Source organism: Salvia hispanica, chromosome 6 (genome assembly GCF_023119035.1).
Source record: "Salvia hispanica cultivar TCC Black 2014 chromosome 6, UniMelb_Shisp_WGS_1.0, whole genome shotgun sequence".
Lineage (NCBI taxonomy): Eukaryota > Viridiplantae > Streptophyta > Magnoliopsida > Lamiales > Lamiaceae > Salvia > Salvia hispanica.
In genome coordinates this window covers 2,568,388-2,633,786 of record NC_062970.1, presented here as the reverse complement: position 1 = coordinate 2,633,786, position 65,399 = coordinate 2,568,388, and the positions used below count along the sequence as shown (strand labels likewise).

General features: G+C 36.2%; 6 protein-coding genes across 7 annotated transcripts; 3 read left to right on the top strand and 3 right to left on the bottom strand.

Moving 5' to 3' along the window:
• The first annotated feature begins 4,722 nt into the window (after positions 1 to 4,722).
• Positions 4,723 to 5,409, top strand: LOC125193606 (cycloartenol synthase 2-like). The gene is made up of 3 exons (XM_048091437.1): positions 4,723 to 4,830; positions 5,000 to 5,083; positions 5,242 to 5,409. The coding sequence occupies exons 1-3, from the start codon at positions 4,723 to 4,725 to the stop codon at positions 5,356 to 5,358; spliced, it is 309 nt and encodes a 102-aa protein (XP_047947394.1). The 3' UTR covers positions 5,359 to 5,409.
• Positions 5,410 to 16,893: 11,484 nt separating this feature from the next.
• LOC125193743 (cycloartenol Synthase-like) lies at positions 16,894 to 24,814 on the top strand. Its single transcript, XM_048091614.1, has 19 exons — positions 16,894 to 17,049; positions 17,422 to 17,671; positions 18,094 to 18,279; positions 18,947 to 19,036; positions 19,158 to 19,352; positions 19,461 to 19,545; positions 20,213 to 20,379; positions 20,572 to 20,760; positions 21,088 to 21,201; positions 21,483 to 21,605; positions 21,690 to 21,812; positions 21,925 to 22,023; positions 22,613 to 22,669; positions 23,152 to 23,198; positions 23,468 to 23,611; positions 23,788 to 23,965; positions 24,075 to 24,155; positions 24,292 to 24,375; positions 24,470 to 24,814. The coding sequence occupies exons 2-19, from the start codon at positions 17,474 to 17,476 to the stop codon at positions 24,578 to 24,580; spliced, it is 2,271 nt and encodes a 756-aa protein (XP_047947571.1). The 5' UTR covers positions 16,894 to 17,049; positions 17,422 to 17,473; the 3' UTR covers positions 24,581 to 24,814.
• Positions 24,815 to 27,535: 2,721 nt separating this feature from the next.
• Positions 27,536 to 32,253, top strand: LOC125197477 (TORTIFOLIA1-like protein 2). The gene is made up of 8 exons (XM_048096227.1): positions 27,536 to 27,636; positions 27,770 to 27,923; positions 28,264 to 29,001; positions 29,321 to 29,515; positions 29,599 to 29,701; positions 29,952 to 30,610; positions 31,018 to 31,698; positions 31,776 to 32,253. The coding sequence occupies exons 3-8, from the start codon at positions 28,348 to 28,350 to the stop codon at positions 31,944 to 31,946; spliced, it is 2,463 nt and encodes an 820-aa protein (XP_047952184.1). The 5' UTR covers positions 27,536 to 27,636; positions 27,770 to 27,923; positions 28,264 to 28,347; the 3' UTR covers positions 31,947 to 32,253.
• Positions 32,229 to 34,897, bottom strand: LOC125197479 (probable serine/threonine-protein kinase PBL17). Its single transcript, XM_048096230.1, has 6 exons — positions 34,560 to 34,897; positions 33,818 to 34,116; positions 33,375 to 33,510; positions 33,157 to 33,293; positions 32,908 to 33,031; positions 32,229 to 32,807 (listed from the first exon to the last, which is right to left on the bottom strand). The coding sequence occupies exons 1-6, from the start codon at positions 34,630 to 34,632 to the stop codon at positions 32,374 to 32,376; spliced, it is 1,203 nt and encodes a 400-aa protein (XP_047952187.1). The 5' UTR covers positions 34,633 to 34,897; the 3' UTR covers positions 32,229 to 32,373.
• Positions 34,898 to 41,753: 6,856 nt separating this feature from the next.
• Positions 41,754 to 49,009, bottom strand: LOC125197478 (lupeol synthase-like). Of its 2 annotated transcripts, none has more exons than XM_048096229.1 (17): positions 48,987 to 49,009; positions 48,565 to 48,767; positions 48,005 to 48,190; positions 47,736 to 47,825; positions 47,394 to 47,591; positions 47,215 to 47,299; positions 46,745 to 46,911; positions 44,225 to 44,413; positions 44,048 to 44,161; positions 43,621 to 43,863; positions 43,261 to 43,416; positions 43,125 to 43,171; positions 42,848 to 42,991; positions 42,480 to 42,657; positions 42,319 to 42,399; positions 42,071 to 42,154; positions 41,754 to 41,984 (listed from the first exon to the last, which is right to left on the bottom strand). In XM_048096229.1, the coding sequence occupies exons 2-17, from the start codon at positions 48,760 to 48,762 to the stop codon at positions 41,865 to 41,867; spliced, it is 2,280 nt and encodes a 759-aa protein (XP_047952186.1). In that variant the 5' UTR covers positions 48,763 to 48,767; positions 48,987 to 49,009; the 3' UTR covers positions 41,754 to 41,864. The 2 variants fall into 2 exon arrangements, with proteins under 2 accessions (XP_047952186.1, XP_047952185.1); XM_048096228.1 differs by lacking the exon at positions 48,987 to 49,009 and adding an exon at positions 48,851 to 48,978.
• Positions 49,010 to 64,548: 15,539 nt separating this feature from the next.
• Positions 64,549 to 65,025, bottom strand: LOC125193590. The gene is made up of 2 exons (XM_048091421.1): positions 64,788 to 65,025; positions 64,549 to 64,694 (listed from the first exon to the last, which is right to left on the bottom strand). The coding sequence occupies exons 1-2, from the start codon at positions 65,023 to 65,025 to the stop codon at positions 64,549 to 64,551; spliced, it is 384 nt and encodes a 127-aa protein (XP_047947378.1).
• Between the last annotated feature and the right edge of the window lie 374 nt (positions 65,026 to 65,399).

Below are 65,399 nucleotides of genomic sequence, written 5' to 3'. Positions count from 1 at the left end.
GGCACAGGACAAACGTCCACCAGTCTAGCTCATCTTTCCGAGAGGTGAAAATCTTGCTTAGTTTTAGATCCATGTCAACTTTGCAACTCGATGAAAAAATTATCATAAAATAAATACGAAATCAAAACATGATAACAAACATAGAAAACCTGAAAATACAGATTCATGAGAAATGAAACATAAAATATCTTTTTCATCAAAAATTCTACAAAACAATTTATCTCCCAAGTGCATATATGTACACAAAAGAGTAGCAAGTATTTGAAAACAGAAAAGGATGGTGAAACTTGCAAGCTTATGAACTGGAGAGGCGTTCGGCCCGGCTTTCACTTCGGGTGACGTTGTTGGTGCTGGAATCATCTATAAAACAAATCAAATATTTTTCACGTAAGATTTTACGTTTTCAATTTGATTAAATAGATTTATTTTTTCCATTTGAATTTGTTTTGCATTTCCTTGCCTTGTACCAGCCTTAATGGAGTCAGGGTGGGCGTAATCAATAACAATCTGGAGGTTCCGTTATTTCCTATTGTATCTTCCCATAGCCCTAATGAGGAGTATGTACCATATTAAAGTAATTGTTTGTATTCATTTGACTTGTTATTCAATGTTTTTGTTTTGTTTTTCAAGGTCACTGTGAATTTTGGACAAGACAAATTTATCTTTAAGCTTAAGGTAAGTGTAAATATGTAATGTACTTTTATTTAGTGAATCTCTTTGAATCTCATATAAGATAGACATTGACATGATGCACTATTTGCTTGAATAAGAATTGAAGACACCGGATTCATTGATTTTAACAAATTTCATATTCAACTGTAGTTATAATCTTCATTTTCACTAAGTTTTTTCTTGTTTCTTGAATGAAGTATTTCAATTTGAGTGAGGAAAAATGACACTCAACATTTTGGGCATATGGATCAGGCATATGAACTAGATGCAAGTATGATGATGCACGAAAAATTTGACGAGAATATCGAGATAAAGCCACATAATGCCTCTCATGAGTAAGGATGGCATCTATACAGTCATGACATATATGAACTTTTATGTCCTTAAACTGAGACATGCACTAATTAGTTACTGGTGCTTTGTTTTCGGGATGATTCGTTCATATTTGCAGTATAGCGGCTACGGTGACACTCTTAAAGAGCTCGACAAGAGTGTTAAAAGTATGATGTCTCTCCTTCCTAAAGTTCCAGAAGATGATGTTAATGAGGAGGACCTCATGTATGTCCTCAATCACCGGATGACTCTTCGTCGGGTATAACCGGCTAATGCCTTGTTTTTCATCTTTGAATGGTGACATACTTGGATTTTGCTTGGTTTTAGAGAGTAATCTTGCATGGTTTTGATCGCATTTCGTCTATTGTCGGATATGATTATGATTACTTCTCTATTATTTTGGCGGCTACGGTGACACTCTTAAAGAGCTCGACAAGAGTGTTAAAAGTATGATGTCTCTCCTTCCTAAAGTTCCTTCCTAAAGTTCCAGAAGATGATGTTAATGAGGAGGACCTCATGTATGTCCTCAATCACCGGACGACTCTTCGTCGGGTATAACCCGCTAATGCCTTGTTTTTCATCTTTGAATGGTGACATACTTGGATTTTGCTTGGTTTTAGAGAGTAATCTTGCATGGTTTTGATCGCATTTCGTCTATTATCGGATATGATTATGATTACTTCTCTATTATTTTGGCGGTTACGGTGACACTCTTAAAGAGCTCGACAAGAGTGTTAAAAGTATGATGTCTCTCCTTCCTAAAGTTCCAGAAGATGATGTTAATGAGGAGGACCTCATGTATGTCCTCAATCACCGGACGACTCTTCGTCGGGTATAACCGGCTAATGCCTTGTTTTTCATCTTTGAATGGTGACATACTTGGATTTTGCTTGGTTTTAGAGAATAATCTTGCATGGTTTTGATCGCATTTCGTCTATTATCGGATATGATTATGATTACTTCTCCATTATTTTGGCATTTGACCATTTTGTTAAGAATGTGTAGAAAAAGGTACAAAATATGTGGATGTCAGCAGCCTTGGTTTGAGACAATATTAACTGGAGATTTTGGAGTCCAATCAGCCCCTAATGTATATCAATCTCTTCATCTTCGAAAGAGCTTCGCGTGGGTATCTTACATGCCTCAATCGGAGTTCGGTAGAAGAAGTTATGGCCGTTATAAGAACACTGCGCGTTCTAGAAAATTTCACGCGGCCGGGTGAATTAACCATCCGGCCGGGTACGGTGTTCTGCGCGGAAACTGTCAGAAAGTGGTCAAAAATGACCACCCGGCCGGGTGAATTTTGCTCTTTATAATTCCACCCGGCCGGGTACGATATTTTGGCGTATTTTTATGCCAAAAATGCGATTTTTTATGGGGGATTAAAAGGAAGAACGCCTAGGTTTCATAATTCAAGATTCCACCGCCTACCACACGCTCTACACTTCCCCAAGAACACTTTGAAGAGAGATTTGAAGATTGAAGACTACAAATCGAGAGATTGAAGTCTCTAATCCATAGAATCGTTTCACATGAGTATCTATTTGCTTTCTGTTATGTATTTGATTGAATCCATTGTTTTGGTTTTCATGAAGAACATGAGTAGCTAATTTTATTGTGGAGTTTTGGTGAAGACTACAATGGATGTTTGTGATTAATTCAAGGACTTCTTTTGATTGCTTAGCTCTTGTGATTCCTTTGTTCATTCTAGTGCCTTTTCAATTCAATTGCTTAGCTACCAATTGAGTTTGTTTACCTTTATAGTTGTAATCGAGAGATACCTATCTAGGTTTGATAAAAGAGTGAGCATCACTTTGATAATCTACACTCGAGAGAGGGGAACCTTAGTGAGGGCTTGGGTCTTTTGTTCTATGGAGTTAATCTAAACATATTAGAAGGAGACTTCAATATTAAGGGTTAATCAACGGGGTGAGTACACTCGCGAGGGGGCTCAACCTAGACTAGCGACTTTCCTAGTAATCCTAGAGACATAAAATGGGTAATCGAAGTTGTTGAATCAATCACAATACAATTCCATTGTAGTTGGATCCAAAACTCTACTCTCCTCTTTGTGGTATCTTTTCACTTTTGTTTAATTCCTCTTGTTACTATTAATTCCTTGTTCGTTGTTATATGCTTATAGTAGTGTTAGAACAAAACCATTGCTCTTTGGATTGTCTAGATAGTAGTCGAAATTTGTTCATGGTACTTGAGTTGATACAATCTTGTCTCTGTGGGATACGATACTCTTGCTTGCTAATTGTTGCACTAGCCCCGTACACTTGCGGGTATTATTTGTGTTAAAATAAGTCGAGTCAAGTTTTTGGCGCCGTTGCCGGGGACAATTTTGCGTCAGTATAGCTTAATATCGTGATAATAATAGAGATTACTAATCTATATTTTATTTGCTTTATTTTTATTTTTATTTTTGAGTTCTCTAATCTTTGTGTTTCCTTGGGCAGGTTGTATGCACATGCGTTCTAAAGGTCCACCTTTAGAGCCAATCGATCTTGAGATCGAAGCATCCAGCAGGAAGAGGAACGCACAGAGTAGGTTAAACCAAAGGATTCGGGTATCTTCACCCGGTCATAAGCGTCTTCCTTCTCGTATTCAGAGAACTCCTTCACCTAGTCCATCTCCATTGCCATCTCCCATACAGTACGGGCAGTCTCCAATTCTAATGGAGAACAACGAGGAGAATAATCACAATGAGAACAATAATGAGAACAACGAGGAGAATAACAATGAGAACAATAATGTGGAACATCCCGATCCCGTTGTCCATCAACTTCTTCAGCAAATGGCCAATATGCAAAGGCGTTTGGATGCGCAAAATGTGAGACCAAACCCCGTGCAGAATTTGTTTGCATACAGACGAGTGGCTAACCCACCGATCAACAATGGGGGGATTGCCGCTAACAGCTTTGAATTGAAGCCGGGATTGATAAACAGGGCAGAAGCACATGCATTTGGTGGAACAGGTTCAGAAGATGCCAACAAGTACTTGACCAAGTTCATACAAATCAGCAACATGGTTAAGGCTAATGGGGTCCCAGATGATCAGATTCGCCTCAGACTATTCCCATTCTCTTTGAAGGAAGATGCTAGGGATTGGTACGATCACATGGATCCTAACTCGGTCGCTACTTGGAATGCGATGGTTGAGCTTTTCCTGGATAAATGCTACCCACCTAGCGAGGCACTAAAGCGACAAGCAGAAGTCATCTCCTACGCGATGCAGCCTCAGGAGAATATTCAAGAGGCATGGAAGAGATTTAAATATCTGATGAAGAGATGCCCCAACCACGGTTTAAGCCCGGGACAACAAGTCATAACTTTCTACAGAGGAGCCACTCCAGAGGCAGTGCGCGAATTGAATATGAGTGCAGGGGGGTCACTCCTTAGGTTGGGAGAAGAAGAATCACTAGAGGTGATTGAAAGGGTAACTTCCAACGATGAGGGATGGAATAATGAGAGAAGCAAGACCTACAGGGTAGCATCCACGTCGGACATTGACAGGATGGACATGATGTCCAAGCAGCTAGACTTCTTGACAAACAAGCTAGGCTTCATGGGAACAGAGCCAACTGGGCTCGAAATTGAAGATGTGAATTATGTGCATCAAGGCGGCAACAACATGAATTACAACAACTACCGCCAGAATCAAGGAGGTGGAATTACTATTTGCGTATATGTGGTGATGTGTTACAACTGTTGATGAATTACGATTTGCGTATGTATTTAGGTGTATACAAATCTGAAGGTAACAGGTCTCATGTGGTGAATACAACATGGGCATTGATGGTTCTTATTGAGGCTGGGCAGGTAAAGAAAAATTAAATAAAAAAATACTCTGCATTTCTTGCACTGAGTTCATGCCTGCATTATCATAACCATCGGCCATTTCATAACACATGTAAGTGTGAAAAATGATGAAATTTAAATGAACGAGTGGCTGATGCGTTTCTTCGTCTTGTGTTACGATGATTTGCAGGCCGAGAGAGATCCCATGCCGTTGCATCGTACAGCGAAAGTCCTTATAAATTCTCAATGTGAGAATGGGGATTTCCCACATCAAGTAATACTTTTAATTATAAATTATTTTGATATTGCTGTGACAAGTTACTTTCAGATTTTAAGAGCATTGATTCCAATACTTAACATTGTGTGTATCAAAATAAATGATCATTGAAAAGAAAATAAATTCATTTATCATTTGTTTCACTGTATTCTCAGGAGATAATGGGAATCTACAATGGGAATTGCACTTGTTCGTATGCTGCATACAGAAACATATTCCCCATCTGGGCGTTAGGAGAATACTATTGTCACGTTTTGCGCAACCAAAGCTAGGAAAAATCACTAATTCTATGAATAAATGTACAACTATAATAAACTTTGCTTTATTCAACTCCGACACTAGTTATGGAGTTAACCATGTAAATCATTGTGTTTTCTTGTGGATTGGTATGCATGGTATAAATCTAAATCATGCTTAACAAACTCTCATTATTCGATATGTGTAGCTCATATTGATGCCACGGACCACGAAGGTATGACGGTATGCATTCGACTAATTCATATACTATCAAATTTGGTTACGCACATGTTTCAATTGATATGTTAATATGAAAATGTCAATTCATAGCAACATATCACGCAGTGAGTCAAGTCGCCTGTAGATTTGGTATGCATAGTATAAATTTGGTCAATTCACACCATCACACCAAACATAACACTTTGTATCGAGAACAGTCGTGCTTAGATTTAGTATGCATATTGGGAGCTCGTTTTTCCATTTAGGGGTCAAGAGTCGAATCCAGACAAACTCACAACAACATGTGAAGTTGCCGCGCTCATAGTGTCGGCGAATCGAGGGAGAGACCGTGTGACACTACGAGAGTGTCGAGTGTGACACTACGAGACCGGCGAATCGGGCGCGACAATGTAGATAAGAACAATGATGCAACCGCACGCACATGGGTTCTCATATTGAGAATGCAAATAAGAAATAAAAATAATTGACCAAAAGACAATTTTGTCTAAGTTGACGAATACTGTTATTATTGATTTGTTATTTGGTTAGTTGGTTTTGCAATTTGCTCTATTATTATATTTAATTCTACTACTAAACATATAAGTAAGTCACACACTTAGTGAGTTAACCCTGCCTCTCTGTGACGGGGCGGCTAGTAAATTAATGAGAAAGCAACAAATTCTTCTAGAAAACTTCAATTAATTAACATTAATCAGTTTCGATAATGAGTATCTATCTGGCTATGCCCACATAATATGAAATGTTTAATCACTAATTGGCACAGCTAAATGCAATGAACGTCACAACTCATATTTAATGTGAGGTTAGAGGGATGGATAGCTTCTCGAATCTGCACCAAATTATAATATTTGCATATGTATCATAGTTTACTCTATTTTATTTTGAATACATCATTTTTTTTTTGTTTAACCATGTGTACCGGACCCGCCTTTTGGCGGAATCCGACTAATCCTGCTCGATCGGGTTTGCGGATTCTCTATATTCTATATTTAATTTTATAAGTTCATACCGAAAATATTTTTAAGATGGCAAAATAGTACTAGTACTAGAAGCTACGAAACAGTTTTGATTCTTTTGAAGGCATTCATGAAAGCTAAAAAATGAGTTACTAAATTACAGTACATATTTAGGTAAGCTATTTGGTTAAATTTAATAAATTGGGTTTTCAAAATAATTAATACTAGAATATATATGGTTGATTCGTCGCTGTTGGACCACGCTGTTGATGTTTCAGCTGGAAATTTAATTCGCCCAAAACCCAAATCAATAAATACCCTCAACAACTAATTTTGTTTGTTCATTTGACCTTTTATTTTCTTCATCATCTTTTAGTTCCACTTATATTGTCATTAATACTAGAGAATCTTTAAGTGAGTTGCAAATGATTATAAATAGAGTATATGCGAGATTTTAAGTAGAAACAATTAATGATTTGGTAAAATATTTAATTCACTAAAAACATGTATTTTTGATAGCTTTATTCTTCAAAATACAATAAAACCATGCACGTTATGCAAGCCATATAATATTCGTAAAAACAACAATAATAAATTAATAATTCTTTTTAATGCTTAAATACTCTCAACTACTTAATCTCTTCCACCAATTTTGAATAGAGATTATATATGACTAGTTTATTTTCTCCTCATTCTTTCCACCAAAATTATTTAGAGGCACACACTAAATTATTATTTAAATAATGTATCAAGAGTTAAAATAAAATAAAAATAAAAATTTATTTGAAATAAAAAAAAATACAGAATTTTTATTTATGTTTTCTGTTTAAGTGGTGTGTGAACTGCTGTCATGACTAGATTGGATTATTCTTAGGGTGTGTTTGAATTGAAGTTTATCTTTCATTAATTTAGATAACAACACAATCATTTTGTAGAAATGCTAATCTTGATTTTTCATTTTTATTTAACATCACATGTTTGGTTTATTAAGTTGCAATGTTTTTTTTTTTGTTAAAGGATGGACCACTCTTAGTCTCATTCATCATTTTATTAAATTTAATTCGAGTCATCAATCAAATCGAACATGTCTTCATTATTATCCCCGGCTTCATCGCTCTTCATTAATTTCAAATGTCGCTTAATCCCAAATTATATGAAATTAAATGCAAGATGCTCAAGAAGCTTCTATAGAAAACATAAAACTATAGATGAAAGAAGTATAAATAATTTTAAATGCAAGATGATCAAGAAGCTTCTATAGAAAAACATAAAACTATAGATGAAAGAAGTATTAATAATTTTATAATCCAACAATCTTTTGGGTAACCAAAAAAGATATCACTGTCACAATCTCTATGAGTGTATGAAGACAACGTAACACGGCAGAATCTCTAATATCTTATGTGTTAATTTGTCACATCTTAATCAACGACTAATACTTAATGACAAGAAACTATATTGAGCTTTCTATTTACCATCAGCTTATTAAAAGAAAGAGTTACTATTCTTGTATATAAAATTAATTTGTGAATTAACCACTTTTAGAACAATAGTATTAGGATCATGATATGATCCCGTTCACGCCGGAGGAACAACGGCAGCCGGAGGCTGCCGAAGTGCAGGGAAGGCAAGGGAAGACGATTGAGGCGAGGAATGCAGATGTGGTGCAAGAGACATCTATCGCAAAGACTAAGCCGAAGAGAGTTGCGAAGCCTCCGAACAAGTTCGGCGACTTCGTGTCCAATTAGCAATAAGATTATTTTCTTTTCTTTATTTTATTTATTTTTGGTGCTACGTTATTTTTTATTATTTAAATTCAGTAGGAGTCGAGCATAGTTATAAGCTCCGTTTTGGGTTTTTTTTGTTGATTCTTTCCCGGGATGAATAGGATTAGGTCGAATCAACCCTAGGGTCCTTAGTCTATAAATAGGGCTTTTGTTCATTAACACAATTATCAATGAAATTTTGTTTGCCCACAAATCTTGTGAATCATTATCTATCAACTCTAGTTTTTACGCTGCCCGACGGAGGAACCGCGCACAGCTCGAAAACTATCGCTTCCGCCGACCCACGCTGGGCGCCGGAATACTTTTCGTTCGTCGCAGACGCGCTGCCGAACGCCGTTAAGGAGAAGGTCCTTAACATCTGGTGCTTTCATCAGTCAACTCATGAAACGTGTTAACAACGGCAAGGCGCCCTGGGGGACGCCACGCTAGGAAAATTACCCGCCGACTCGATTTGGGGGCCGCCTACCTATCGGAGTCCGCCGCGAGGCCGGCGGCTATCAACGCTCGTCGATTGACGGGGGCGACTTCGAGGGTCGCCCGGGAGACGACGCGCAGCCGTCCGATCAACTGATTATGAAACTAAACCAACTACTGGAGAAATTCGACAAGTTAGACGTGTGGAAGGACGAAACGGATCGCAAATTCGACAACCTGGAACCGATCCTTTCGCGCGAAATCGAACAGCAATCGGGGTTTGAGGACAGGGAGGACGACGAGGAGTTCTTCCGGCGTAGAAAATCGTGGGATAAGGGGTTTAACACCAGGAACCCTAATTCTGACGTCCGCGATTTTCCGACACGAGACCCCGGCCGACGCGTTGATATGGGCCGCGCTGGGTCCTGTTGGGACCCACCGGGACAGCTCCAGTCGCGCCACCGATTCAGTGGCTATAAACAGCCGTTTGACCGACCAGCTTCGTGTTGGGACCCTCCCCAACGTTTTCGGTCAAATGCTTCGGGGTTCGACAAACCTGAGCGTGTTAAAATGCAAGCTCCACGCTTTGATGGCTCTGAGGCGACGAATTGGATAGCCAGAGTCAAATACTATTTCGACCACTTGATGATGCCGGATGCGCATCGCCTGCACTACGCCGTGATGCTTTTTGACCCTCCAGCGTCTGAATGGGTATTTAATTATTGTGCGAACAACGAGTTTGTCACTTGGCAGGAATTTCTGGATGACGTTAGACACCATTTTGACAGGCAGAGCTTTAAAAATTACTTTGGGTTGATTGCCAAGCTGACACAGACAGGAACGGTAGAGGCTTATCATAACACGTTCGAAAAATACCTAAACTGTGTCCATGGCGTTCCCGAGTCGGAGTTATTTACGTTGTTTGTGGCCGGCCTCAAACCAGATATGCAGGAGCGAATACGAGTGCATCGCCCATCATCGCTGGCAGCAGCAATGGCTTTGGCCTTGGAACTGGCCGACACTTAGGCGGAACGACAGCAGACCTCGCGTCGCCCTTGGCAAGGTCGGGACAGCCGCGTTCTCCAGAGTATGGGCCCGAGCCAATCGCCAGCCCAGCCCAGCCCAGCCAAGGAACTGGTTCGAACCCGCCCAACACGCGATCCACAGAGCAGGCACGTCCCCCTTTGATTCGTGTATCACAGGCGGAAAGAGCAGAACGTGCAAGGTTGGGCCTTTGCTACTATTGTCCCGAGTTGTGGGTTACGGGCCACGTTTCTAAGCAGCGCTTATTGTGTTATGCAGACGATGGGGATGATTTTGACGAGGACTTTGGAAAAGTCACCGAGGAAGTACCGGTGGAATCAGATATTTCTCATGTCCATGCTTTGAATGGTAGTCACGGATCTAGGCCTCTCAAAGTTTTGGGTCTAATTCAGGGGAGAGAAGTGAGCATTCTCATTGATATGGGGAGCGATCGAGATTTCCTTCACCCATGTGTCGCCGAGACTCTGCATTTGCCGTTATCCCCTATTCGGCCATTTAAAGTGATCGTAGGCAACGACGAGACTCTTCTATGTACACATATTTCCAGACAAACAAAGTTAGAGGTTCAAGGGACGGTCTTTGTGGTGGATCTACATATTTTGCCAGTACATGGTCCGGATGTTGTTCTGGGAATGGATTGGCTAGAGTCCTTGGGGAAAGTAACCGCGGATTTCGCGGGCAAGACCTTGGAGTTTAAACAGGGAGATACACAAATTGTTATTAAAGGAATATTGCCCCCCGCCGCGTCGCATTAGCCTCCAGTCGCTCGGTTCCTTAGCACCTTCGAGGGCTGCCATGGACGTTTATGAATTGCTTCTACTGGAGCCGGAATCCGCCTCGCCGGCGACGCCTGCGATAGACGAATTTCCCGCCGGCCTGCCGCCGGGCGTGCTGTCGGTCTTGGAATGGTTTCGGGTGGTATTTCGATTGCCGGAAGGGCTACCTCCCAAGCGGCCCTTCGATCACCGTATACATCTCTTCCCCAATACGAAACCGGTGAATGTACGACCGTATCGCTACCCATATTTTCAAAAGAACGAGATTGAGCGTCAAATAAAAGACATGTTGGAGCAGGGGGTCATTCAGCGGAGCTGTAGTCCATTCTCGTCGCCCGTTTTACTCATTCGGAAGAAGGACGGCTCCTTTCGTTTTTGCATTGATTATCGCGCTCTAAATAACGCAACCGTACCGGATCACTTCCCGATCCCAACGACAGACGAACTGTTCGATGAATTGGGCAAAGCAAGGGTCTTCACCAAATTGGACCTGAGATCGGGGTATCGTCAGATACGAATGCATGACGAAGACGTTTTTAAAACTGCGTTTCGCACCCACGATGGCCACTTCGAGTTTTTGGTCATGCCGTTCGGCCTGACGAATGCCCCGTCGACTTTTCAGGCCGCGATGAACGCTATATTTCAGCCCATGCTTCGGAAGTTTGTCATAGTGTTCTTTGATGATATACTGGTTTATAGCCCGTCGGCTGAGTCTCACGGGCAGCATCTCGCAGCGGTGTTGGCAATCCTGCAGGAGAACAACTTTTTCGTTAAAATGTCAAAGTGTTCTTTCTGCAGCTCTACGGTGGATTATCTGGGCCACTTGATTAGTGATGGGTTACTTAAGGCGGACCCCAGTAAGATAGTTGCTATGACGGCATGGCCTCTTCCCAAGACAGTAAAGCAGCTCAGGGGGTTTTTGGGTTTAACGGGTTATTACCGTCGATTCATTGCCGGTTATGCGGGTATCGCAGCCCCACTTACCGAGTTGCTTGAGAAAGATTCTTTCGAATGGTCAACTGAGGCTGATTTGAGCTTCCGGGATTTGAAGACAGCTATGACTTCCGCCCCAGTCCTGCGATTGCCCGATTTCGACAAACCTTTTTGCATAGAGACCGACGCATCGGATTCGGGTATAGGCGCGGTCCTTTTGCAAGACAGCCATCCGGTCTCCTATTTTAGTAAGAAGTTAGGGCCCCGCAGGCGGGTGGCCTCGACTTACCACAAAGAGTTATACGCGATAGTGGAGGCGGTGCAGAAATGGCGACAATACTTATTGGGTCGGGAATTCATAATCAGGAGTGCAGACGCCGGATCAGCAGCTATATGTCCGTAAACTGATTTGGTACAAGTTTAGAATAGAGTATAAGAAGGGCACGTCTAACCGAGCTGCGGATGCTCTTTCACGTCGCGAGGGCTCTACGGACGCGGAGGACAGCTGCGGCGGCAATACTGCGGGTGTGACGGAGGGCGATGCCAAGCGCACGGGCGCCCTATTGATGGCAGCCTCGCAACCTGTTCCACATTTGATCGACTTATTGCGGAGGGAGACGGCCTCGTCACCGGAAATGCGCGAAATAGTCAAGGAGATTAAGGAAGGCCGTGCGCCGGGCCACCTTTCTTGGGCGAATGGGTTGGTATATTACCATCGCCGCATTTTCGTGGGCTCTCGGTCATCGGCCAGAACGCCGATTCTGACAGAATACCACAGCTCTCAGTCTGCCAGGCACCCGGGCTTTGAAAGAACGCTAAGGCGGGTGACAGCGGAGTTTTATTGGCTGCAAATGAAGAAGGAGATACGACGTTTTGTGGAGGCTTGCATTATATGCCAAACTACAAAATATTCTACTCAGAAACCGGCAGGGCTCTTGCAACCGTTACCAATTCCCTCACAGGTGTGGGAGGAGCTCTCTATGGATTTTGTCACCGGTCTCCCGCAATCGCGAGGATACACAGTAATCATGGTGGTGGTGGACCGATTATCGAAGTATGCCCATTTTGCTCCACTACCTACCCAATTTGATGCGCTGCGTTCGCGCACTTGTTCGTCAATACGGTGGTCCGTCATCACGGATTTCCTAAAACCTTGGTCTCGGATCGTGACTCGGTGTTCTTGAATCAAATTTGGGAAGAGATTATGCGCCTTAGCGGGACGAAGTTAAATTTCTCTCTATGGATTTTGTCACCGGTCTCCCGCAATCGCGAGGATACACAGTAATCATGGTGGTGGTGGACCGATTATCGAAGTATGCCCATTTTGCTCCACTACCTACCCAATTTGATGCGCTGCGTTCGCGCACTTGTTCGTCAATACGGTGGTCCGTCATCACGGATTTCCTAAAACCTTGGTCTCGGATCGTGACTCGGTGTTCTTGAATCAAATTTGGGAAGAGATTATGCGCCTTAGCGGGACGAAGTTAAATTTCTCTACCGCTTATCACCCACAGTCCGACGGCCAAACGGAAGTAAGGAATAGGGGACTTGAGCAATACCTACGAGCGTTTGTTGCGGATCGGCCTTCGCAGTGGGCTAATTTCCTCCCGTGGGCAGAATTAGCTCTTAATTGTTTTTACCATGCGCGTCTGGGGATGTCCCCGTTTAAAGCTCTATATGGCAGAGACCCGCCCAGCTTGGTCTTTGCCCCCCCTTCGGCCGCGACACCTCCTTCGGTGGCGGAGCTGATCACACAACGAAGCGAGTTACTGGTGGAGCTGCGTCACAATTTGGAACGTGCCCAGCAAAGGATGCGAGATTCGGCAAATAAGCATCGTCGTTTGGTGGAATTTAGGGTAGGTGATATGGTGTTACTCAAACTCCATCCTTACCGCCAACATTCAGTCGCGCGTCCGCTGTCAGCAAAGTTGGCGCGTCGCTATTACGGACCGTTCAAGGTATTGGAACGCATCGGGCAGGTGGCATATAGGTTGCAACTACCGGAAGGGAGCAGGATCCATAATGTCTTTCACGTCAACCTCCTTCGGCCGTTTGTTCAGGGAGATGCGGCGGGCGTACCGGGCGAGCTGCCTTCGGAGTTTTTTGGAGACAGGCCTGTCGTTTACCCGGTACGGGTTTTGGAGAAGCGTTTGCTGTGGCAGGAAGATCGACCTCAAGAGCATGTCTTGGTACGTTGGTCGGATGGTACGGATTCGCCTACTTGGGAGCCGTTGGATATTATCAAAAAGAATTTTCCAAACGTACTCCTTGAGGACAAGGATGTGGCTATGGAGAGGGGGGTTGATATGATCCCGTTCACGCCGGAGGAACAACGGCAGCCGGAGGCTGCCGAAGTGCAGGAAAGGCAAGGGAAGACGATTGAGGCGAGGAATGCAGATGTGGTGCAAGAGACATCTATCGCAAAGACTAAGCCGAAGAGAGTTGCGAAGCCTCCGAACAAGTTCGGCGACTTCGTGTCCAATTAGCAATAGGATTATTTTCTTTTCTTTATTTTATTTATTTTTGGTGCTACGTTATTTTTTATTATTTAAATTCAGTAGGAGTCGAGCATAGTTATAAACTCCGTTTCGGGTTTTCTTTGTTGATTCTTTCCCGGGATGAATAGGATTAGGTCGAATCAACCCTAGGGTCCTTAGTCTATAAATAGGGCTTTTGTTCATTAACACAATTATGAATGAAATTTTGTTTGCCCACAAATCTTGTGAATCATTATCTATCAACTCTAGTTTTTACGCTGCCCGACGGAGGACGCACAGCTCGAAAACTATCGCTTCCGCCGACCCACGCTGGGCGCCGGAATACTTTTCGTTCGTCGCAGACGCGCTGCCGAACGCCGTTAAGGAGAAGGTCCTTAACAGATCACAATTAGGGTCGAACCACGATGGGAGAGGTCCAGTCCGACCCATGCGCATTGGCGGGAGGAGGGGCGGCTCCGGGTCATGTCTTGGCACCGCAGTAAAGGTCTCGGGCCACACTTTGGCGAGGGGTTAGGTGCAACTAAACCATGCGTTACAGTGTATTGGACCACCCCAGAAGGTGGATGTCGGGTGCAACTAAACCACGCGCTACAACGTATTGGACCACCCCAGAAGGTGGGGATGGGGGTGGGTGAGGAGATCGATTTTTGTTTTTAATTCATATTATATCTATAAATACACGCACAATTAATTTTTTTGCATGATCCAAATAGGACATTGTTTGCTTTTGATAGGACATTGTTTGCTCAAAAGCAGGAAATAAGAAGGATGTGGTGTGGGATTTGAATGTACTTCAAACATGTTGGATGATAGTCAAAGATCCAATACGTATGTGGTATCGATCATCCATCACTCAAACAACATGATTTATCAGTCAAATGAAGATATCAGTTTTAGCTCTCGAGCCGTAAGCTAACCCTTAAGTCAAGATGCAACGCCTTAATTTCGAGAAATTGCATGTCAAAAATAATTTTATGCGCAAAGAATAAACTCATGAGCTGTTAAATTCTCTCAATTCTGTCCCACATCGACTTGGTGATGATCCAATCTAATCTATATAAGTGTGGATAACCCTCCCCCTTATGAGGCCTTTTAAGGGGTGAGTGGCCCTACCCACGTGATGGAAGACCGAAGTCCTTTCCGGCCCACACGTGAGGGGGCGTGTTAAATTCTCTAAATTATGTCCCACATCGACTTAGTGATGATCCAATCTAATCTATATAAGTGTGGATAACCCTCCCCCTTATGAGGCATTTTAAGGGGTGAGTGGCCCATTTCTAATATGGTATCAGAGCGGGCCCAAGTCGATGATGGTTTTCTCTTTATCTCTTATCTACCTCACGAGTGGAAGACCGATATCCTTTCCGGCCCACATCGATGATGGTTCTCTTATCTCTAGCATTGCCTACCCACGTGATGGAAGACCGATGTCCTTTCCGGCCCACACGTGAGGGGGCGTGTTAAATTCTCTCAATTCTGTCCCACATCGACTTGGTGATGATCCAATCTAATCTATATAAGTGTGGATAACCCTCCCCCTTATGAAGCCTTTTAAGGGGTGAGTGACCCATTTCTAATATGAGCGCTTTAATGAGATCTCATTGAAGTAGTCTATCATGCACCAACGAATTTCGGAATTGAAATTTAAACTATATAGCGGTATTTCGGAAGGTAATTTTTGGTATTTATGAACTATGCAATTTTCGATAATTAAAAAAACAAAGATGAAAAAGAAATGAGTTGTGTTAAGATTTGGGTTTGTGATTATAAGTTCTGGCATGATTTGAGATCTGATAATTGGTGAATAATAGTTTCCAATTCTTTTATACTCCTAAAATTGATTTTTAAGAATGATCGATAAGCATTGTGCGAGAATCCTCACGACAATTCGGGTCATATTTAATTACGTAAAACACGTGTGACTAAACCATATATTAAATCAATTTTAAATAAGAAAGTGCCTCGTCCACAAAAATCATTCACACTAAATCAAAAGTAGGAACAATTGAAAAATGACAGCTGCATAATAGGCTGTTAAGTAGTGATGTTTATATCCAAAATTACCAATTTTGTCCTCACAAATTTGTCTTCTTCTTAATAAACAAGCAGACCGGCTATAATTCTAGTTACAGCCAAATCAGCATGTGGCTATCCACACTATCTGGTTTCCAATTTTATTTGGCTTTTGTAGGAATATCAATTGAAATCAATTACTACAAATTTTAAAAATTGAAATTTAAACAATGTAGATAGTCACAAAAGTTAAAAGGTAGGGACACTTTAGTAATCGTCATTAATAATTGATGACGAACACAAACGAAGATGAACCCCAACCTTCAAAAGTGTCAAACTCCAAAAATCGAATTTAATACAAAAAATTAACATTCATAGCTCGAAAGAGTGTATATCAACCCCTAGTCTCATCTGAATTCGACATTCATATAAATAGAACAGAAAAAATAGGGCTATTATCAAGTAAAAAATTCCATTTGTCAGTGAAATAATCAATTATTAACTCAGTATAAATTTTTAGGAAAAATACTAAATGAAGGAAGTACCTAGAAAGTGTGTCACATTTTATAGATTAGTGGTACTCGATAAATTAGGATTAATATTATAACAAGTGAGAGAGATTATTTAGTGAAATGCGTGTAACAAAGAAAAATGAGATATTATATCACGGACAAAGAGTAATTAGTCAAAAAAAATGCTTCAAATTCCGAGGTAATCAATAAGTCGATTGGCCATAATTGAAAATAGCGTGGGCTCGAGCAGATTGGTCCGATTGACATCTCTAATTTTATCGTTCGTACTCTACAAAAACCGGACCGGAAAATATAGTTCGGTTTTACGGTTTTACCCATTTTAGGCCCTAAATTCGACTGCAGTGATCATTCAGTCAAATACTACTCGTACAACTGATCTGAGCAAAAGGCTTATTTCCCACTCATTTTAAAACACTGCTGAATTTGTTTATATATTACTGGAAGAATAATTCATCGTCTTCCCCTCTCTCTCTCTCTAGATCAGATTAGAAGGTGTTTGCTCTACACCATCGCTTCATTCATCGGTTGTAACGTAAGTTGGTTAATCTCAAACAACATTGCCGCTGTTGTGCCATTTCTGTGATCTGCTGCAGTAAATTGCGCTCAAGTGAATTTTGATGTTTTGATTTCGATTATTATCGGTGATGTGTTTTTACGTACACGGTGGTTGCAATTAATGTATGATTAGATTAGATCAGCTAGGTTTGTACGTTGAAATTGCGATATCTGTTAAATCAATCGCTGGCCACCTACCTACCTACATAAATTGAATCTTCCAATTCACTATAATAGAGTTGGCTGTGTTTTGTGTTAGTGTTTTTGCTGTTCGAGAATTGATCTGTAAATCGCGGTTGTTTTAGAACTCCAGCGGTCCAGCCTGATTTAATTTGTTTTTCTTCTCTAGAGGGCTAGATGATATAGAGAAGGGGATATAGAGTGAAGAAGAGAGAGTTATAATGTGGAAGCTGAAGTTTGCGGATGGATCAAGCCCGTGGCTGCGCTCTTTGAATGGACACGTAGGCCGGCAAACCTGGGAGTTTGATCCTAGCCTTGGGTCCCCGGAGGAGTTGGCTGAGATTGAGAAGCTCCGAGAGCAATTCCGCAGTAATCGCTTTGAAAAGCGTCATTCTGCAGATCTTCTCATGAGACTTCAGGTTCAGTGAGAGATATAATTAGCTTCATTCATTTAATTTTATACTGCTTTGTGCCACTTTGATAACCTGATAGCCCTAGCTTTTTTCCCCCAACATGCCTGAAATTTGGACAAATGAGTCTAGTTACTTTATGTCACGTATTGATTGTGAGGTTTTTGGTTTTTTTAACTTTATAGTGTCAAAGATTGTTAACCTGGTAGAAGCAGAGAATTGTTTCCCTATGTTATTTTTTCAACAATTAATGATTCTTAATGTGGTTGGAGACTGGAATATCACTGTTATCAGCAGTAAGATTTCACTGCTGGTATGTAAATCTGTGTTACGAATGATGGTTGACTTATGAATGTAAATTTATTCTTGACTTCTTCAAGATACTGACTATGGGACTAACTTTTTTACTTTTAATTTATTTTAAATGCCAGTTTTCGAAGGAGAATCCTGTTACCAATAATTTGCCCCAAGTCAAAGTGAAGGATGTGGAAGATATTACTGAAGAAAAAGTAGATAATACATTGAGGAGGGCCATCAGTTTCCATTCAACTCTGCAGGCTCATGATGGTCATTGGCCTGGAGACTATGGAGGTCCAATGTTTTTATTGCCTGGCCTGGTAAACATAGAGTTTTGTCCTTTATGCTTTCTTGTGCTTAATTTGGAGCAAATTTTTTGAGATGAACACTGGAATTGGGGATAGCTTATACCCCCTCCGATCCTTGTTAATAAAGTCATTTTTCTATTTTGGGAAGTTCCAAGTTAATTGAGTCATTTCTATTTTTGGCAAAAAGTTACCATTTCTATTACTTTATTCTCTCTTCATCTCTCTTACTTTGTTCACCATCCACTTAACACACTATTCTTAATCTCTGTGCCGAAAAGAAACGCCTAAATTAACAAGGAACGGAGGGAGTATCTGTCTTGTTTTTGTTCTGCAAGTTGATCGTCCAGTTTGATGACTTACTCATAGTTAACTAACTGGAAGAAACTTTATAATTACGTAGTCATTATATGCTTCTCTCATTGATGTATGTGGACCTTAATTGGATCTAAATTAATAAGAAGGGGTTTCCATGTGCTCATATCAATGAGCTCCATGAGTTGGATTCTTATTAATCAGTTCAAATCTTTATAGTGCATGTGATGCTATGCATTACATGCTAAATATTTTTTACTTGAAAAATTGAATTTGTGATTTTAATATCAACTTTCATCTTGAAAGAAAGTAATTTCGACGCTTTGCTGTCCTCATGTTTTGATAACCCCCCCCCCCTTTGGAGCAGGTAATTACATTGTCAATCACCGGGGCGTTAAATGCAATATTGTCAAAAGAGCATAAACGTGAGATTTGTCGCTATCTCTACAATCACCAGGTGAAGACTATATTAAGCACACACTTTTCCATGATTTGCTTCTAGGGTGTCAAATCTATTTATTGGCCCTTCACGGAAAACTATATGTGTTATGCTAATATGCAGTTATGCATTGTAACAGAACAGAGATGGTGGATGGGGTCTGCACATTGAGGGTCCAAGCACTATGTTTGGTTCTGTTTTGACCTATGTCACTTTGAGGTTGCTTGGTGAAGGAGCAAATGAAGGAGATGGATCAATGGCGAAAGGCCGAGATTGGATTTTGAATCATGGTGGGGCCACTGCAATAACATCATGGGGAAAGATGTGGCTCTCGGTTCAGACTCATCCCTTACATTGTTGTTCATGTAATTTGCGTATAGTGGCATCATAGCTAGTGTATGCTAACTCTTGATTGTTTGTTCTTGTTACCTTTGCGGATTAGGTACTTGGGGTCTTTGAATGGTCTGGAAACAATCCTTTGCCTCCTGAGATATGGATTCTTCCCTACATCCTTCCATTCCATCCAGGTAAAACATACTATCATGAAACCATTGCCCTTCTTTTCTTTACATTTTCTAATAGTTTATGTTATTGTCAGTACAACTTATTTATTTATTTTTTTGTGTAAGAGTAACAAAAATATACTTCAATGGTCAAGAATACATGCTTTCTGCGTCGTGTCTTTATCTCCATCACAGTGATTCTCAAATGGGTCAAAAGCATTATATCGAACTTTTACTCAATTGTGTTAGGATAATAACTACTGACCTTTGTTTTGGAAGCTAATTTTATCCCACATTTGCAACATACACCAAGAAGCCACCATAAGCTATCAAACCCTGGATATCATTGTGCTTGTTCATACATTTTAGAATATCTAGGTAAACTACACGTAGAAGTATGACAAATTTTACAGCAATCTTCTGAAGTAGAGATGCTTATGAAGTTTACATGCCCACCAGTTGGAGTAGATAGATGTCACCTATTATAATGCAAGACTTTCTTCATTATGCATTATTGGTAGACTTGTGATATTGGGGCTGATAGTGCTAGTCTGCGAATGTTACGAGCAGTTTCTAGTAAATATTTTACCTCTCCATAAAGTTTTTAGTTAGAGAGAAAGTCCTTAGTTATGATGTGTTCAACAAATTATTTTTGTACAAGTTACACAATATTCTTCCATTTGTTTTGCAGGAAGGATGTGGTGCCATTGTCGAATGGTTTATCTCCCTATGTCCTATCTGTATGGGAAAAGATTTGTTGGCCCGATCACACCTACAGTTCTTTCTCTGAGGAAGGAGCTTTTTACTGTTCCATACCATGAAATAGACTGGGATAGAGCTCGCAATGAATGTGCAAAGGTCAGCAAAGTCCATGCATTTATTCCTTCAAATTGGTGTGGTAGTTTGTAACCACAATCAGTAGTAAAGTTTTGGAAATACGTATAGGTGGCATTGGCAAAGTAACATCTGATCTCCATTCTCACAGAGTTTATTTCTTTCTTCAGTTCTTGTAATTTGTAAGCATAACCTCATTGCCTGTCACTGCTGCAGGAAGATCTATACTACCCACACCCTCTTGTACAGGATGTACTTTGGGCGACTCTTCACAAAGCTGTGGAACCTGTTTTATTGCGTTGGCCAGGGAAAAAGTTGAGAGAAAAGTCATTGCGGAGTGTTATGGAACACATACATTATGAGGATGAAAACACACGCTATATATGCATAGGCCCTGTAAATAAGGTTGAAAATTGTTTATCATAGTTCTGTTAGAAGCTAAAGTAGTGAATTTTTTTAAGTAAGGTTGAAAATCGTTTGTATGAAGTACTATATGCTTATCTGATTGGGGTAGTTAAATTTTATTATTTTCTGAAGGGTGTTCTGCTTGTATAACATGTCAGACTGACATTTTGTGTACCTTCATTCCCCAGAATGGAGTCATCTATAAAAAATATTGGCATGGTTGTTTTTGTTTCATTGTTTTACCTAATAACCATTCTGTAGAATACAGCAACTGCTAAAATATCTTGTCACCTTTTCTCATATGTCTTCTTTCAAATGAAATTTCAGGTGCTGAATATGCTTTGCTGCTGGGTGGAAGATCCAAATTCAGAAGCTTTCAAGTTACATCTTCCAAGAATCCATGATTATCTATGGCTTGCTGAAGATGGCATGAAAATGCAGGTTGAGTTTCTCGGATGTACATGTATTATTTTGGTTTGCTTTTCTGCTAGAATATCTTTTGCAAACTAGAACATTTGATAGGCACAGGACCACATGACTTGCACAATTGACAAACCCAGTCTGTTGTTCAAATATTCTAAAGTTGACTGATTCGTGATATGGAATATGCTCCTGTTTCATTGAGTCTCTAAGTCAATCGTACATTATTTTTTTAATGATTGTTACAGTGAGATTATCTTCTATTGAGCATTTGCAGGAATAATATCATACTTAAATTTCAGGGGTACAATGGGAGTCAGTTATGGGATACTGCCTTTACTGTCCAGGCAATTATTTCAACAAAGCTGGTTGAAGAATTTGGCCCAACTTTAAGAAAAGCACATAGCTATATAAAGCACTCCCAGGTAAACAGTGAACTCTCTTTTATCCCATTTGTTTATGTTTCATCATCCATGGAAATAATCTCAGTCTTGATCCTACCTTTAAAGGTGTTAGAAGATTGCGAAGGTAATCTAGATTCATGGTATAGACACATTTCAAAAGGTGCCTGGCCATTTTCAACTGCAGATCATGGTTGGCCTATTTCAGATTGCACTGCTGAGGGACTAAAAGTGAGATATTCAATATGAAGAGCTTTTTAATTCATCTAATTTCTTCTTGTTTGGATTTCCCCAATATTAGTACAACTTCCTTGTAATATGTGCCTGTTTAATGTTTATCCAGGCAGCTCTGTTACTGTCCAAGCTACCTGCAGAAACTGTCGGTGAACAAGTAGATGCACACAGGTTGTTTGATGCTGTGAATGTTATTTTTTCACTGCAGGTACTTTTCTGTTATTGACCGCCATTTAATAACTTAAATGGCATTGCATAAGTAGTAGAATATCTTTGTTGAATGGACAAAGAGAAGTTATTTAACTATATTATGTTGAATTATGCTGATGAGATTCATTTAAAGAAACCGGATGAGAAAAAGTGATATTGAGCTTGAATACAAATATGAAGTAAATTTTTGACATTGTTCCAGTGCTGCTGATCAAAATGAAGCTTCTTGTCTGCAAATACATGCTCACACGTGACGTCATAATAAAAGATATCTAACTTTGTCATAAACTTATAAAAATGATACCTTTTCTATTTCTTTTACTCATAAAGAGATACCAACCAGGACAATAGGAATTTTCAGTTACTGGACTTCCTTTGAGTTAGAGAACATCAAACCTGACCAAGTTTGCGAAAGTCAATTTCATAATCACCTGTAATGTTAGGAAGTTGGCACACTTCTCTCAGGGTGCCTTCTTCTAGGTCACTTCAGTTTAAACATCTTATTCATCCTTTCCTGATTGCTTTTAAAGTTGTAATCTATGAACACTTCATGATGATGAGGCAAATGTTCCTGACATATTTTGCAGAACGCGGATGGAGGATTTGCAACATATGAATTGACAAGATCCTATAGTTGGTTGGAGGTAAGTTATTCCATGTGTAAAAGTTACCTAGTATTTCTAGCTATTATTTCTTGCACCATATTTTCTATACTTCTCCAACAAATGTGAATGTGGTTTTGTTATAGTACTAAAATTAGCTGGAACTGAACCTGATGTAACTGAATCTAAGGTTTTAATGAGTGTTGCTAAAAGGTGATTTAGTCAATGGTAATCGAGCCTTTGGATTGTTCTGGCTTGCATGCTGAATAACTCTCACCCATGCTGTTTCTCTAGTTATGCACTTATGAAAGTAGAACTCAAAGGTTAAGCTATTTTAAGCAAGGCACAAAGATTGCTATCCTACTATCTTATGCATGATATAACCATCCATTTCTGACATTACATGCCATATTTTGGTTATTATGGTCTAACAGCTATTTGTTGTTCTAATCTGTTGTGCTTTATAAGTTCTTTCAAACTCGATGAATAATCATTGATATGACTCTGTATGTTTTCTTTCACAGCTAATCAATCCCGCTGAGACTTTTGGTGACATTGTCATTGATTACCCGTAAGATACCTCTGCCTCTGCAATATCTGTAGAAAACTTCTTTGAATGTTACTTTTCTCTGCAGTCCAAGTCATTAAAAGACCACAAAAAAGGTCAATTGGTTCAGCAATCATGAACATATTATTACTTTGCAATATATAATTCTTTTGCATGATAGATTTCGGTTTCATTACCTCCCATCATCTGCTACTATGAATTATCTCAAACAAGTTGATATGACACTACTTATCAGAAACCTTTTAATAAATTTGAATCCATTGACCTTGTAGCTATGTTGAATGCACTTCGGCTGCTATTCAAGCATTAACAGCATTTAAGGAATTATACCCCGAACATCGAACTGAAGAAGTGGAACGTTGTATTGAGAAAAGTGCTAAATTCATTGAGAAGATTCAGGAGGCAGATGGGTCCTGGTTAGTTTCCCTTTTTTTGTGGTTTTCTCTCTTCCTCCAACTACTGGACTGATATATTTGCTCTGAGCTCGATTCTTTAATCAGCTTTTTTTATTCCTGAGTATGCATTTACATTACTTTCTACTTGATGTAGTATTAAGTATTAACTATCAACTATGACCGCGAATGTTTTGCAGGTATGGTTCTTGGGCAGTATGCTACACTTATGGAACATGGTTTGGCATAAAGGGCCTGATAGCAGCTGGTAGAAACTTCAGCAATAGCTCTACCATACGCAAAGCTTGTGAATTTCTGTTGTCTAAACAGCTTCCTTGTGGTGGTTGGGGAGAAAGTTATCTTTCATGTCAAAACAAGGTTGAGAATTTATAAGTTCATCGCTTTTTTGTCCTCTCATACGGTGTGTCGAATTTGTTAGTATATCAAAATTTCTAATGGTAAAATGTCATGATCACTATCTTTTCAGGTGTATTCAAATCTAGAAGGCAACAAGTCTCATGTGGTGAATACTGGTTGGGCTCTGATGTCTCTCATTGATGCTGGACTGGTAACATTGTTTGGATTACCTATATGATTTGTTTTGTCCTGTTGTTTCGATTTCTTTTCCGAAAGGCATAAGTTAGTTTATACATGCAACCAGCACCCTATGAGAACTAAAGCGTCAACTTATGTGTGTCGTGCAGGCTGAGAGGGACCCCTTGCCATTGCACCGTGCAGCAAAAGTCCTCATAAACTCGCAATGTGAAAATGGAGATTTCCCACAGCAGGTAAGTTTGTTTAGCAGCTGTAATGAAATCCGGCACATATTCTGTCTAAGCCGAGAAACACAAGAATTGTTAATCATATGCCTTTAACTTTCAGGAGATCATGGGTGTTTTCAACCGGAACTGTATGATCACGTATGCTGCATACAGGAACATATTCCCCATCTGGGCTTTAGGAGAGTATCGATCTCGTGTTCTGCTCAAATAATGAATTTGCCGCAATCGAATCCCGACAGGTTTTCCAGCTTTAATTTGCTTTGTACCACATCTGACTTGGATCAATAATCCTGTGCCATCATCTTTGGTCTTAGTTGATTTTGTTTCTAAGGTTTCGGTTGAAGTAGCCGGGTTAAATTGGTTTATGCTTTTCGTAGTCAAGCTTCATCTATGTTTAAGTGTCCCAAGCTGATGATTCGATTCATGGTTTCATGTTTTGTGTTGATGTTGTTGTTGCCGCTGTCTCGTATCGTAGGGAAGAAAATGAGACTTAAGTGATACCCTTTGGATTCTGGAAAGGAAATATGAAAATTTTAGGGCAGCATGTAAGTCCAAATATATTTAAGAAATGTGCAAAATTTAAGAAATGTAAAGGAAAGTTCTTTAAAAAAGTTTAATAAATGTGTCATATTATTATGATATCAGTTGCACATATGGTTGGCTGATGTGTGACATGATATCAAACAATTGCTATCCAATATGCAAAAGTGAAATCCTTTCTATTTTAGATCAATGAAGCAATGTTGAGAAACTTGCTCTGCTAAAAAACAAACATGGAAATCGCTAATGCGTGTTTGTATTCACAAACTACATTTCGAAAATCGTGCATATTCGTCAGTTGGTTTTTATTAAATTTATTTATGGAGTATGTTTAGATCACACTATTAAGAGGGCCTTATTAATCGTGAAAAGGACCTAATTAGTTTGATAATTATGTCAGCTTAAATATTCGTAAATGAACATTAAGAGGAGATAACTATATTTAATTTATACTCCTAATATTTTTTTAGAATTATAATTTAAGTATTCATTCTTTTAGACTTTTAGCTAATATGACACACTTCTTTTTAATTATATTCCAAATAATGTTTATTTCTGTTTTTTTAATCAATAAATTAAACTAAACTAAACTATTTTTATTAAATTGTAATAATGCTGAATTAAATTCAACTCCTAATATCTAAAAATATTATAATCAGTTCAGTTTCAAAATCAATACTCCAATTTGCTTCATCATGTTTGATCTTTAATTCTGCTAATTTAATAATTAATGCTCACTATGTTCCATAGTAGTGGAGGTATTTCTTTTCGGCCGAGAGATTAAGAAAAATTGTATTGAGTGAGTTAAGTAAAGAAATAATAAAGTAGTAAATGAAAAAGGTAGAGAGATGAAGAGGGAATAAAGTACGTGAGAGTAAAGTAAATCAGAAGAAATGTGTTGGCTTTTACTAAAAGGAGAAATATTTCTATTACTATGGAACGTACCAAAATGATAAAAAGACTGTCCGGAGGGAGTATTTGTTATCCCTCTTCATTCTATTATAAAGTAGTACTACTAATTTTTTTGAAATTGATTAAATTTCTATTATTAATTTTCTTCATGTAATCACAGGATTTGAGATGTTAATGATTTTTAGAGAAATCCAGAAGTATTGTTGTTACGCTTCTTTTCATACTTATATTTTGGGACGTGTGTTCAAAACTTATTTTCGCATATCAATGCAAATTATATTATAGTATTACTATTGTTTGTGCACTTTTCAATGATTACAAAAATGTACACTATAGTTCAAGAATGCAATAATCTCATTTTCCAACATTTTAAAGCACACAGTTGAGAGTCAAAATCACATATCAGAAAAAGACAAAGCATGAAAACCGTGGACTCCCAAACAAACTCGTGAAATATCAATTTTTGACTATGACATTCGACTCATTAAATTAAATTAATTAGATACTAAAGAAGAAGTATTTGTTGGCGTAGTACTAATTCTGGCACCGGTTTCATAAAAACATCTCACCTGCAAATTGGTAGGGAAACATTTACTTTGATTTAAATAAATAGTGGAGATAAAGTTAATATAGTTTTAATATTTTCAAAGTAAGTTACTAGTTTTAAATTATCAAATTCAAACTATTATGGTAATTTATCTGGAGCAATTATCATTTTTTATAAGGATATTGGTTTTTAAAACAATAAACATTGGCCTAATTATGATATTTTTCACAAATTTTAATTTTAGTCTAAAATATCACAAACTTTATATTTCGCGTGTTATCTTTTTTACAACGGGTTAAGGCAAAATTCTCGAAATAATCGTGTACGTCAACAAGTGTTACTATGGAAAATACTAAAATTAGACCAAAGTTTGTATATTAGGGATCAATATCCTTTTTCATGTGTGCACAGTTTTTCAAAATAGACACAATAAATACGAAATGTTTCATTTGTCGCATTCCAAAACGTCAATTTTAAATCACAAAAGAATGCTTGATTTATATGTTTGGATCGACCTGTTATTACGCGAATGAAGTTATATTAACTTTTCATTTTGGTATTTATGGTCGATGGTGCTTGGTGGACTCATATAAACACTACCGAGGCTTAAGTATTCTAATAGTACTAGTACCTTTTTACCTCTGTCTCATGTTAAATGAGACGTCTCCCTTATTAGTATGTCTCCCGCCTCAAGTGAGATATTTCATCTTAGCAACAATTAGCTCATTTATTTCTTCTATTTTGTCTTTAATTTCTTATACTCTATTCTCCATCTTACTTTATTACTCTAATTTATTCTCTTTTAGTCCACTAACATAAATTACCTTCTTGTGCCAAAATAGAAACATATCGAGACCAAGAGAGTATTTTATTTTTTTGTAGAAGTTCATAATATTAATTATTTAAATCACTCAAAATTATATTTTCAAATAAAATTTCGAAACCATAGTCTGCAATTTTTTTTTCTACGTCTGCCTCTGCTTAAAGTGATGACTCGATGCAACGTAGACAAAAAAAATTGACATCGTCGAATGCTCGTAAATGAAATATTTTACACACTACTATATGTGTATATCTATATCAATTTTATTTTTTGTGAACGGTTACTAGTACTAAAGAGAATCATGCCCCACGAAGTTGGCCCTCTCCTCAATTTCAAAACCAGAAACTCAAAACTCAAAACTCAAGCGCCAAAACTCCAAACAAGCCTCTCTCTCTCTCTCTCACGCACACACACACACTGGCCCCTCTCTCATGCGTACGGACGGGTAGGATATTCTCGAATTGCGTTAATTTTTTTTCTCTTTTGCATCCTTCACGAGATTCATTTACTATACTATTTCGAATTTGCTTTTGTTTTATCTGTTTTGAATTTGAAATTTAAAGTAGCTTAATTGGCAGAGCGCCAGCATTATTCTGGCTTGATATTTGAGCATATAAGTCTGCTTTAGCTACTTCAATCTCGATGCAATGCTTTTTGTCGATGCTGTATTGAATCACATTATTACTCTCTGCTGAAGGAGGAAAATGGGGGTGGAATTAGCTGGCGTCTTATGTAAGTTTTTTTTGTGAAATTTTACCGGTTATTATTGTGAAATTTGTTTCGTCACAGTCGTGCGTGTGTGTGTGTGTGTTAGCCGTTGCTGATTATGTATTGAAATGTTGCCGATCTGTTTTTCAGATTTGGAAAGTGTTGGTGCTGATTTTTTTTTTGTTTTTTTGTTTCTCTCTTTCCTGTGTGGAGAATCTATATCAATAGCTTTTGGAAGATTGTGGATGAATTAATTGAATTTTCTCGGAAGCATTTCAAATATTGATTTTCGTCTGTCTCGATATAGGTCTAATGCGTTAATTTCATTTTTGATGTTTTACTGAAATCTATTGTGAATTTGAAGGGGAAAGAGTGGAAGGTCGGTTCCTAAGAGTTCATGGTGGAGTGAATCTGAACTGGTGAACAGTTTAGTGTAGATTCAGTGAAAATGAAGACACACGTGAGTATGGTGAAATCGAAAGCAACTTCAAGGGTGAGTAATCAGCAAGCTGTTTTTCAGCTGAAACAGCGTGTGGCTCTTTCAGTCAACAAGCTTGCAGATAGGGATACTTACCAACTAGGGGTGGAGGAGCTTGAGAAAGTTATTGAATGCTTGACGCCAGATGGGGTTGCTCCGTTTCTATCTTGCATATTAGACACAGATTCTGAGCAGAAGAGTGCTGTCCGCAAAGAATGTATCCGGTTGATGGGGACTTTGGCAACTTTCCATGATGGACTGATCGGATCTCACCTTGGAAAGATTGTAGCTAGCATTGTGAAGCGGCTAAAGGATTCAGATACTGTTGTAAGAGATGCTTGTGTAGAAACAGTTGGTGTCTTGGCTTCAAAACTGAGTGGCGGTAGAATGGAGGGTGATGGTGTTTTCATCACACTTGTGAGGCCACTTTTTGAATCCCTGGGTGAACAAAACAAGCAAATGCAAACTGGCTGCGCATTGTGTTTGTCCCAGGTCATTGATAATATTCACGACCCTCCTCCGCTAGTGTTGCAGAAGATGTTGGGAAAGACTATTAAGTTTCTGAAGAATCCTCATTTCATGGCGAAGCCAGCTGTCATTGAGTTGAACAGGAGTATTATTCTGGTCAGTCTCTGCCTAATACCTACCTTTTCTTTGTACTTCCATTTAACCTTTTAGAAATTGACTGTGTTATAGGTTGCATAAGCATTCATTTGGAATATTGACACGATGGTTGTAAATTGCCAAATCCAATGTTTCATCTCAGCCAATCATGTTGTAAATTTTGTTTGGGGTCACTTTTTTCCTCAGCTTGTGCTTACTGTATGACTAACATGAGAACGCAATAATTTAGTAGATTGTAGCTCAGAATGGGGCACCTGATTTTGTTTTATGAAACTCAATGTAGACAGAATTATAACTCCCTTCTTGTTTAATATTTTAGGCTGGTGGTGCTCCGTCACATAGTTCATTGACAGCTGCACTAACAAGCATTCAGGAGTTGCTGAAGAATAGTGACTGGACAACACGTAAAGCTGCTTGTGCAGCACTGGGAGATATTGCTTCTTGCGGTGCAGCATGCCTAAGTTCATATCGGCTGTCTTGTATCCGCTCTCTTGAAGCATGTCGGTTTGATAAGGTCATCTGTTTATTAAACAACCCATTATGCTGCAAGTATTGTTATATAAATGCTTAATTTTGTCCGTATATCAACCTAAATAGGTGAAACCAGTTAGGGACATAGCTTTGCAAGCCTTGCAACTCTGGAAAAATCTTCCTGGTCCCGATACAGCTGAAGCTTCTGAAGCTGGATCTTCTGTCAAAGGTATTCTCGTTGATGCCCTGTCTTTGATGTGGTACAAATTGCCCAAAGCACAGAGCTAATGCCATCCAAAAAAAAATTAATTGTTTATGTACTGTGTTAACTACCCTTGGTGTTATTTTTCCTCGGCTGGTGATAATATTTTGAAATGATCCATTGTGTGATTTCAACATCTGGAAGTTTTCTTCTTTATGTTCTCATCTCGAGGATCACAAGCGTTTGTGCTTTATGTAATGTTTTCCACTTCCTGCAGAAACATCCTATAGAGATGACTATACTGATGTGAGTAGTGCCTGTGACACAAGACTGAAGGAGAGTACGTTGACAAAATTTGGTAATGGAATGACTAAGAAAAATGTTCCCCTCTCTTCTAGAAAAGCTGAAAGAACTTGTATCGAGAAACCTCTGAACTCTGGAAGAACTGATTGGAAAATAGATGTTGCAGTTCCAAAGAATTGTAGTTCAGCAGCAGAGAATCCAAATGAAGAATCTGAGTGTAGTTCTGTTACCAAGAGATGTGAAAGAATAAATTCTGATGCCAGAAGTATTAGTAGCACTAGATATGAATACGTAGATGTGGATGACAAGCAGGAACTTTCATCTGTTTCTGATCTTTTCACTGAAAGCATCAAGACAAAGGTTGTGACAACACATTGTGATGCTTTCGATGATGCCAGTTTGGTGAAGTCAACTGGGACTAGCCGAAGGTTTCCTGCAGATGAAGTTAGCATTGGAGAACAAAGATACTCAGCTAAATTGCATGACCGCAGGAGCTTAGATTCAACAATTACAGAAGCAACTTCACAAACTATGCATGGGTGTTGCTCACAAACAGAAAAGGAGATTGCATTAATCAGAAAGCACCTTTTGGAGATTGAAAATAAGCAGTCTAATTTGATGGATATGCTCAAGGTAACTCACTTTTTTTGGGTTTTGCTTTTCTGTTCTTTTCTTTTCTTGACCACTATAATTCATGTGACTCTTCATCATATTAAATTATTCAGGTTCATAAAATGGACATGCAAAACTACAATCACTAGAGTAGCCCTGGCCTTCAGTTTCATGCATGTGATAATCTTAATAAAAATATACAAACATTTACATTGACAGAGACATAAGTAGCGAACTATATAATATTACAGTCAAATGGACAGAATGCTGGCATTAAGTAAAGTATGACTTACATTAAATTACTGTCAGAAAGAATCATATTCTATGAGTTTAGGATGTAAATGCTCTTTGATATGTTACTATTCATTAGTTTTTGAGAAATTTGGAATTTGACAACTGATTGATAAAATTTCTGTTTCTGTTTGCAGACATTTACAACCTCTGTTATGGATAGCGTGTCAACCGTCCAGTTAAAGGTCTCAAATCTTGAACTGGTGGTCGATAAAATGGCGCAGGAACTTGTTCATGGAGGAAGATATTCAGATGTATTGGCGGCCAAACTTCTGAAGAGAAGTCCCAGCATTGCTTCCCCTAGACTTTCTACATGCACCCCACGGACGTCGGTAGATAGTAACAGGCATTCCACACTGATGCCAACTAGACATGCTGGAGTTTTGGAGGACACATTTGGCAGAAGCAGAACAAACAATGCTGGGCGACCAAACTCTGACATGTGGGCTGATGCCAATCTCAAGCCAGTTAAAGGTTTCCCAGGGAAGGCAACTCCTGTGAGTTTATATCCAGAAATTCACGAAGAACAGATGAGGAAAAGTGGCGTATACGATCCTAAGTCAAGGCTAAACAAGCTGGAAACAAAGAACAGCCCATGGAAAACTGTGAAAGAGCATTTCTGTAATGGTGATCTGGACTCGGCATATGCTGAAGCTCTGTCCTCAAGGAATGAACAACTTCTCTTTGAGCTTCTGGATAGAACCGGACCTTCTCTCGAGAACCTATCAGAAAAAACTGCAAATGGCCTATTAAGCAATTTAGCCATGTACCTAATGGACCAAAGATTCGTGAGCTCAATAATTCCTTGGTTACAGCAGGTACGTTACTATTTATACGGTCATCCATAATGAATGATTAGTATGCTATATCTAAATCATCACTCTGTATTCATCAGCTTGTGGATCTCAGTAACATCCATGGACCGACCTACCTAGTGCTCTCCGCAAAGACAAAGCAAGAATTCGTATACGGAGTGCAGGAGGCTGCCAAATTGGACATATTCAATCCTGCAGAGAGAAGATGCCTTGTTGAAATAGGCAAAATGTTGTGCCAGTTTTGGGGTTAGCCAAGTTTGAATAACGCTGGAGTTCATTTCTTTTCTGTAATTCATATCAGAAAGCTTGCACATCTGTTTAGGAATCGACCGTGTTGAAGTTGTTAGACAAATCTGTTGATCCACTTTGCGCAAAGTATGAAGCTGCGTCTCAAGATTTAGGGGTCGGAGTTTCACAACTTGTCTGTTACAAGCATGAAAATATTCAATCATTGTGATGTCTTTCTAATTGTGTCAAAATAATTTCCGTTCATATTCTTGTTTTGGATGTACAAACACTAGCTTACTTTTCCATTGATAGAATGAGTTGCAATGTTCAGACTTGTGAAAAAGTAGTACAGACTTAACTGTCAAAACAAGAACCTGTTTGAGTGCAAAATCCTAACCACAGATTTCAACGAAAAAAAATCTACATATGAGATGAGATTGTTGGTTCTTTTCAGGGCTCATCGTCTCCTTTGCTCTGACTTTGGAATCGGTTACTTAACCCTTTGTGGGGATTCTGAGGTGCGTCGTTTGGGACTTCGTAAAGGGTTACACCACCACTGCTTTCTATTGGGATCGATTCTTGGGTGACGAGGGGTTGCAGGATCTCGATGACTTGACTCATGAGGGGTCTTCCTTTCGGGTTCTGGCTGAGACACTGATATGCCAGATTGGCCACTTTCATGAGAATCTTGGTGGAGTACTGCCCCTCGATTCTACGATCCAGTATTCTCGAAAGCTTCTTGCTGTGGTTGAGGAGCGGGCGTGCCCACTCCACGAGATTATGCTCTCGGCTTGGCCTGCTCTTGTCCATTGTGCGTCTTCCTAATAGCATCTCGAGCAGGACAACTCCAAACCCATAGACATCACTTCTTGCTGTCAAATGTCCTGAACAATGTATAAATGGATGATCAATCAATCACCAGTCATAAACAATGAAACGATTAAGCGTAATGTCCATATCACGTCTGCCATCACGAAGACTCACCAGTCATGATGTACTCAGGAGCAGCGTAACCATAGGTGCCCATAACCCGGGTCGAGACATGAGTTTGATCTCCTGTTGGCCCAACCCTTGCCAGCCCGAAATCAGAAAGCTTCGCGTTGAAATCCTATGTTCATTATACACTTTAGCCACTGAATGACCAATGGAGATGACCAAATTTTGCATAGCCAGAAGAAAATAAAAAACACAGTTATAAGACCTCATTTACACTAGTAATAACCACACACTAACCTCATCTAGCAAAATGTTTGAAGTCTTGAAATCCCTGTAAATGATAGGTTTTTCGACACCGTGAAGAAAAGCAAGGCCTCTTGCAGTATCCAAAGCAATCTTTAGTCTTCTATGCCATGTTAACGTGGTTCGTACCCCTACGAGCAAAAACAATAGAAAAACCATAAGAATAGTTGATCTTAGTGATAGTGAAACAATCTTCCACTAATCCCACTTACTAAAGAAAAGATGTTTCTCGAGGTTCCCGGATGCCATATATTCATAGATCAAAAGTCTATGGTCATCCTCGCAGCTGTAGCCGATAAGTTTCACCAGATTAGGATGTCGGAGATTGCCTAAATAGTTTACTTCTGCCTGCAAAGGAAAACCTCAACATTCAGCGATAACTATCGTTTCCCACATTTGATGAAATCGAAAAAGGTTTCACTCAACAGACTCTTAAATCTGAGGCAGCAAAACCGTCTTTTTTACAAAGAGACGAGATGCAGCCATCCAATCGCTTATCTTTTTTTCTTGACAAACTAGAACAACTACAAGTATGAAAGAGGCACAATGCTATCATAACAGTGCATTCTATTCCCGAGCATAACGTTTATCTTTCGCGAAAAAGAACATATATTCACATTCACTTCTAATTTAGGTTATTACCATAGAAACTCACCAGCCACTCTCGGTCCCCCTGTAGACTTTCAGGATCAAGCACTTTAACAGCAATCTGAGTCGTCTTGTAACCAGGCCTCACGTTCTCGTCTATAACTCCTCTGTAAACAATACCAAATCCACCCTTACCGAGAATCTGGTCTGGCCGGAAACCCTTTGTGGCCAGCCTCATCTCCTCGTACGTGAAGATATCAAGATCGCCATTCCCAGGACTTAGGCGTAGGTCCTTCACATTTTTGGGGATGATCACAAAAGTGTTTGAATTCGATTTCACCGGTGAATTGGACTCCGCATAGATACCTATACATAATAACAGAACAATCCCACACAACCATCATAAAACTACACTTGACATTATACACTTGCCTTAGATGAAAGCTTAAACAAGTCCAGAATCAAGATTCAAAAACACTAATTTCTGAACATTCTATAAGTAAAACAAAAATGTTTTAATATCCATTAACAATACCAAAATGCAATCTTTAATTCAATGTTCAAACCAAAGCAAAACTTCTCAAGTCTAATTAATTCCAATCTGTTACCATAAACATAAGGGAAGCTTCACTCAATACCAACATTCAAACTTCATAAACATTTGTTCACCATTCCACAATTATCACCACACACACACACACACGCAGAGATATGATGAAAAGAAAGGATCCCAAATCAAAGGCTATAACATAAACAAAAAACAAATATGAGAAGAAAGAATGAGAGTGAATGAGAACCATTAAACATACCATGGTTTCCACAAGAAGAATTCTTCTCCCTCTGCTGATATTCCTCTCCTTCAACACTAAGACAAGAACCCATTTTGCTATTCCCACTTTCACCAGATTCGCATTTGGATTCCAATGGTTAGACAATAAAAGAGACTAATAGCCAAGATTGGATTTTTATCACTCCATTTCCATCATGAGCCAAACATACAAATGGGGCGGCGGCGGATGGGAAGATTTCACCGGAATATGAAGTGGGTCGCCGGAATATACTCCGATTACGAAATGTGAAGGGATTAAATGTAGGAAGATATTGTGCAAGAGTGAGTAAGACACTATGTTAGGAAGTGTGAGCGATATCGTTTCCTTGCTTATAATGTCCAGGCAAACCAGCAGCATATATTTACCGATTTAGTAAATGTTGGTCAAAAATGGAGTAAAAAGGAATTTATTTCAATTTACTATGATTTGCAATGGAAGAAATTTCCAAGTAGGAAGAAGATGACTTGGCACCACAGAGCCCAAAAATGACTTAAATATTCCCTGACATTGACATTGCCATTGCATTGACAATGACGGGCCCATAGTCAAATCCATAAAACATCCTATTCCTTCGTCCGTATTAAGAGTCTCGTTTGAGTTCGATCGAGTTTTAAAATATGAGTAGAAAATAGATAATGAAATGTGAGATCATATTTTTAATGTATTAATTTATAATAATAATGTGATTCTCATCAGGACGGACTAAATTGATAAACCGACACTAATAATGACAGTCGGTGAGAGACATTATTGTGGCCGTTGTAGGAAATCACACACAAGAAATAAACATATACCAGTTGAGGCTGAGTTGTCACAATATATAGTCGACAACGTTTTCAAATTTGAGTTAAAAAAAAAGTTTTCTCATGACAGACTGTAGTTGGTCGATCTTCTAATTCTACCTAGTTCGCTATTAATTGCCATTGTCACCACCATTAGATGTATGTAAAATGACAGTTTTTTTTTACATGGTTGAGGCTGAGTTGATATTATTGTAGATGTTGTAGGAAATCACACACAAGAAATAAACATATACCAGTTGAGGCTGAGTTGTCACAATATGTAGTCGACAACGTTTCCAAACTTGAGTTGAAAAAAAGTTTTTTCATGACAGACTGTAGTTGGTCAATCTTCTAATTCTATCTAGATTTCGCCATTGATTGCCATTGCCGTCACCATTAGCTGTATGTAAAATGAGAAGTTTTTTTACATGGTGATTTACTATAATTAGTCAGTATTTTTCAATACAAACTTACTTTTATGTTATTTTAATAATCTTTGTATGCATAATTCTCCTCACACGAAGATGAGTATATAACTATAGTTGTGTCATGTATTAATGCCGCCATCAAAATCATCATCTTCATATGTCAATTTAATCCAATAAGGTATTGGACAAGTGTCAATTTTAGTTTAAAGGTAATTTTCGATGACATGAAGCATAGTTAGCAACCCCTTTTAAGTGTCAGCCTAACAAAACTAATTCAACCAAAAATAACATTCTAATAATTATTGTGCTAAAATTTGAAATAACAAAAAAAAAACACATTTCTTAATGCTAAGTTTGTGTGTTCATTTTAAACTCAAAACCCAAAATTATACATATTGACTACATTTTGTCGCACTAATCATTTAACTAATAGTCAAAATTTCAGAAAATTAATATTTTAAATAAAATTGGAATACTAAAAAGGAAGAAGGGTAGAACTGGAATGTGATGAAGGGCACGTGTTTCAAGATCCAGCGACAAGAGTTGACCCAGTCATTTACGCGCTTCTCAACTGTATTAAACACGCTTTTTATAGTCCCTTTTTACTTTTTGTCGCTTAAATATACGTCCAAGGAAACATGAATTAATTGATCTCTGATAATTTTATAATTTTAAAATTTAAAATTTAATTTTTTTTTTCATAATCATCTTACAACAAACTACATTATTCAATTACTCCCCCCGTCCGCCATTAGGAGTTCCAGTTACTTTTATGCACTAATTTTGTAAAAATGATAATAAATAGTTAAAGTGGAGAAATGGTAAAGTAAGATAGAGAATAATGTTGAGAAGAGTCGTATCTAAGTTATTCTCTCTTTTATCTTACCATTTCTCTACTTTAACTATTTATTACTCCCTCCGTCTCTCTCCGTCCCACAAAAGATGTCACACTTGTGGGATGACACGAGATTTTAGGAAGTTTTGTTTTGTGTGTTAGATAGAGAGAGAAAATATAATTTTTATATTAATGTGAAAGAGAACTTTTTTCAAAAATGAAAATGTGACATCTTTTGTGGGACAAACTAAAAAGGAAAATGTGATATCTTTTATGGGACGGAGAGAGTACTATTTTTACAAAATGAATGCGCAAAAGTGACCGAAACTCCTAATGGCGAACACAGGGATATATGTTTGTTAAAACAACTCTGATAAATGATATACTTACATGGTGTTGTTGACACATCATATTTTATTTTGCTACACTAGTTTTTTGATTTTGGCAATTATGAGACAATTGTAAAAAATTAAAAATAATTTTTTATACAGTTTCAAAGTTATGATTAATAATAATTATACTTTAACTTTTAAAATAAGATAAATTGTGAATAGAGAAATAATGGCACTATTTTATAGATAATGCGGTAAATTACATTTTCGTCTCATTACTACCACCTCTCAGTCCTGTTCTACATCGCACATTATTCGTTAATCTTATTTACAATAATTAATACGTATATAATTATTTTTTTTTTTTCATGCGCATTGCTTCAAGAAAAAGTTTTTCTTATACATAAAATTCGAAGGGTCTTTTTGGAAAATTTCAAACATCATCATTTATTACACTCGGTAACTTGTATTTATATTGTTGGCAATAGACAATTAATGACACTTAATATTTATGTTTAATTACCAAAAATATTAATGGGCATTTTAGGATTTAGGAGCAAGAAGCACTTGATCTTCTGATCGGTAGCATATTTCATTGAATAGTATTCCTTCAGTCCCAGCTAAGATGACACGTTTTCACGTATTTAATAAATAGTTAAATTGAAGAGAAAATAAAGTAAAAAATATAATAATATAGAAGATAGTGTCTTCTTCAATATTCTCTAACTTACTTTATTTTTTTTCCTCTATTTTAACTATTTATCATTATTTTTTCTAAATAAGTGCAAAAAGGTTATATATCATCTTAGTTTGGACAGAGTAACATAGTACATTCTAAGTATAGAAGACAGTTTATTTCACATTGAAAAAGCACAGAATTATTGCAATGAGTATATAGTTTGTTCTGATTAATAATTAAGCTCGAAGAATATGTCATTGATATTTACCAATTGCCCATATTGGAAATATATATGATAGGATGAATAATTCAAACTTGCAATTCTTGAAGATCACTCCTACGACATCCTAACAATTACAAATGCAATGTAATTAAGAAAATCACGCAAAAGAAAAAAATTAATTTTTTTTACCAACTTTTTTGAATCGTCACCGCAAAAGGAAATTAAAACATAAATAATGTGATTATGTGTTATAATTAATTACCAATTGAGGAAAGTCTCCATTTTCCAATTGCGAATTGATTAACAACCTCATTCCACGATGTATAGGTAGCACATCAATCTCACCCCGTTTTACGATAAATATTAAAGAGAGAGATTAAACAAATAAAAGCCACTTATATTCAAACGAGTAAGAAATACTCCCCGAGTCCATAATAATAATAAAGTTAATGGAATATTGGAGCATAATTTACGTGCCAAAAGAAAAACTGGTGAAATGAGATATTTTATCATGGACAGAATCACAAAGCAATATATGTTGACGAAACTGACCAACATTCATGAGTGATAATAGAGCCCTTGATGTGTGAACTTATGTTTGATCTAGATTAGTGTATACTTTCTCATATCGCAAAACTAAAAATGTAATTTTATACGCTGACAAAATTTTGGAAAACACTAAAATTTAAGGCGCAAATAAAAGTGTATTTCAGTTACCAACACATTAAATCAATAGTATATAGAGAGAGAGGGAGTGGTAGAGATAGGTGGCTGTTGGCGAACAAATAAGAGAACGAATGAAAAAAACACGAGCAACAACAACAGGCAAGATAACCGAGAACAAATCGAACTAATTGATAAACTGCACTAGAAAATAAATAACAAAAGTTACCCCAACTCTGCATATGATATGGGCCACATTTAAGAGAATAAAAATCTAGTAGTCTGAACATATCGCTACATGATATGCTTAATCAATTATAATTGCAGAAATCATTTCTCTTCTCATTTTTGTTTCTACTTTTGCAATTGTAAATGGTTGAACATACTACTATATGACAATACGTCCGAGTCACTAAATTTATACTCCATTCAAGGAGAGCTACACCCAACAATAGCGGGTAGTAAAGACCAATTTTTCGAACACTTCAAGAGTAGAGAACAAAGCCATACTTATTGAGGTCTAACTATAATAAACTCTAACATAAGCAAACAAGGTAAATATAAAGTAAACAGAATAAGATGTAACAATAGAAAAATATGCCGAAAATAAGGAAATTGATTGATCGATATAAGAGAGATGTTTTAACCTTGTTTAAGGTTGATAGAGAACTCTCACCCCATCCACCATCTAGTAGTAACTGTTTAGACAACAGAAATTGACATGCTTTTTGAAGTGTTTGAGAATTATGGCAAGTCTTGATATTAGCTACCAAGGCCACCACTGCAAAAAATGTAGCATGTGTAACATGTGCCCCAACAGCCATACCTGCGTATGTCACAAATAGATTTTAAACCTTAATTGTTCTCCTCATACATAATAAAACACACACATATATAGGGCAAAATTTGCCGGAAAAAACATTAAGTTCGGTCAAATTCTAGTCCCTCTCGCAACTTTTGGAATCAGTTGAAAAAAAATATGAAGATGTGTTATTCAACCAAATAATTTGGTATGGTGACGTCCACGTATGATTTTTGGGTTGTTATATCAGATATAGTTTCACCAAAAGTTTTTGGTTGTTGGATATTTGCGAACAAATTCAAATTTCATAAATTTTTTCTTTTATATTTAAAGAGACTATTTTTTGGGGACTTGATAAGGCTAATTTCCTGCATTGGTTATGAGGTTAAATTCAACGAATTTCTGAGTCTAAAAAAGCTTTTAAGCCAGGTGTGTAGAGGAAATCGCCAGATCCAGGAAGGAAGGAAGAAAACCACCTGGTGAAGGAGTTTGGCGAGAAAATGAACAGAAAAGGAAGAAATTCCCAAACGGAGGAGATTACTAGATGGAGGACAAAGAAGGGAATTCAAGAAGATTATAGAAGATCACCTCCAAGTCTATAAATAGAGAGCACGAAACACACAAAAAAAGAGGAGAAACTGACTCACTTTTTGCTCTTAGCTCATTTTCATATACTTCCACACACACTTGGGGGATATCGGAATTTATGGGGTTGTGGTTCGTATTTTGATCTACTGTTGTGTACCACCGTCTCCACGTGAGGCGAAGAAATAATTTACTGTTTTAGTTTTAATTTCTGCTCTGAATTTCCCCGAGTCTTCGCTATTCGAAGCTCGGCGTTTGTTTTGTTGAATCCTTGTTGAATTCTTAATCGTTTAGCTATAGAAGTTTATTTTCTGTTTTCGTCTTATGTTTACGTTGATTGTTGCTTTACCTTGGATGCTTTTCGCACTTAATTTTGTTTTGTTGAAGTTGGATTGTGTTGGAATTGTCGTTGATCGGTTGGATTTGGTTGGATCAGAGTGATCGGAGACGGAATTCGCAGTGGTTTGTTGTGGATGGCTTGGATCCGGAGCGGATGAAGCATCCGATGTTTAGATCTGTTAAATTCTGCATGAGTTTTGAAGTTTAGTTCCTGTTTTCTCATTTACCTCGTCTAGTGGTAGTAAATCTGTTCTATTTTCTTAGTTAATCGTAATTTGATCGTTCAATTCGACATGCTCTGTTCCGATTTGATGTTTTACTCTGTTTTATGCATTTGTGATCACGAATCCTTGGTGAAGATGAAGCTGGTTGTTAGTTGAATTCTTAGTTAGTTATTTGCAGCTTTTTATTCGTATCTTTGCTGTTTTTGGAAATGGTCCCCACGGTCTGTTCTTCGTCTGTCTAGTCATTTTAGGAAAATTATTCACTAGGTCGGGTAAATTTCTTCGCTGAAGTGTTACTCAGTGTAAATCTCTGTTTTCATCATGCATGCTTTCGTTATGTTTTCCTTTTTCTGTGTCTAGCTGTTAGAATAGATCATTTGCATTTCCCGAGTCTAGTAGTTAAGTTCTTAACCTAAATTTGCGTAGCAGCAGCCAAACCAGTCCAAAGTCCTCTTAACTCTCAATCGCGTTCTATCTATCTCTGTGGGTTCGACCCTTACTTCTCTATGCTAGTTACAGTGTAGTGGGTTGACCAATTATTTTCTTTGATAGCGGGCTGAAGGTGAGTCCAACGACCGTGATTTTCTGGTTATTGAGTTCCTAGATCTTGCAGTCTAGTAACTCTCATTGACCTGAGAATTATGCATCAATTGATATGTGTTGTGCTCTCAGTCCCAATCTATCAGGACTGTTATGTTCAATTCACTAATTCTACTAACTAAAAATAAATAAAACCCAAAAAATAATTTGCTTAGTCTCCAAATTTTATATGATGGAACTGCATCATAATGACCATGTGAATAAATATTTAAGAGTATCCACACTGGTGGACAACATCCCTCGAACAGTCACGCCACAACCACAAAAACTTGTCTAGCCCAATAGACAGCCACGCCATAGCACAAAACACATTATTTTATCAATAGTTGGTAGTATATTTTAATTGGACTATTGGACAAAAATAAATAGAATGGAATGTAGTGAAAAAAATGGATCGGGAATAGATATTTTATAGAAATGAATTCAGAAAAAATAAAAATAAATAAAAAAGTTACACCGCCGGATCCGCCGGTATCCAGTGGTTCGCCGCGCCGGCCCCCCTCCCCCAGCACAACGTTTCCAGCAGTGGTTCGCCGCAGCCCGTCTGCCGGCCGCCACTGTGGACACTCTTAAGTGAACGGTAGTCATTTTATGTGTGTATAGCATAATCTCATTTGCCGAATCAAAATATATACATCGAAAATCCATATTCCCCATGTTATACATCAAAAAGCCCCATTATACTTCTAAATAGTACTAATCATATTTTAAAATTTGCTGGCGTTGCCAGGATAATTAATTTATTACAAACTGTACAAATACTAACTATTTTGTGGGAAATAGTAAATATTACTAATACCATGCTCCAAGAAAAAGTCGATGGTAGTCACCAATAGCCCATATTGGAAAGATATTCCGATAAGATGAATAGTTGAGAGTGCAATTTTTCATAAATGCTCCTGTCATATCACCCTGCTCAACCCAAAATTAAATAAATTTAGATCAATTTGATTTATGTATACGTAAAATTATGTGATTTTATTCATCTTCTTAATTACCTGCTGGGGAAAGTCACCATCTTCCATTTGTGAATTTATTAGCAATCTTATCCCACGATGTATGGGCTCCGGATCAATACCACCCTGAACGACGACACGAACCATATGTAACTCTCAGATTTATGATAATTGCAAACCGTACAACCAAATCACACATAGAAACAGATAAAAGTAAAAGTGACTTTAAATCACGTACATATAGAAAATCACGTATATCCCATATTAAATTTCAAAAGTGTTGCACTAACCTGTCTAGCTTTCATTAGTGACAACAAAGCCCATGAAGTTTGCACCAAGTTTGATCTGTTGCCTTCAAGATTAGTGTATTCCTACATATCCCACAAACATGCATATTATTCATGTATCAATTAGGCTAATAAAAAATACATTAATTAAGTACTCCTACTACCTTGTCTCTGTTAGAGAGATAACTCTCACCCCATCCACCATCTTCCAACTGTTTAGACAAAAGAAATTTACATGCTTTTTTGAGTGAGGGAGAGTTGTCATAAGTTTTTCCACATGCTGCCAATGCTTCCACAGCAAACCATGTACCATAGGTAAAACATATGCCCCAATAACCAGTCCTACATACATAATAGTAACCAAAATTATTATTAGCAACATTTGTCTAAATATTCAATTTTGTCACATCATTTTATTTTTCTTTCTACGACACTATTTTTTATGTGAAAATTAAATTGCTGGGTACCACTCTAAAGCTTGTGACATTTTCGTTAAATATTGAAACGATGAAACAAAACCGTGAATTATTACCAAGAACCATCACGCTCCTGAACGTCTTCTATGTACTGAATTCCCCTGGCAATGCTGATCTCAATCTCTTTACTTCTGTAGCCCTTATGCATATTTTTGAACATTGCTAGCGCCTGTACGGCCGACGACGTGCATTCCACATGTCTGATTCAAACAAACAACCATGACTATCGTATAGTGGCGGAGCCACATAGGTATAACTGAACTCCAAAAATAACAATAATAACATATTTAGATATATTTTTAACCAAGATGTAAGTAATTCTTCGTCACTTACTCTCGTTCAATCAGAGTATCTTCAAAGAACTCCGTGGGGTTGAATTTCTAATAAACAAAAATAATATGGAATTTATATTCATGCATTTCAGAGATTATTCATAGAAAAATCATAAGTATCATGTAAGATGTTTCACCTCCAACCATCTGGGTGCTTGGTTAGGCTCCCATGCCGGGAATCCGCCATTGTCACTCTGTAGAGACAAGATGACATTGACAGCATCGTAGATGCGCTCCATTTCAAGACCTTTCCCCACCACATCCTCAGGCATTTTAGATAGTAGGAGTGCACACTGCCAAAAAAATTCATGTTGTAGCCAAGAAAAATTTGAAAAAGTAAATTGAACTTAACAGTCCCCCAAAAATAGTCTCTTTTGTTATTTTGGTATGTTTATGTCCCATGAAATTTACTTTTTACTTTTGTTACACTATAAATGATGTGGGACTCACTATTTAGTTAATACTTCAACTACTTTTCTTTTTCTCTCATACTTTACCTTGAGGCCTTCGGACGTGCAGTCCGAGACTTGCCAGCCGTGGTCCTGTATAGCGAAGGTCCAAGCGCCTTTACTAGTGTGGCGGTACATTGCTTGATAATCCCCGGGTGGGTTGTCGCGAACCTGCGAGGCTTTTATAAAGCCGTGTGCCTTTTTCAGAGTTTGTGCAAATTCTTGAGAAAGATTAGCTGACAGAATAGCTTGGATTGCGAACGCAGCATCCCATGTTTGACAACCAAACGTCTGCACAGAAAAAAGGATTCAACCGATTTAGATCGACCGTTGAACTTGAGGAGAGAGAGAGAGAGAGAGAGAGAGAGAGAGAGAGAGAGAGAGAGAGAGAGAGAGAGAGAGAGAGAGAGAGAGAGAGAGAGAGAGAGAGAGAGAGAGAGAGAGAGAGAGAGAGAGAGAGAGAGAGAGAGCATGCCTGTATTTTAAGGCCGTCTTCAGCTAGCCAGAAATAGTCCGGTAAACGAGCAAGATGGCGTTTGCACGCCTCCGAACCGGGATCCTCCACCCAGCAAGCCAACAAGCACAACGCCTAATTAAGAGGACAAAACATTAGTATACAATATATAGTATTTGCCAATGCAAAGGTATATACCTTCTCAACATTTCCTATGCAAAGGTATCTAGTGTTGTTGTCCTCGTAATGAATATGCTTCATTGCAAGTCCCATTGCTTTCTCTCTTAGCTTCGAAAACGGCCATCGCTGCAGCACTGGCTCAGCAAAATAGTGAAGGAAACCCCACAACGTATCTTGGACTAATGGGTGAGGATAGTAAAGATCTTCCTGCAAGTATAAATCCACAGCATATCAAGTAATTATATATAGAGAACGAGGTGGAGTTGTGATCAATGCCGAACCCTTCTTAAAGACCGAACTGGATACTAAATTAGGACCCTCCATTTTTTTAATCTTGTGGGTAAGATTAATGTACAATTAATTTAATATTTTATTCAATAAATAATTTTTTTAGTTCTAATTTTTTTAGTTTTTTTTTTAATTTTTTTTATTCAATAAAAACTAAATAATGAACTAAATGAACGTATGTTATTAAGTAATTTTTTGCATTCATTACATACCGAATTTACTTCAACTGAAAGATAATTATGTCATAACACATTATGAAGTAATAAACTAATGGAATGAAGTAATAGCATGACTGAATAAAGTAATAAACTAATGAAATGAAATAATAGCATGACTGAATGAAGTAATAAGTTCATTCCTACTGCTTGACGTTTAACACAGTTAACATTGTATTTCAATAAAATGTTATATTTACTTCATTTGGTTCATTATTTATTGAATATAGTTCATTACTACCACTTAACGTTTAACACTAAAATTTGATGTATCATTAATGTATTTTAATAACATATTAAAATTAGTTCATACTCTCTTCGTCCGCCATTAGGAGTCCTAGTCACTTTTGCGCACTTGTTTTGTATAAATGATACTCCCTCCGTCCCGGGGTATTAGACTCACTTCTTTTGGGCACATGATTTAAGGAATTGATATTTAAATAGTTAAAGTGGAGAGAGTAAAGTATGAGAGAGGGAAAAAGTAGGAAGAGAAGAGAGAAAAAAAAGTAGGTGGAGAATAAAATAAGATAGATGCTTTTTGCTAAAAAAGGAAATGAGTCTAGTAAGTTGGGACATCCCAAAATGGAAAGTTGGTCTAATATCTTGGGACGGAGGGAGTAATAAATAGTTAAAGTGGAGAAATGGTAAAGTAAGAGAGAGAATAATGTTAAGAAGAGTCTTATATAAGTTATTTTCTCTCTTACTTTAAAATTTCTCAACTTTAACTATTTATTATCATTTTTATAAAACGAGTGCGCAAAAGTAACTGAGACTCTTAATGGCGGACGGAGGGAGTAACATTCTCCATTTAGTTCATTATTTAGTGAATATAGTTCATCATTTACTCCGACAAGTTTTTATTGAATAAAAAATATTAAAAATTATTATTTTTAAATAAAATAAAATAAAAAAGTTTTTATTAAATAAAATATTAAATTAATTATAAATTAATCATAACCACAAGATTAAGAAAATAGAGGGCCCCAATTTGGTCTCTACTTCGATCTTTAGGACTGGATTTGTAAATAATGGGACTCGAACGAAGTGTGTTTAAATATTAATCCACAGCATATCAAAACTGATTACCAATTTTGATACTGTAGAATATAGGGGAGTGTTATATTGCTAACTCAATGCTTAATTGCTAACTACAATTCAATAAATATTCAAATTAAAGGCCTAGATCATTAACCACGAAATGTCAATACGATCAACGAAAAACATCAATAAGGCCATAGGATTAATTCCAAAAAATATCAATATGGGTATTAATGTCAAGTTAGTTATAACTAACTTTTAAAAGAAATCCCAAAACTTTAAATTCATATAACATATATCAAATTAAAGATAATTTTATATGGATTCCGATATACTACATGCATATGTTCCGACGTCAAAATTTGAAAAAAAAAATCCAGAATTTTCGTATTTTTCGTACACAGGTTAATGTCAATGCAGCTAAGATAATATGTCAATATAAAGCATATACAATGTCAATCCTAAATTGTGTTGACATTCTCAAAACATTGTGTTGATATTTTCGAAACACTATATTGACATTTTCATCCAAAACCCTAATTTTGAGTTTTTTTTTATCTTTTTCGATTTAATTAATAAAAACGAAAATTACACGTGGCAAATTGTAGACCACACATTTTCTAAAATCACATGGCCTTAAATTAGTTGTAGTTAGCAATTAAATGATGAGTTAGCAATTGATCACTCCCAGTAGAATATAAATGATAACTTTACAATATAATTAGTATAGTGTTATAATATAATTAGTGTAATATTGCACTATAACAACCATAATTTTAGAATATTTTTAAGCATAATTTTACAGTATGATCAGTATAGACTATAGAGATATAATATAATCAACAAAGAAGTGGCTTAACTATCTTGGACAAAGGGAGGATTACACATGTTTTTGTGAAAGAATAATAATTTAAATTGAGAGATATAAGAAATCTTAGGTTTAGAATTATTTTTAATTAAATCTCGGCCAGATAGTCAAATAGTACGATGGATATACCTTTGCACAAGTGTTTCGAGCTTTATTCCAATTGACTTTATGATATGGTTCGATGTAAATCTCTTCTCTCAGAGATCGAATCAATCCCGTGATAGGCCCCACAAATCTCTTTCCATATAAATATGACATTGGCATGTACACCAATCTACAATAGCACAACATCTTTCCTGCAAGTACCAAATCATCAATCACTACAATCGAAATTGACTAAAAGAGCACTAGAGTTGGCAAATTGAACCATTCACATCATTGTAAAAAGATAATTTGAACCAATATAAAAATCTCATAAGCTACTCTACTTATCATTAGTTGGTTTAAGATTGACTCCCATAGACTTCTAGTAGCCGGCCAACTTTACCCACTCAACAGTATATCTTGGACGACACATAAGTTTATAATAAAAACCACTAGATGACAATAAAAAAAAGTAAACTTTCACGTAAATTACAGTTTGAACTTTGATCAAGAACCTGGATGAACCGGTGAGGATTTCGGGAGCAACCAAAACTCCGGCGGCATCGGATTGCAGCCATCCCACTCATAAATTCCCAACACCTTACATAACAAGAGAGAGAGAAACATATTAGTACCTTTTATTTTCCTACAACAACAAAACAAACTATTATCAAATTTGTTGAATGGGCCTTACACTGAGCCAGAACTTCCCCCACGACGCTATCCCGACTGCGCCCCCATGGTCGAGTAACCATTTCCGGCCGCTCGCCATCGCCCCATCCTCCCCGCCTTCCGGTCCTTCCCCGAGCAACCTTAGTGTTATATAATTGAGCAAAGAGCCAAATGTTGTGCTGGGGCCCATTATGTGGAAACCCCAACCTCCATCTTCATTCTGTTCCACAAATTAATAGTTGCAACATCAATTAATGCGACTTTATAAAATTATGACATATAATGTACTATACTAATTAACAAAATGTGGATGTAACAAAAATTGGAACACTTTCTATAAGAAATTGAAATTAAAAAATATGACCTGATGGTTGTATATGTACCGTTTGATCTCAACCTGATGCGCCGGCGAAAGGGCGTCGTCGATACCGCCCGTTAAGTACAAGGCCATCACCTGCATGCATGGGGGGAAGCTAGAAAATTATTTTCAGAGGAGCAAAAATATATGAGAAATTTTTAAATTACCGAAAAGAGAATGGCTAAAGACATTTTTTAATACAATTACAGATGATCATGGTTAAATATAGCACGGGCACGGCTCGTGTTTGACTCAATTACTTAGGGCTTACGTACCATCATAGGGAGGAAAAATAGAGCGCCGGTGGACTCGGCCGGCCAGTGGCCGTCATGGGCTTGAATGGATGAGTAGAAACCGATGGCGCGTTTTAGTGTCGTGGCGGTGGCTTCTTCCGTAATTTTCTCTGTTTCTTTCAGCTTTATGGCGGTTGGGATCTCGCCGCATGGATTCTCTTTTCTCAACTGCATTCATGGTGTCCATAACAACTTTTTAAGATTTAGAATCATATGAAAAATAAAAAACTAAACTACAATGTTCACTATCATAACCTCTCTCTCTTTCTGTATACATAGTACTTGAAAATGAAGTCAAATATCAAATTCAAATGATAAACCAGTTGAATTCCATTACTCTACCTTATATCCCATGCTTGCTCAAGATGATCAAATTGTAACTAATTAAGAATACTTAACAAGATATAAACTATCCATTTATCAGATAAACTTAATTATGTCCAAGTTTATGTGTATTAGATTTGAATCGAATTAGCAATCTGTTAACCATTAGATGGACAGACAGATAGATAAATAGATAGATAGACAGACGAGAGAGAGACCTGCATGCGCATGAGGAGGTCAGCACTTTGTTTGATACGAAACCTATTTATCTTGAATTTTTCTCGCATAATTTCAACTTGAGCTCGTTCCTCTGGAGTTCCGCCTTCTAGATCGAATTCCCAGTGTTGTCTTCCGACATGATCGTTCGTCGTCGTCAGCCACTTCCCGCCGCCTTCTGCAATCTTCAACCTCCACATTTTCCCTGCATCATCATAATTATTTCAAGAATATTTATCTTGGTGTAAACATTTATTTTACAGAAAATGGTAAAAACATGATTGTTACCTTTCGAATATGTTTGATGTAACTAGATGTCGTTTGTTCATGTACAATTTCTATAAAGAATGATAAGTATATATAGACAAAAGATGAACAAAATATCATATGTATAAATGTAAGTGCAACAATATTTTATTGTTACCTTTCAAATAAGTTTCATGTAACTAGATGTCGTTTGTTCATGTACAATTTCTATAACAGAAAGATGAACAAATTCCCATATATAAATGTAAGTGCAACAATATTTTATTCACAGATCACAATGATTAATAATAGAGTCACCCACTTGTTATAATCATTAATGTTGATTATTAAGTAAAGAAGTACTACTTGGACGATTGGACCATAAAGTGAATATGAACTTATTTCTTGATATTATTGAGAGATTAAACTATAGGTTAGTTAACTCTACTTCATCGTGATTTAGATCATAAGTAAAAATGACTCCTACATCCATTAATTGCCTTTAATCTAAGAATAATTATTTTCCCATGAGATTTTTTTTCAGATCCTTATACTTTTATTTTGATTTTTAATATCTTAAGCTAGCTAGAATATATTAGCCGCTCATAGTCATGATAGCATTGTTAATTTTGCTATTATATCTCTAGATTTTAGCACAACTAACTGTAAATGATTTGACTAGTGAAGTCTATTTCAAGTGACAAATATAAGACTCTATACGACCCTCTCTAGCAAAAAGGATCTAATGTTCAATCCTGTTTGTGCATGGCGTAGAGTATTATATTTCTCGACCTTATGTGGTGGTCTCGCGCAAAAAGAATCTAATGTTCAATCCTGTTTGTGCATGGTGTAGAGTATTATATTTCTCGACCTTATGTGGTGGTCTCGCCTACGTATGATGTAATGTTTTAATTGATAATTACAGACATAATGATTTATAAAAATAAAAACCTTATTATTCTGAGAACGTAAAACCACCTAATTGCATTCACATCGAACAAAAGTTCAAAATGATTATCAAGTTTTTAAATAAACATCATCATATACTATATCATAAAGAATTTTATTTGAACCGCTCCTATCATACTATGTATGTATGACAATTATGAAGTACTCCCTCTGTCCCCGAATAAGAGTTACTAATTTCCATTTTGGTCCGTCCTCAATTAAGAGTAGCACTTCACTTTTATCATAAATGGTAAGTAGGTCCCACATTCCACTAACTCATTTCACTCACATTTTATTATAAAACAAATATAAAAAAGTGGGTCTCACATTCCACTAACTTTTTCAACCAACTTTTCTTTACATTCTTAAAACCGGTGCCCAGTCAAAGTGCTACTCTTAATGGGGGGACGGAGGGAGTACATATTAATGACTAGGGGAGTGTTATATTGCTAACTCAATGCTTAATTGCTAACTACAACTCAATAATAGCCATTAGATATTCAAATTAAAGGCCTAGATCATCAACCACGAAATATCAATACGATCAACAAAAAACGTCAATAAGGCTATAGGATTAATTCCAATAAAAATCAATAGGGGTATTAATATCAAGTTAGTTATAACTAACTTTTAAAAGAAATCCCAAAACTTTTAATTCATATAACATATATCAAATTAAAGATAATTTTTTAAGGATTCCAACGATATACTACATGCATATGTTCCGACGTCAAAATTTGAAAAAAAATTGAATTTTTTTTTTGAATTTTCGTATTTTTGACGAACAGATTTATGTCAATACACCTTACATAATATGTCAATATTATGCTTGTAAAATGTCAATATGAAATTGTGTTGACATTATTATGTCTTCGTGTTGATGTATTTCATACACTGTATTAACATTGTATTTCTAAACCCTAAATTTGATAGTTGCTATTATCTTTTTAATATTAAAAAATGAAAAACGAAATTACACATGGCAAATTATAGACCACAAGATTTCTAAACTCTTATGATCTTAAAGTAGTTATAGTTAGCAACTAAGGGATGAGTTAGCAATTGATCACCCCTTAATGACTAAATATACATGAAAAAAGTCCGAGATGATTACGGATCTGAAAATTGACCTCAATATTATTAGTCTTGTACAAGTACATAAAATAAATTGGACCTTGATATTTGAACTAAAAAAATTACTAGTATTAAGATCACAACTCATATGCATGTGCATCTAGCAAAATTAATATTTCTCGCTGCCGTCTAGAAAAAATAAAACAAAAGTGATAAAAACACAAGAACCAAAAATAAATTAAAATCAAGTATACTATTTTAGATATTCCATAACGTGGTTTTATTTTGCGCGCAACATAAATCGTAGTAGTAATTAATGTGGAAAGAAGAAGAAAGAGTTACGAAACTAGAAGTCTTAGTACATATCCAAATGGTGCAATCAAATTTAATAACGCAGTTGACACTTGATCCATTACTAATAATTTGCTAACTTGGTTAACTTGTCAATATTGTATATTAAAAATATCTGAACAATGGTATTAGTATGTCAACACAAATTAAGTATATCAAATAAATTTGTGTTAATAGATTAATAACATCGTGTTAATATATTTTACATGCAACATCGTGTTAATATATTTTACATGCAGAATTGATAAGTTAATAAATTAAGCTATTTAGCAGCCTATTATGACTCCATAAGTTTCTCATAGTATATGTTTTATATGTAAATGTCATATTATCCAATATTAACCTTTTCTTTGCAAAGAGACATTTGATGCAAACAGGTACTCTATGTACTTGATCTACGGATGCCATCAGTTCTGGTTCCGATTTTGGTTCAAAATACTGGTTTCTGAATTGTTTTCTCGGTTTTTGAATGTTTTATCAACAAATTTCCTAAATTTTCATTTTTTTCCGATTACAAGTCAAAACTTGCGTTCAACTGGTGATTACGGTTTCAAACAATTAATTTGCACATCCTAATTAATTTGATCAATTCAAACAATTATATGCATATGATCATAAAAACGTACTTATATAAATATTTTCAAATGTCGCGTTTCCCCAACGAAAATGGTCAAGAAATCAGTATTTAAATAAATGGACAAAAAGTTTGGTATGTTTAATTGCATGTTTACATGTTTGGCTGAGTTACATGTCGATTTTAATTAATTAATACTTAAATTTCTCTTTATTTCTTCATTTCATTACTAAAATGAATGAGTGGACTACACCAACCACTAAAAACAGTGTTTGGAATACATATATAGGACTATAAAATTCAATAATTAAAATAAGAGGGAACATCTTTTTTAGTCTACGAACTTTGTCAAAGTATCATTTTAAGTCCGTGAACTTTAAAAATATCATTTCAGGTCCATCAACTATGGGTTAATATCATTTGAAGTACTTTTTTACTACTTCCAAGTTTTATAGGACGAAAATACCCTCGATAACTTAAAGGGTATATATTTTTAATAAACTTATCATATACTCATATTTTTTATAAATATCTTTACAATATATTTTTGACAAATTTTCTAAATATAATTTGACCTTCAATATTATCACTTAATTATGTGACATGCAAGTAAAATTGCTTTTCTTCAATTTTTTATATTAAAGAATTTTAAAATTAAATAAAGAACTTTTCTTTAATAATAAAAAATTAAATAAGGATCTTTTCTTGCATGTCACAAAATTAAGTGATAATATTGAAGGTCAAATTATATTTAGAAAATTCAATAAAAATATATAATAAAGATATTTATAAAAAAAATATGAGTATAGGATAAGTTTATTAAAAATATATACCTTTAAGGTATCAAGGGTATTTTTGTCCAAAAAAAATTGAAAATAGTAAAAAAGTACTTTAAATGATATTAACCCATAGTTGATGGACCTGAAATGATATTTTCAAAGTTTACGGACCTAAAATGATACTTTGGCAAAGTTAATGCACCAAAAAAGATGTTCCCTCTTAAAATAAAGGATCCCCCTAACTAAGAAGGTCGATCGAAGAGAGAGAGATAAAATATTTATTTAGGATTTTTGTCATGTAGTGTCAAAGAATATGGAGGGCTTAGTTGATGTTGATTTCGAGATTCCAAATCACATTTAAAACTCCCAACTTTACTAATTTTAGTTAAAACAACTCTATCATGACTTGATGATAGGCCTCGTCACACACGTCTTTTTTTCCTTGGCTTAAACTGTACTATTCAATCCAATCCAAAGTAGAATAATAAAAAATTCGAGTTTGACTTAATTATCTTGTTGGCAGAATCTAATTTAATTTTTCAAATTTATATAAGTTTTGTAACTGCATCACTGATAGAGTGAATCATCATTTCTTAATTAATGAATTATTTATTCTAAAAACAAAATATTCGTTCCATTAGCCTTACGACGATTTGTGTGAATCAACATTTCTAAATTAATGAATTATTTATTCTAAAAATAAAATATTCAAAATATTCGTTCCATTAGCCTTATGACGATTTGTGTGAACCATCATTTCTAAATTAATGATTTATTTATATTAAAAATATTCGCTTTTGGACGATTTGTGTGAATCATCATTTCTAAAATAACGAATTTTTTATTCTAAAAACAAAATATTCAAAATACTCGTTCCATTAGCCTTATGACATATATTTTTTTTCAGATTCTCACATAATATGACATGTTTCCTTTTTAAAGACATTTATTAATGCCCAAAGCAACCTCTGTTCGAGCCCATTCTGTCAGCGATTTTGAAGTCCAATCAGTGTCTACTACATACCATTCTCTTCATCTTCAAAAGAGCTTCGCGTAAGTACTTTGCACATTTAAATTGGAGTTTTGTAAAGAAAGTTATGGCCATTTTATGAACGTTGCACAGTCAAATCAAAAGCTAACGAAAATTCAATGAATGAAAGAAATTGTTGCCTTGTGATACCAAATCTCTCCTATTAATTGAAGATTTCGAAATTACCATCTTTCCCATAACATGGAGGACACTTTTTTACCAATTCTGAATCTTTTTCACTTCCCCCGCCTTCTGCAATCTTCGACCTCCACATTGTAGCGGAGCTCTGCAGATCCAGACATGAGAAGACTGAAAATTGCATAATTCAATCTTGAGTTTTGTTTTGTTTCTCTTCATGTCTAGTACTTTAATTGTTGTTTTACTTGACAATGAGTAGTAAACATCTTTTGTAGAATTTTTGGTAAACATGCTATAATTACAAGCAATTTATTTAATTGATTTTCCTTGTTAGTTCTTGTAGTTATTTCAATTTTTCTTGTGCTTATATATTTGTTTGATTGTCCATCTTATAAATATATGTGAATTCTACTATAATAATTAGGAGATGAGTAGTTTAATTTGAAAGATGAGAAATTGACGTCTTTGCCAATATAATTAGGAGATTTGAGCCTTTGAATGAAGCAAATTTATCTTAGAATCTTTTTGGAGTTGTTGCATTAGTTCTAGAAAGGAGACTTCGATTCTAGGTAGTAATCTATAAATCGTATGCTTCAGGAGAATATATAGTTTTACATCTGTGATAGCTTAGTAACTCTATATACTGTAATTCAAGGAAGTCGATTGGATATTAGCTTTTGATTGTGGTTCCTAAAACTCTTCATTCATTAGCCTAAAACGTTCGACACGAGTTTTAATGTATAATTGGTAAAGTAAGAGAGGGGTAGATGGAAAAAGTAATTAAAGTATTGTTAGTAGAGAATGAGTTTCATCTCATTAGAGGGAAAAAAGACTTTCCAAAATTAGAATATGCATATTCTTATGAGGCGGACTAAAAAGGAAATAGTGCATATTCTTGTTGGACGGAGGGAATATTTGTTTATTTATTTATAAATCTAAATCCAAAAATCTCGTGTCTCATATATACTATGACACTTAGTATATAGTAATATACAATTTGCAATCTTATTCCATGTGTTCGATATCTTTGTACTAACCTTTAGCTATACTAGATTAATTTTGTATACTTGCAAGTATTTTTAGTGCTAATAAATAGTGCATCATAGAGTGAGTACCTTTTTATAGTCGGGTCCTCTAGTAGTTTGGAAATTACTACTTATTCCGTTTCATAATATTTGTCATACTTGATTTATGGTAAGTCTTGCTATTAGCTACCAACTGCAAAAAATGTAGCATGTGTGTAACATGTGCCCCAACAACTTTTCATTTTTGAAATCAATCCGAAAAAAAAAATGAAAATGTGTTATTCAACCAAACAATTTGGCATGGTGACATCCACGTATGATTTTTGGGCTGTTAAATTAATATACAATTTCACCAAAAGTTTTTGGTTGTTGGATAGTTGCAATCAAATTTAAATTTCATGATTTTTTTTTGTCTATATTTAAAGAGACTATATTATGGCGGTTATGTTCAATTCACTAATTCTACTAACTAAAAATAAATAAAACCCAAAAAATAATTTGCTTAGTCTCCGAATTTTATAACTGCATCATAATAACCATGTGAATCAATATTTAAGTGAACGATAGTCATTTTATGTATGTAGCATAATCTCATTTGCCGAGTAAATTTTATAACTGCATCATAATAACCATGTGAATCAATATTTAAGTGAACGATAGTCATTTTATGTATGTAGCATAATCTCATTTGCCGAGTACATATCAAAATTTCGTGTACATAATCCATATTCCCATGTTATACATTAAAATAAAGGATCCCCTAACTAAGAAGGTCGATCGAAGAGAGAGAGATAAAATATTTATTTAGGATTTTTGTCATGTAGTATCAAAGATGGTCGGTTAAGTTGATGCTAATTTCGAGATTCCAAATCACAAAGTCTTAATTACTCTCAACTTTACTAAGTTAAAACAACTCTATCATGACTTGAAGATATGTGTCGTCTCACATGTCTTTATTCCTTTTCTTAAACTGTACTATTCAATCCAATCCAAAGTAGAATAATAAAAATTTCGAGTTTGACCTAAATATATTGTTGGCGGAATCTAAAAACAAAAATAATTTTTCCATTAGCCTTATGAGAGCATCCACAATGGATGCCCTAGTGAAAGCCCTAGTGAGAGCTCTAGTGGTTGTTACGTCAGCATGCCCTATCTTTCTGCAATGTGGATATTGAGAGAATATAGAAGAGAAAGTGAAAGGTTTGGTGTGTGAAAAGTGAAGAAAATGGAGTGGTTTAAATTAGGGTTAAATGATTAAAAAAAAAAATCGAAAAACATCGGGCTCGGGCTCGGGCGCGCCCCTGCAATGGGCAACCGATCTCACGCCCGATGGATCGGGCGAGAGATCGGTCGAGACCGAACTCTCGGTCGTCCTCGGGCGTGACCGACGTCTGCAATGGATGTCCGATCATGCCTAAGCCCGATCTCAGCCGATTGGGCGTGAGATCGGGCATCCATTGTGGATGCTCTGACATGTAGTATTTATTTTCAGATTCTCACATAATATGACAAGTTTCCTTTTTTAAAGACATTTATTAATGCCCAAACTTAGAATAATTATTTAACCCTCGCCTCACTTGACATTACAAATATATTGTTCAAAAGAAATGCTTTATCTGTCTATCAACAAATTGCAGGATATCAGTCATTATATATTTTTATTAATTTTTATATATTAATTAATTATATTACATATTCGACGGAAATACCAACGGAAAATACATTAGAAAAAACATTAGCGACAGAAAATTCCGTCGGTAATTTCATCGCTAATTCGTAGCGAAAATTTTTCGGTCGATAATCCGTTGGTAAACTGACATTTTTTGTGGTGAACATCTCCAGCCGAGCGTACTCCTTTCGGGGCACATCCTTGGCCCTCCTCCGAATGGGACAAAAGTGTAGGGCGCATGCCCCTTACCCTCGTATCTCGATGGGTCAAACTTCATAGGGCATGCTTGGTATGATGGAATGAAATGAGGGTGGAATGGAATGAAGGTTGGACTGGAATGGAGGTTGGAATGGAAGGAAGATAGGAATGAAATGTCAATTTCCTTGGATTTCCTTTGCATTTTCATCCATTCACTCATTCATTCCATCACACCAAGCAAATGAATAGAATGGAAGTAGGAATCACATTCCATTCCACCATTCCATTCCATCCCCTTAGGATTGGAGAAGCACTCCGGGTTTGTGGATGTATATATAGGGGTTTGATCAATTGCTAACTTTCCCTAAATTGCTAACTACAACTAATTAGAGATCATAGCATGTTTAGAGATCTAGTGGTCTATAATTTGTCATGTGTAAATTCTTTTTTTTATTATTTAAACTTAAAAGGATAGTTAAAACTACTAATATTAGAGTTTTGGATCAAAATGCCAATATAGTGTATTAAACATATCAATACGGTATCTTGAATATGTCAATACAATTTCGAATTGACATTTTATACATATTATGTTAACATATTAAGATAACTACATTGGCATTAAACTACTTCATAAAAATCCAAAAATTGAAGAAATTTTTTCAAAAGTTTGACATCGGAACATATGCAAGTGAGATCTCGTTATAATCTTTATAAAATCATCTTTACTTTGATATATGTTGTGTGCAAAAATAATTTAAATTGTGATAGTTATATGCATTAAAATTTTTGTGATATTTATTTCAAAAGTTAATTATAACTAATTTGTTGTTAATTGATCCTAATACTTTTATTGACATTTTTTGTACAATGTATTGATATTCGGAGTTGAATAATCTTAGCCTTTAATTTAAAGATCTAACTTATATCACTTAGTTGTCGTTAGCAATTTAAGGAAAAGTTAACAATATTAATACGGATATATTCATATCCCAATACTAGATAGTTAGAAATCACAAAACTCTTCCCACTACATTGGATTTCGAAATCTAACATTGGATTTCGAAATCTAACGCTCATTTTTTATGTCATGTGAATTAATTAAATGAATATTTAAATATGTTTGGTCTAACTAGATGTCGTTTGTTCATGTATAATTTCTATAACAGAATGATAAGTATATATAGACAAAAGATGAACAAAATCTCATGTTTAAATGTAAGTGCAACAATATTTTATTCACTAATCACAATGATTAATAAGAGAGAAATTTTTCCAGCCAACTTGTTATAAGCATTAATGTTGATTATTAAGTAAAGAAGTACTACTTGGACGAATGGACCACAAAGTGAATATAAACTTATTTCTAGATATTATTGAGAGATTAAACAAGTTTAGTTAACTCTACTTCATCGTGATTTAGATCATAAGTAAAAATGACTCCTCCATCCATTAATTGTCTTTAATCTAATAATAATTATTTTCACATGAGATTTTTTTCAGATCCTTATACTTTTATTTTGATTATCAATATCTTAAGCTAGCGTTTTTCTATCAAATCAGTTACATAAGGATTTAATTCTTTTTGCAAGCTCTCTTTCATGGTAAATATTTTAACAATATATACTCTTCTTTATAAATTGGAACACATAGCTCATGGACTGGTATTAGAAATGAGTTTTAACAACTGGCTTTTGCGGTAAATGGTTTTTCCAATGAATAGTTTTAGGCTATCAATGGGCAATTGGTTTCCCCAACGAATATTTATACTATCAATGTGCAATTAACTGTTTCGGAAGATGGTACTAAAGTAACTTTGCTATCTCCAACCATATACACCAAACTCAAAATTATTTTTAATTTTGGGTCACACAAAAAAGTAATTCTATTCCAATCTTTACTCCAACCTCAAACAAAAAAAGTATTCCATATTTACAAACTTTTTATACCTTTTCAGTTATACCTGTATACTTATTTAAGTTATGTATTAATCCCATAATAATTTATGAATAATTTATATAAATTAAATAACTATACAAAATTTATTATTAATATATTTTTGTATTAAATATAATTTATATTAAAAAAAGAAACATAATTGTAGTAAATATATTAATTATTACTTGCAAAAGAAACATAATTTATTATGATATGATAGTCTCACAACGGCTTTCTAATTATTTAATTATTTTCAATGAAAAATGTTTGAATTTTTAAAAAAGAGTTACGTGTATTATAAGTCTGGCTAATTCAACATCTCAAAATAATAATGACTGGTATGTAATATCTCAAAATTATTTGCAGTAGCTATTCATTTTTTGTGTTTACTCTAAATTTGGTGTTGTTTCAATAAAATATCCAAAAAATGAATTTGCGTATGGTGTATGGTTTGAGAACTTTTTTATACCATTGGTGAATGATTGGAGTTGATCTAAATCAAGAATAATATAAGTTGTCCACATTTTATCATGTTTCCCCGTGAAAACTAACTTCAGAAAACTCTCACTGTTTATCATGTTTCCCGCCAAAAATAACTTTAGAAAACTCTCACTTTATATAATGATTGATAGATGATAGATTTTTAATTTATATCGTCAATAATAATATTATCATAAATTCGGCAGAAAATGGCATTTGTAGAATTTCTCCAATTGAAATTGTGAATATGACTATTAAGTGGTTTAAATTTATTTAGAAATTTCTAATGTAGATCGTCAATAATAATATTCGACAGAAAATTTCTATATGTGTAAAATATCTCCGATTGAAATCGTCAAAGAGTATTGAGTGGATTCAAATTTATCAAGAAATTTCTAATGTAAATCGTCAATATCGCATTCACAATTGAGTACTTATTAATTAAGTGGATTTAAATTTATTAAGAAATTTCCCTAATGATATATATTCGCTAAAAGTATGAGTTCGCTGTTGTACAATTTCTTTGATTGAAATCGTTCGAAAATAACTAAACTGTTGGTGCTTAATTGTTTGAATAATATAAAATCCACTGAACGTGTAATCAAATGCTATTTAAATAAATTGAAAATGACACGTTGATAGAAAAATGGCACCTTTTATTTTTTGGTTCAAGATAGATCCCTATACAAATTTTATGTTTTAGGATTTAGATATAATTAGATGTTTTGTTTTTAATTGAAAGGGGAAATGACTAAGTAATTTAGGATAACTCAAAATTGAATATGACTCAAGCAATTTGGCATAGAGTGATAAACACGAATTTTGCATGTTTTTAAGACTTAGATTTTGCTCGTTTTAAATGTCAATCATGCAAATTTATATTATTAAATTGCATAAGATACATTTTGGTATTATGATGTATTTGTTGATAAATGATTAAAAAAAGATTGGAAAAACATGCAAAAAGGCCAAGATGTAGCAGCCTCTGTTCGAGCCCATTCTTCCAGCGATTCTGAAGTTCAATCAGTGTCTACTACATATCATTCTCTTCGTCTTCGAAAGAGCTTCGTGTGGGTACCTTGAACATCTGAATTGGAGTTTTGTGGAGAAAGTTATGACCATTTTACGAATGTTGTACAGTCAAATCAAAAGCTGACAGAAATTCAATGATTGAAAGAAATTGTTGCCTTGTGATACCAAATCTCTCCTATTAAATGGAGATTTCGAAATTACCATCTTTCCCGATAGTTGGAGGACACTTTTTACTGATTCTACTAACTAGAAATAAATAAAATCTAAAAACTAATTTGCTTAGTCTCCCAATTTTATGATCATAAGGACCATGTGAATCAATATTTAAGTTGACGGTAGCCATTTTTTGTATGTAGCATAATCTCATTTGCCGAATCAAATTATATATATATATCAAAATTTCGTGTACATAAACCATATTCCCATGTTATACGTTAGAATACCCTCATAACTAACCCTCAACTAATCCAACCCTAATCAACTTTTTAATAAAATATTTATTTCTTATTTATCCATATATACAACCTCCAATTTATTAAATATTGACCCAAACTCAACCCTATTAAATATTTTCTTTTTCATATATTTTTAATTAAAAAGCTCATACAAAAATTATATAAATTCTTTTATGAATTATAATAAAAATTATAACGCATTCATATTATTGAAGTACAACACAATAAAATACACAAATAAATTAAAAATTAAAATACACAAAATGTTCGAGATTAAAAATGTAAATCCGTAATGTACACTACAAAAAAAAAAGTTGTTTTGCAAGCACCAAAGTGCTTGCAAATAAGCATATATGCTTGCAAATAGTTATTTTGCAAGCACTTTGCAAGTAAGAAAGGTGCTTCCCATTTCGTTCGTAGCAAAATTTGCAAGAACTTTAGCAAGCACATGCTTAAAAATTTGCAAGCACATTAACTAGTGCTCGCCAAGTTGCTTGCAATATCTAACGGTTAAATTAGTACATTGCAAGCATTTTTTTCTTGCAAAACTTCCTCAAGGTTGTCGCAATATTCAACTTTAGCGAGCATTCATTGTGCTCGCAAAAATAATTGCATTTTCTGACTTCATTTTACAAGTACCACTGTGCTTGTTGTTCAGCATTTATTCTAAGTATTTAGTTGAAGAATGCGTTGTGTAGAAAATATTAGAGGGAGTTTATATAGGGTTTTACAAGAATTCTTTTTTACTTGGGTATGGGACATAATATTGCATCGATATCCACTAAAATCCTATATCTATATCCAATTAATTGAGTTAGGGTTTGGTATGTTTTCTACGGTAAGGAAGATTATGTTAAATCAAAGTTAGCGACTATTTAAATACTAAAAAAATACTATAGTATTTGATTATATGATTTGATAAGCTTAAATGCGAAATAGTAGTAATTCAAAAGGGAGATATTTTTTTATCCCGATATATATAGTACTACAATGATATCCTCTATCCGATAAAATCTTATAATCATATCCATATAGGTATTTGTTATCTGATTTTGGGGTATACGGTTGTTCGGTAACAAATATTTATCTCTTTTGAAAGTAGTTTTTGGAGACAGAAGTTACTAGTTTAGTAGTTTAGATGAGAATTATTTAGATCAGAACTAATGTTGATCGATAATGAGGGTGGTTTACTCACAATCGCGGTTAATTTACTTTTTCTTTATTAAACCCAATGTAAATTATAGATGGACATGGACTGATTAAAGCTCTTATTTTGTAGTTCAAAAATAATCATAGGTATCCTCGCTAATTAGTCTTAGGCATATCGTTCCTATTGACCTATTGCACTATCTGTTTTATCTATCATACTACTCATTTCTCGATTTCTTAGCATACTTTAGCTATCCCACAATAATAGTTTGTCAAAAAATTAGACACATTAGCTATCCCACAATAATAGATAAAATAAAACTAGGTCTTGATATTAAAAGTAAATAGTTCAAACAACATAGGATAGCTAGTTTCAAATCTTAAATTTCTTTAGTTTAGTTACTTAAGAGATAAAACATGGAGTAATATAATTATCCACTTAGATAAACTCTGCCCTTTACTCTATCGGATCGGTGCATATGGTTATGGTAACAACCAAAATCAAACCAAACCAAACCAAACACATGCTAAAGAAATAACTACATAGAACTAAATGGGATAAATCTTGTGTTCTTCAGTCTTCTCCTTCTTGCCTTGAACTTCCTTTGATCCTTCGGTTCTTGTATGAATTTCTCGATGTCGAATTACGATCTTCGGGGGGGTTTATCTAGGGCTCAAAATGTCCTCTCTAAATTGGGATAGATTTGGACTTTAGAGAAAAAAACTTAAGTCTAACCCCTTGAAACATTTTAAGTTTGGGTTTATCACAGCGTAAAAGTCTCTAACTCAAATTGATCACCCATCGGCACATCATCTACCCGGCCGAATAGTGCTCTCTAGAGACAATTGCCATGAAGCTCACCCTAGCAGGGTGCTAAGTCGGCACAGTGCTACGGCTACCAAGTCGTGTAACACCCATTAGATCACATACACTCATGAACACTTGACTGGGTGATAAGATGATGCAATCTTATTCGATCGGGTGGAACACAATGGAAACATGCGCCACATCTTGAAATCTTTCACTTCACTTTCCAATTTTGTCTGAGATTCGTTACCAAATTCCACTCATTCATTTTTGCATGGAAAATACTCCATCCATCCCAGAAATTGTCATGTTTTGACCCGTCACGTATTTATAAGAAATGAAATAGAAAGTGAATTAGAAAATTAGTGAAATATGAGTCCTACTTTTATTTATTAGTTTTATAATGTGAGTGAGAATGAAGTGAAATATGAGATCTACTACTAAAAATGGTACTCCCTCCGTTCCAAAAAAGTTGATACAAAACTTTTGGACACGGAGATTAAGAATTTATATTAGATAAATAGGAGAGATGAAATAGTAGAAAAGATAAAAGAGAGTAAAGTAAGTAATGGAATAAAGTAAGAATGATTAGATGTTTTGTCTTTTGTTAAAAAAAGAAATGATTCAACTTTGTTTGGACGGACTACAAAGGAATACGACTCAACTTTCTTGGGACAGAGAGAGTAGTAAAAGTGAAACCTGACAAACTTTATGGGACAAACATAAATGAAAATGATAAACTTTCTGGGATGGAGGCAAGGGAGTACATATACATCCTCAGGAACGGATCCAGGAATTTATATAAAGAGGGGCAAAAATATACATAGACAAAATTTAAGAGATTTAAGAGGACCAATTAGTGAGAAATTAAAGCAAATATATTTTATAATATAATTTTTGTATATGTGATGGAATTTGAGGTGGGGCATTTGCCCATTTTAACTAGTAGCTGGATCCGTCCCAATACATCCTAATGAGTCCAAAAACACTAAAAAATGCACGAATCAATGAAGAAAGCATATTTGATTGATATAACTGCAATTATAATCTGATTCCTGCTCACATTGCCTATTTGTAACTAGGAATGTAATTAAATGCAAATTCTAAATATTGTACAAACTTCAAATTATGATCTAGACCGTTAAAAATGTTAATATATGACAAAATAACATCAACAGAAAATTCCAACACAGTTTCAACGGTTGACACCGTGTTGACATTGTATTGACATGTGATAGACATCAAAATCTTGAAATTTTACACTGTGTTGACATTGTGTTGAAAAGTTTGGAGTTTATACAATATATGAGTTAACATTTTATCACTACCTTTGTAACTATAAGAGTGTCCAGAGTGGTGGCCACCAGCGACGGAACAGCCATGCCACATCCACAAAAACATTTCCAGAGCCATAAAAACACTTCCACAACCACAAAAATTTGTCCAGCCCAATAAACAGTCACGCCACAACAACAAATGACATTATTTATTCAATTGTTGGTATATTTCAATTGGACCAAAATAAAAATTATCAGATGAAAATAATTAGAAAAAAAATAACTAATTTAAAAAATTATTAAAACCAAATATTTGTTGTATTATGAATATTGGAAAATTATCAACGAAAATTAGCTAAAAACACTAAACACAACACCACCGTCATGGTATCACGATGTGCCCGCTCCCCTACATGCCTAGAGCTCTTCCATCATATCGGCCTGGAGTGCCAGGTGTTCTCCTTCCCTGCACATATCGGTGAAAGCTTGGAGCAAGTATTCTTTACTATGCGGTACACCCATTTGTAAGGTGTGGTGACAACACCATGACTTGAACTAGCATCGTCGTCCAATGCTCAGCGCTCTGCAAGCGAGCCTTCATCATCTGTTAGCATGTTATGCAATATGATACATGCATACATGATATCAGCGACATCGTTTTGGTGCCAAATTCTTGCTGGGCACCATATAATGCCCCATCGCGCTTGAAGCACACCAAAAGCTCGTTCAACATCTTTCCTCGCACCCTCTTGACGTTGCGCGAAGTAGGCTTTCTTCGGACCAACAGGATGTCGATCCGTCTTCACAAATACGGGTCACCGAGGGTATATCCCATTTGCCAAATAGTAGCCCCTGTTGTACTGCTTGACGTTGGCCATGAAGCGGATTTCTGGACCCTCACCACGGCACTGCTCATTGAAGAGGGGTGACGACTGCAGAACGTTGATGTCGTTGTTAAAACCTGCAACACCGAAATACGCATGCTAGGTCCGCAACTGGTAGTCAGCCACGGTTTTAAGGATCATCGACGGGTGTTTGCTTATGAAGCCAGTACTGAATTGCCCTTTCCACGCCACCGGGCGGTTCCTCCATTCCCAGTGCATGCAATCAATGCTGCACATCATCCTTGGAAAGTCATGCACCGTCCCGTGCATATCCAGCAGTATCTGGCAGTCTTGTGCGGTTGGCTTTCGAAGATACTCTAGACCGAAGATGTCCCTGATGCCCCTGCAAAACTGCCTCAGAACCTCCAAGCTAGTCGTCTCACCCATATGCAGGTATTCGTTGAACATGTCAGTCGGTTCGGCATAGGCAATTGCCTAATTGCAGCGGTGCACTTCTGTAACATCGACAGTCCGATCTGGTGGCTGGCATCCCGTCGAAGGGTGAAGCACCGCCCAGCTAATGACGTTGCTATATGGAGGAAGAGTCATTGCGACATTCTGAAGCACCGACGGAAAAACTCTGGGGGATAACGGGGGTTTTCGATAAAGTAGTTGGAAATCAGCCGTTGGTTAGCCCCGGCAAGGTCACGCCGGATTAACCGCCGATGATGAATCAAACGAGGGACCGCCGCCGCCAACGCACTCTCCGCATCGTCTTGGACTTCCCGCTCCACCTCTTCAACCACCGTGTCAAATGCCTCATCCAACATGTGTTGATACTC

What these genes read in the sequence shown, in the direction of transcription:
- LOC125193606 (XM_048091437.1), top strand. Translation starts at nt 4,723, where the DNA reads ATGAATTACGATTTGCGTATGTATTTAGGTGTATACAAATCTGAAGGT. An exon ending in TTCTTATTGAGGCTGGGCAG is followed by an intron (nt 4,831 to 4,999) that starts GTAAAGAAAAAT and finishes GATGATTTGCAG; the next exon opens with GCCGAGAGAGATCCCATGCC. An exon ending in ATGGGGATTTCCCACATCAA is followed by an intron (nt 5,084 to 5,241) that starts GTAATACTTTTA and finishes CTGTATTCTCAG; the next exon opens with GAGATAATGGGAATCTACAA.
- LOC125193743 (XM_048091614.1), top strand. Translation starts at nt 17,474, where the DNA reads ATGTGGAAGCTGAAGTTTGCGGATGGATCAAGCCCGTGGCTGCGCTCT. An exon ending in CTCGCAATGAATGTGCAAAG is followed by an intron (nt 20,380 to 20,571) that starts GTCAGCAAAGTC and finishes TCACTGCTGCAG; the next exon opens with GAAGATCTATACTACCCACA. An exon ending in GATCCTATAGTTGGTTGGAG is followed by an intron (nt 22,670 to 23,151) that starts GTAAGTTATTCC and finishes TTTCTTTCACAG; the next exon opens with CTAATCAATCCCGCTGAGAC.
- LOC125197477 (XM_048096227.1), top strand. Translation starts at nt 28,348, where the DNA reads ATGAAGACACACGTGAGTATGGTGAAATCGAAAGCAACTTCAAGGGTG. An exon ending in TGAACAGGAGTATTATTCTG is followed by an intron (nt 29,002 to 29,320) that starts GTCAGTCTCTGC and finishes TTAATATTTTAG; the next exon opens with GCTGGTGGTGCTCCGTCACA. An exon ending in ATTTGATGGATATGCTCAAG is followed by an intron (nt 30,611 to 31,017) that starts GTAACTCACTTT and finishes TTCTGTTTGCAG; the next exon opens with ACATTTACAACCTCTGTTAT.
- LOC125197479 (XM_048096230.1), bottom strand. Translation starts at nt 34,632, where the DNA reads ATGGGTTCTTGTCTTAGTGTTGAAGGAGAGGAATATCAGCAGAGGGAG. An exon ending in TTCTTCTTGTGGAAACCATG is followed by an intron (nt 34,117 to 34,559) that starts GTATGTTTAATG and finishes TATTATGTATAG; the next exon opens with GTATCTATGCGGAGTCCAAT. An exon ending in CAAACATTTTGCTAGATGAG is followed by an intron (nt 33,032 to 33,156) that starts GTTAGTGTGTGG and finishes TAATGAACATAG; the next exon opens with GATTTCAACGCGAAGCTTTC.
- LOC125197478 (XM_048096229.1), bottom strand. Translation starts at nt 48,762, where the DNA reads ATGTGGAGGTTGAAGATTGCAGAAGGCGGCGGGAAGTGGCTGACGACG. An exon ending in GGTACATATACAACCATCAG is followed by an intron (nt 47,592 to 47,735) that starts GTCATATTTTTT and finishes TTTGTGGAACAG; the next exon opens with AATGAAGATGGAGGTTGGGG. An exon ending in AAGACGGCCTTAAAATACAG is followed by an intron (nt 43,864 to 44,047) that starts GCATGCTCTCTC and finishes TTTTCTGTGCAG; the next exon opens with ACGTTTGGTTGTCAAACATG.
- LOC125193590 (XM_048091421.1), bottom strand. Translation starts at nt 65,025, where the DNA reads ATGTTCAACGAATACCTGCATATGGGTGAGACGACTAGCTTGGAGGTT. An exon ending in GGCGTGGAAAGGGCAATTCA is followed by an intron (nt 64,695 to 64,787) that starts GTACTGGCTTCA and finishes TCGGTGTTGCAG; the next exon opens with GTTTTAACAACGACATCAAC.